At 41.5% G+C, this 72,089-nt stretch overlaps 2 long non-coding RNA genes across 2 annotated transcripts in view; one reads left to right on the forward strand and one right to left on the reverse strand.

Annotated features, from left to right (window-relative positions):
* Positions 1–25,501: 25,501 nt before the first annotated feature.
* LOC140701832 (uncharacterized) lies at positions 25,502–33,497 on the reverse strand. The gene is made up of 2 exons (XR_013538272.1): positions 29,574–33,497; positions 25,502–28,992 (listed from the first exon to the last, which is right to left on the reverse strand). It is a non-coding gene; the product is annotated as an uncharacterized LOC140701832 (long non-coding RNA).
* A 37,083-nt stretch (positions 33,498–70,580) lies between these two features.
* LOC144584177 (uncharacterized) overlaps positions 70,581–72,089 on the forward strand; it is a 14,378-nt gene continuing 12,869 nt past the window's right edge. The window contains exon 1 of the long non-coding RNA XR_013538273.1: positions 70,581–72,089. This exon is cut by the window's right edge and continues 5,249 nt beyond it. This is a non-coding gene — a long non-coding RNA (uncharacterized LOC144584177).

Genomic DNA, 72,089 nt, shown 5'->3' on the forward strand with positions numbered 1-72,089 from the left:
TAAATGGTGCCCCTTTACAAGGCAAGCGGTTCAACCGATTGTACGTAGGAGCTGTATGAAGGCCACCTGCTCACACTGCATCGCAATCAGGAGATGAAATCAATAGAGAAGCCAATGAAGTTCCCCTAACCCCTACACTCCTGAGAACTTTGGGGAGATGTAAAAGTCTTTTCTTAACATACGGTGAGATTTATATCTGTGCTGTAGAAGAATGCTGGCTTCCTCACAACCATCCCAGCCAGTGAGCCTCGTGTGTTTCCCATATGGCCACAGGCTTGGTGCCCTGGCGCAGTGTTAGCCATTATTAGGAAGGGTGGAGGGAACTCTTTGGCCTCCTTTCTTTGTACATTTCTTGCTGTTGCTTGATGGGTAAGTTGAGGGAACTGGGGAAGTAGTCTTTGGGTGAGTAGAAGTTGCAAGTAACAGCTTCTCTGTTGCTAGCAGGGTTGAACGGGATGGGCAAGGCGGCTTTCTTCTGGAACAGCAAAATGAGACCAGCTTGGTCTCAAGGGACCTTGAGGTGCAATCATATATCTGCAGTCCTGGCTTGTCTGCACTGGCTGCCTGTATGCTTCCAGACCAAATTCAAGGCATTGATATAGACATATGAAGCCTTGCATGGTTTGGGAGCTCTGGACCTGTACCTCCCAAGGTCTACCCACCTGCATCTCCCAAGCTTTGATGCCATCGGTGGCCATTGTGAGGGAGGTCAGGAACTCCACAGCCAGGGACTTGGTGGTGGCTACCTCTCTATGGAATGCTCCACATGGAGGTGTGCCAGGTCCGAACCCTTCTGATGTTCAGAAAGCCCATTAAAACTTTGCTTTTCAGAGAGGCATTTCAAGACATCCCTTTGTAATTGTTATCCGTATCATTTTATTCATTCTTTATGTTTACTATCATATTATTGTGGTGTGGGTGGAGGATGAATGTTTTCTTCATGCTTACGCTGATGCTTTTTTTGGAGACCGTCCGGAGTACAGTGGTGCCTTGCTAGACAATGATAATCCATTCCACTGAAATCGCTGTTTAACGAAATCATCGTCTAGCAAAAAGCATTTCCCCATTGGAATGCATTGAAACCTGTTTAATGCATTCCAATGGGGAAGAATCGTCGCTGTCTAGCGAAAATCGGCCATAGGAAAATTGCTTTGCGAACCGCCGATCAGCTGTTTAAATAGCTGTCTTGCGAAGCTTAGGTCCCGAAAACACCCGTTTTGTGAGCACGGAGGGAGCTGTCAAAATCGTTGTCTAGTGAAAATTGGTTTGTGAAGCAGGGACCAAACATTGTCCAACAAAATTCCCCCATAGTAATCACTTTTTTTGCGAATCACTATAGCGATTGCAAAAAGTCAGTGTCTAGTGAAAAAACTGTCATGCAGGGTAACTGTCTAGCGATGCACCACTGCAGTGGCATGCCCCTAGATGGTGTGGTATAGAAATTTAATACATAAATAAATCTTTGGGGAAAGATAGATGGAATGAAATGCACAGGTATACGATGGGGGGCACCTGGTTTAGCAAGGAGTGCATTGAGAAGGATTGCTGTCCCAATTGTGGATCAGACAGGACTGTTGTACGGCAGCAAAAAAAGGCCAATGTGAAAGTCTGCTGCATTAATAGGCCCGTACTTGGCCTGCCATTCCTGAGGTATTCTGAGGTGAAGCTTGAAGTGTTGACCCCTTTCCAATTGTGTGGTGCCTTATATTTAGAAATATTCTGGAAGTTCAACCTCACCATCACAAAATAAGGGCATACCATCACCCAAAATGGTACACACTCAAAACAGAAAATTGATGTGCAAAGGCAGTGAATGCCAGAAAAAATATACACATTAAGGATGTGCACTGGCCCCCTGAGCCACAATTTGGTGCCATCCCATTCCATGCCTACCTGATCTTTGCCTGGGTCTGTGCTGGTATTTGTGGGTTTCCTGATGGGCAGGTGGCAGAATTATATGCCTAGATCCAGCCCAGTGAACACAAGATGCAGGAGGTAGCTCCCATCAACTGCTATTCCATACCAACAGGAAAAGAGAAACTGAAGTTGTGGGAACATTCATTACTAGCTGCGCTGGCCAGGATTTCTGGGAGTTGTAGGCCAAGAACACCTGGGGACTTAAAGTTGGAAACCACTGTCCTAAAGGGACTCAGCCCAAAATCCAGACAGGGATGCAGAAATTCACTTGCTACCCCCCTTACCTTGTAGTGCAACTAGATCTACCTTCATCACCCAACTGTACTTCCATTCTAGTTTCTTAATTGCCCTCCAGTGGGGGAATCAGGTGGAGATAGGCTGCTGGGAGATAACTGAAGGTTTGGATTGGTTGTTGTGGGTCTTTCGGGCTCCTTGGCCGTGTTCTGAAGGTTCTTCTTCCTAACGTTTCACCAGTCTCTGTGGCCAGCATCTTCAAAGGACAGCACTCTGTCAAAACTTTAGGAAGAACAACCCTCAGAACACGGCCAAGGAGGCTGAAAGACCCACAACAACCATTGAATCCCGGTCGTGAAAGCCTTCGCGAAGGTTTGGATTAATATGTGCAAGACTGCCATGAGAGAAGGCAAGGAAAGACACGAAATATAGATCACATTGTTCTGGAGGAAGAAAGGGCACCAAAGGAGGAAGGATAGTGAGAGACAGCAGAGATCTATGAGACACTCAGAGACACTATCAGCAGTGTTTTTAACTCCCAAAGTATCTGTGCTGCAGCAGCCATAAAAGTTGCTATTTCATTCCACCTTACCTCACCACTGCCAGTGAGATCCAGAATCTTTATTGCTTTGTCTAAGGCCAAGGCCAAAAGGGTATTTTTGAAGACACAATACATCAAAGGCAAGTGTCAATGCAAGGCTATTGGTGCCTCTTAAACTATGTACACTGACATCATAAACCGGTACACAAAAAAAGATAAGGTAAACCTAGGGCCCACATTCACTTCCCTCTCATTCCTTCGATAAATGGTTTTGCACAAAACTCAGGCAAACGATGGTGTGACATAGGGGTGGGACAAAGTCTCTGTGGTCTATTCTGTGCCTAAATAAATTGTGCCAAGATCAAAGCCCTCCCACCCTCTCCCCTTTTGGAGACCATCTAATCATGTCGGGGGCTGTTGCAGCATTTGTTATAACTCTCTGAGAAGACTCCTCTCCTGTGCTTAAATCACCCTATGTAAAAGTTGAACAGGAGTAGACATCAGAGAGGGGAATGGAGGAAACAACCTAAAATGACAGAAAAGAGGAGAAGAGAGCTGATGTCAAAGATGAAGGGAGCTAAGAATGGAGAAAAAATATGGGTTGATCCGCTGTGATTTGCTCCTATGGAAATTTGATTTCCGCAGGGTGAATATCCTTTAGCTATCCATATTTTCACCTTGTTAAGGCAGTTTCTGCTGCTGTAGCCATCCGGATTTGCAGGAGTCAGCAGGGAGAGAGGCAAATTCATGTGGGAAACTCATCATCCCCCCAAGGCCAAGGTTGCAAGCAGTTGCTCCGGTCTGACTCCCCTGCCTTCCCGTTTCCACCCGCCCGCCACCTCTCTGCCACTTGTGGTAGCATCATACTCCCCTCTACTGACAATGCACTGTTGTCCAACGAATAACTCATGTTTGCTCTGGCTGGCTGTTCTGGCTGCCAGCAAAGAAGGCGCGATGATCTGTTGAGCTTGCCCATTGTTCTTTTCTGCTGGGTGTGTATGTGTGGAATGGACAAGGAGGGGATTCTGATTGGCGCTACTGCTTGCAGTGCTGGGGGGGGGGGCGAGGATGATGGGTCTTCCACATGAGTCTGTCCTTGGCCCTGATTTCTGCAGAAACTGCTTTATCTAGCACACGCACACACAAAATCTAATTGGTCCCTCAAGTGCTCTAACAAAACTTTGTTCCAGTGCTGGCATGAAAATATTTTTTAAATAGTTTGGACACAAGAGATGCTCAGATTTCTGCATTAGCAAAAGAGATCTCTCACACACAGCAAATACATTTGCTTGCAAAAAAAAAAAGTAGAACTCCCAGTGATGGAGGATAAAAGTAACTATTAGGAAGGAAAACATCCAGGCTCATTTGCATGGATCTCTGTGTTGTGTCATCAGTGGAAAGCACTATAAATTGGCTAACTGTGCCAGTCCCAGAGCTATTTCCATACTATTTCTCAATGTAGTTGCCCCCTTAGTTAGGCCAACAGGCTATATATTTTCTTGTAGTTACACTTTGCAGATTTGTCTTAGATGCAGTGGGTTTGTATCAGTGTAGCATATATATCCTGGGTGTACAGAGCCTGTGAAGTCTTCCTTTTTCTCCTTTTAACTTAGCCATTATAACTTGTTACACTACTAGTACTGAGTGCAGGATTGTGCCCCAATCTGTGTGCCCTTGTTTCAACGCATCCCCAAATGAGGGGGCAGGGCGGTGCACAGTCCTGCTTGAGAAACCCTGTACTCTAGGGTCAGTTTGAAAATCAGGACCCTGTTTCCCCAAAAATAAGACCTAATCTGAAAATAAGCCCTAGTACGAGTTTTCAAGATGCTTGTAATATAAGCCTTACCACAAAAATAAGCCCCGGTTAAGTGAAACCCTGCCCTCCACCCTTGTGTAGCAACCAGAAGAACAGGACACAACTGTAACATAAAACATCCCCTGAAAATAAGCCCTAATGTGTTTTTTGGAGCAAAAATTAATATAAGACCTTGTCTTGTTTTCATGGAAACATGGTAGAACCAGACAAGGAGGAAATAGTCAATAGAGAGATGTAAGCTGCTCAGAATTAAAAAGTAAGGTTTGCAAGCCTCAGGGGAATAGAAGTCATAGAGTATTAGATGCATCTATAAGTCACAGAGTATTAGATGCATCTAAAAATATTACAGAGGGACTCAGATTTTAATAATGTTGTGGATTGCATCCAGCATGGTGCTGTGTTGAATGCAGTGCCTACAGGCTGCGCCATGGATGGGTGGGGCTCAGCATTTTTCAGAACGCGTTCCTCTTGGATCCAGCCATCTTTTCATCCTGATGGTTATGAATGTAGCACTGTACACATTCGCACATTGTCTCACGCAGGCATAAGTGTGCATGTATGAAAGAGTTTTCTGCCACGTGCTCCATTTGGTGCGTTCCAAAAGTCATTTAAGGTGGAACATCTCTCTCTTAAATAAATAAACCCATCTGTATTATATTTTCTATGAATGCCCCTAGGGATCAGAAAAACTGCCAGTTGTGTTCTCTTCCATATTTAATCATTTAACATCTCAAATCTCAGGTTCTTCACATAATGGACATGTTGAAAACTGAGCATTTTTTTTTAAGGAAAGGAAAGGTCTGAAATGAAAATCTCCCTAATCTGAACTGGCCAAATTCAGTAGCAAAGTGATTCTCAACATGGAAAGAACCATATGTTTGCATCATTCATGTAGGCTTCAATCATCATCCTCTTAGATTACAGATAAACTGTTTTTGCTATTTTTTCACTGTGTACATTTGCGGATGGGGAGCTTTCCCAGTCTGACTGATCCTTAAATATTGTTAATTAGTCAATGTACCATATATTTATTCTATTAAAGGTGTCTGTATTCATTGTAGGGTTTTTTGTAAAATCAATTTTAAAAATTATTTTTGTTTTTCAGGTACTCTTGGCAACTTTTAGAGTAGATTGATTCTCTGTTATCTTGTTTCTTCTATCTATCTATCTATCTATCTATCTATCTATCTATCTATCTATCTATCTATCTATCTATCTATCTATCTATCTATCTATCTATCTATCTATCTATCTGTCTGTCTGTCTGTCTGTCTGTCACCCCCCCTCTCTCTCTGCCTGTCTGTCTGTCTAGCTATCTCCTTCCTTTTTGTGTTAATTGGAAGGAACAATACATGAATAGAAAAATGAAAGGGACACCCCCCCATTCCCAAAGAATCTGAAAGGAAACAAATGCAAAAGTTTTCACCATACACATCCATAGTAGTTGCCATTGCTTCCAGCCTTCCCCATTCTGACACTATTTGTATTGCTCAGTGATGAAGTCACATCTAACAAAGCTAGAGAGTGTTGGGTTGGAGAAGGCTGTTTCAGAGTGCAACCTCTAACAGGAAGGTGTGCCAGCTCAAGGGGTTTCCAAGATCTGCCAACAGATTGGTCTACCAGCAAAACTCCTCCTATGACTATGATCTCCTGGCCAAAGAGCCAAAATAGCAACGGTCCAGGCAAGGGTGCAGTTGAGTTCTACTAGAACCGTACTTCCCCTGACCAGGGACACAGCTGCAATGCCTGTATAAAATTATGATAGGCTGAAGTGAAAGTGACCCAAAGTAATCTGGCTAGTCTGGTAAGGGATGGTATTCAGCACAGCTTCAGTCTCAGGCCACTTGGCAATAAACCTCCCTGGCCAGTTAGGATTGCGCATTTAGGAGCTTTGTCTATATCACCTACCAAAGCCTTGTAAGGTAGGAGTTCTTATATTATTCCCACATGGGCTAGACCCTCAAAGCTTGTCACAACTTCAGAATTCCTAAGTTGTTCTCTCTCTCTTTTTTGGCAAAGCATGACTACTCAACTAAATAACCATCCCATTAATGTGGCACACACTTCATTAGCTCCACTTCTTCCCTTTAGATCACCTCTATATATGGCCATCACACTTCAAAGCCCTTGCTAACATCTCTGATTATGCAGACCGGGTCCCTCTAGCTCACATTAATAGCCCTCCTTGGCAGGGTGACTCAGGGAGCTGCAGATCTTGCCGGTCTCCGCTGTCTGCATTTACAACGAGACAGCCCTGATTTATCTCCTCTGCAGTCATTAAGGCAGCCTCCTTGTTCCTGCCCACTTCCCCTGCCGCCACTGCTGCAGAGATTTTAAAACAACAGAATAGGACGAACCTTTTTTAAAAAGACAAAAGAAAATAAAAGCCTGCCTGCCTCCCTCTCCGGGTGGGGGTTTGATCTTTCACTCTCCTTTTCCTGTGGCCCAAGGATATGGCTTAAGCACTTGCCTTACCTCTGATCTGAACAGGAAGGGGTCCATCTTGACCTTTTAAATGGCCAGCCTCTCCTGCAAAGTCTCCCTGTTTGGAGAAACAGCCATGCTCGGCATTCACTTCATTCACAGAACCGGAGCTGATCCGGTTACAGAGGAAAAGCAGCAGCAAGAAAGTTAGAGAACAGCCCTTTGCCACCCCCCGCCCCTTATCCCGGAATAATGATGCGAGACCAGAATGGTGGATTAAACAAGGGCCACACTTTACTGAAATAATCAATGTTGCCAATCTTTTGGCAAAAGGGGGTCCTGCTGTAGTGCAGAATCAGGTTTAAACGTGGAGATCTGAATGGACCCATCAAACAAACAAATGGGCGCATCCCTGGCTCAAGTTTTCACAGCCGGGAAGACAGCGAGAACCCGGCCGGCCCAAATTTGACCACCCCCGGACCTCAAGCCACCCTCTCCTTGTTGACCGTCGGTCCGGGTGTGGTCCCAGCGCATCTCCCCCCCCCCCAAGCACTGTAATCGCATGATCTGCAGCGTTGGGACTCCAGATCACCTATACATTACCTGAGATTGCTATGGGACTCACCCAAAAACCTGTTTTTTTCCCCCGCACTACCCGCCTGGGGACCAGATATTCCCTACCCCATGCAACAATATCACCTGCTCTTCAGCCCTTTTCTTATTTCATCCTCTGGTCCTGAGGATGAAATAATGCATACTGTTCTGAAATGCTGCCAGTTGAAGAACTATCATCTGGAGGTATTTCCAGGACACTGAAATCTCGGAGGCGCTGTAATGGGTTCATCCTAAGGAGAAGGGAAACAAGATTAATGTCTCCTTCTTCAGAAGTGCCTGCTGCTTATGAATGTCTACCCCTTTCTTGACTCAGAAGCAGAAAGGAAAAAAGAAATCTTAAACGGAGCTCTTGGGAAAAAGTGGGTGCACATCTCCAGAGAGGTTCTAGGAGAGAGGTGAGATTGGGGGACATAGCACTGGTAGAATAGGGCAACTCCCCTTGGCCACAGATTGAAGGGGCCAGCCATGAAAACTTACCTGCTATTCCTATGACATATAACACCTCAAAATAGGGTCCCTAGGTTTCCCATTCCTTAAGGTTTCCAGGCCAAAACCAGAGACGGGCAAGGGACAATGGTAATGATGTCATAGAGATGGGGTTTTATGCATGTTTCCAACCCATAGAGCCAGCATTTGTCCAAGGACAATCTTCCATGGTCACGTGGCCAGCACGACTAGACATGGTACGCCATTACCTTGCCACTGTGGTGGTACCTATTTATCTACTCGCATTTACATGCTTTCGAACTGCTAGGTTGGCGGGAGCTGGGATAAGCGACGGGGGCTCACTCCGTCGCGTGGATTCGATCTTACGACTGCTGGTCTTCTGACCTTGCAGCACAGAGGCTTCTGTGGTTTAACCCACAGTGCCACCATGTCCCTTTTCACCTCTTATTAAGCAGGTCCAAATGCAACAAAAAACAAACGAACACACACACACACAGACACACACACACACAAATAAAAATCATCCTCTTCCTCCTTTGAACTACAAAGCTCAGAATCCTACAGCTGGAAGGTTCTGGAACCCTGCAGCTAGTATGGTGCCCCACATGAGTTGAAGTCAAACCGTTCCTCCCCTCACTCAAGGCGAGGAAACAATTTAAAGAACAGGTTTCCCTTTTTAAAAAAGCTGTGGATTCTCTTGCATTCTTCTTTGGCAGGAAATGTAAGCTGTAAGTAGCATCCCTAACGATGGATGTCATCCCTGTAATGTGACAGATTGTTAGAAGCGGATTATTATTGCCTATTCCTGAGGGATAATTCATTTGATACACGGAGCAATTCAATACCTTCACCTACAGCATAAGGAGAAGTTAAGTACCTGCTCCTTTTCTTCTTGCTAATATAAAAGAGGTTTGAAAGGCAGCCCCAATCTATCAGAATAAAAAAAGAGGGCACCTTTTTTGGGGCGGTGGTGGCGGGGGGGGTAGCATTCTTGTTGCAAACATTGCCAACAGCTTCACTGAGGGAAATGTCTTATTTTTGATTGGGGGTTTAATTCATTTTTGTGTTGTTAATTCCAACGCCCAGTCCTCCGATCTCCACCGGACATGGGCTGACCAACGTCCGATTATTTCTTTTTGCTCCAACCCAGTCTTTTTGCCAACATTTAGAAGCCCACCTCCCACCAGAGCCGTTCTGCTCCTTTCCTTGGTAAAGGTATATGAAGAAGTCGGATGGCCCTACCATAGGGCAGAGTGAGTCAGTCCCTGCCAGTAGCAGAGGCTGGAGGGCAACAAAGGCAGGCTCCCATCTTTTTCTCATGAAAGCCTGTCATCCCCTCTTGGAGGACAGATCTGCATAGGCCATGCCCTTCCAACCCCCTATATCCCAGGTCAATCAAAATAGCCTGCTGCCTTTTGTCTGATGAAAAGTTGCTGCCCCCTTGCCACTGAGTTGAGACAGTATTCAAGGGCATGTCCAAACACCTTTCATAGGTAGATTGGCACCTGCTTCCAGAGACTTGTGCCTCACTCTGCCTAGGGATTGGGACACTCTCCTTCTGCAAATCTGTGGGTGTTTTTTTCAGGAGGAGGCTCAATGGTCAACTAAGTCTTGGGTAAGCCATGTTTAAAATATTTGCCTCAGATTTGAGGGCCCTGTAGTGATCAGAGTTAATGCCAGATTTAAGGGCCACTTGCTATGGTGCAGTAGGATCCCCATATTCATGGGGGATTGTTTCCAGATTCCCCCAGATTCTGGAAAATGCAGATTATAGCAAATATACATAGAATGGTCTCTGGCTCCCTCTAGTAGCCAGTACTGGTGACTTCACCATTAGAAATATTTCTAGGATTTTTCTTTTAATATTTGTAATATTTTCAAACCGTGGATAAATGAAGCAGCAGATACCCATGAATAAGGGGGTTCAACAGTAGTACCAATTCCTTCCCAGCAATTCCAGTCCACCTGAACATTTAAGGCTGTGAAGAAACTTTGGTGGTGCCTCATGTACGGTTAAGACAGGCTGTCTTTGCATGGTTTCCTGACAATCTGTTGGTTTTTTTTTTTCAAACCCTTAGGAGAGATCTCACATCAAGCCTGAGATGAGACATGAAGCCCTTTTTTCTTGTTGTAGTCTGTGCCTTTTGTGCAAAACATCTCTAGTGTCTTTCCCCTTTCTCAAGCTAAATGCACACACATGCGTATATGCATGTGCACATCTACTGCACTAACAGAAAGGCTGCAATCACAAAAAAGCAGACTGATGGTTCAGAAGAAGCAAACAATAATGTTTTCACTTTTCCCTAGTCAATGCAACAAAATAACGGTCATCCTAGTTTTTCGGCTTGTGGATTTAAAGAAAGATGCAAGAAGGTCATTGTGTACAAATTTTTGTATGATTTATAGCAACAAAATTTTGCTGCCTTGCAACAGGGAGATTTTTTTTCCATTTCACTTCATTATTTCATTTCATTTTATTTCATTTTCACTTTCTTAGCATTTGCGATTGAAACAGGTCATCATACACATTCTTATTGACCTTGCAACATGGCCTTCACTCTATCAGGTCCCACCACCACAACAACTGCTATTTCTGCCAGTTATTTCTCCCGGTGTGCTCATCTGGTGAATGCCAGTGCCATGGATGGATGAGACAAATGCTCCTCCTCGGCTCCAAATCATGATGGCAAGCATGCACCTAAGAGTACAGTTCTAAATAGATGAAACAGCTGATGAGGCCAGCTGAAACTGAGTGGAGCATAACCCCTCCTAGCATAGGGACATCAGAAATCATTTTATACTATCCTTGCCGTGATCTAACTCTGTGTTGGCATAGTAGCTTTGTCTCCAGGGTTGCCAATGATTTTGAGCTGGCACAACTCAGCTCCTCCCTTGTTCCTCCTTTTCTCCGCTTCTGTCTTAGCTCCTCTGTCAGCAGATCTGAGCCGGCAGAGTAATTCTGCCAGCAGATCCCTCTGCAGACAGGTGCCTCTGAGTAGCAAGCAAGAAGGGCTTTTTTTTGCTGACATAAAGGGATTTTTGCCAGCAAAGGAGACTTCTGTTTATTTCGCTCCCCAAACAGACAAAACATATTTAAATTCAGCTGCTCAGTTAGATTACGGACAACTTAATGGCCAGTGTTTCAAGCTGGAGAAAGCTGGGATGCTGGCTGTCCTTTGCAGATCAGAGAAGAGTAGCAGCTTGGCTCCCACCAATTCAAAACTGTTGCCTTCTGGTCAATCATGTCCAAGGGAAGGGATGAATGACTGGTTGTGGCAAAGCACTGAGGAAATCCTTACTATAAGCTGTCTGAGTTTTAGGCTAGTCAATTCAATCAATGTTTCTGTTCCTCCTGATGCCTTGGGGTCAAACCACTGAGTGTGTTCATTGGGCCATCTCAGGGACGGAAGGGTATCCCCTTTGGGGTTCTTATATGATTCTTCGGGCATCTCTCTAGTTTTGTATTGCATTATATTGTATTTCTGTAAATATTTGAATTCCCCAAAGCTGATCCATCCCTTTTTTGTTTTGTTTTTTCCTTTGGGCCCATTTTGGTTCCATTTCTGTCAGAGCAATGCATAGGACTTTGTGGGCTGCTGAACAGTGTAGGAAAAATGTCCCTAACAATAAACAGGATCTGAAATATCCACTCTTAAGTTGATGCAATAGAAAACTCACAGAGTTCCGTACACTTATGCTTCTTGCCCAAGGCTACACAGGTTGGCTCTTCCCTCAAGAAGCAAAGTGGGGAATTGAACTCCCAACCTCACAGCAAAATACACTACATTTTTCTGACTTATGGAAATCTGATGTGCAAACAAAAAAAAAATTATCTGTCAATTTCCCTTTTTAAATAAAGCTTTTTATAGAAAAGAAACAAATCTTGGGTGGCAAAATCACAAATAAAAGCCAGTCAGTTTATAGTATAGCATATATATTATACTTTTTGAGTTCCGGATTGAATCAATGCTCAGGTGTTAATTGACCAGTGTTGTAATGGCAGAATCACCAGTTAAATAGACTGAGAATGGCATTTGTAACACAAACTAGCATTCACCAGGATCTAGTGCTTCATGTCTTATTATATTAAAACCAGCTTACAGATTTAGAAGAGGAATGATGTGTTGTGTGATCAGCCTATTTCTACCTCACAGCAGTTTTTGTGGGTTTATTCATAAATCTGTTCTGTCCTTAATATGCCTTTTTTAAAAAAGAAAATAAAAACAGATCAATTCACAAACGTATTTCTGTTCAAAGTCCTTTGAAGTTCTGAAGAGGAAAAGCAGAATTGTACTGCATTTCCAAAAGAGAAGAACACAACGCAGGCAGTTTTGCCTTAATTGACTTATCTTTACCAAGAGACTGAGGGGGAAAAAATTGTTTCCAGCTAGCACTGCTACCAGGAATTTAGTCTCCATCTCTACCTCGGCAGCTCTGTGTGCAAACCAGAGGTGTTGTCTCAGTCTTGAGAGACAATCCCGTATTAAACTCATTCCCTCACCTTGAAGTTGTCCAATCCAAAAGGCTGTTGGAGGACCAAGCTAGTCATCAATTATGAAGACCTGCTCTCTTAGAACTGCTGACTTGGGGAGACAGAAAGCATGCCTTCTTTTCTCATTTCCCTGAATGCACCTTTAGCATCATTCGTGTGGAATCTGTCAGGCAAGGGGAGCCCATAGCTGCCTATTCCCTTCCAGGCAACGTTGACATCACCAGGAGGAACATGCTGCAGGACATCAATATTTTAAAGGCATAACCGAGCCATGCTTGGCGCTCTGAGGAGAGGTAGTCACGCAACATGCCAAGGAAGCTTTTAGTTCAAGCGGGTTCGTGTTACCTCAGCAAACCCGCTTTGCTTCCAGGGTGGATTTTCCCCCAAAATAAATAAATAAAAGAAAAGAAAGAGGACATTGATTTTCTTTAAACCCATTTTAGCTACTTCTAGAGACCAGAGAGAGAGGAAGAAAGTTCTATTTTTAACTCGCCTCTCATAAATATTTAGACCTACTGTATATATGCTGTTTGTGCATGTCTTGCATCTGGACAAAATTCACAGGAAAGAAAGTGGGTCTACCCCCTGTCGCACTGATCCTCCAGTTGCCTTTCATGAGTCCCAATGTCCCGGTTTCTGATGCCTATGGCAAATCATCTGTAGACAGGCCAGAGCCTGGAAGTAAAAAGTTAGAAGCAAGTAGTTACTTGAAATGAGTTACAAGTCAGTGGTTCCCTCTAACTATGTATTTTTCAGCAGCAAGCAACATTGCTGGAAATTTCACGATCACTTTCTAAGTTTCACCAAGGTACTTCAGATTAACAGGTAACAAGTAGTTTCAAAAGATACTTTCAAAAGTTGTTTTAGAGGCCTTCTGATAGGCATTTTATATCATGGTCTTAGAAAACCTGAGTGATAAGGGGTGTATCCTTTCATTTTGTCACTTCTGCCTTTTAAAGGAGAACTGGTATAATTCCCAAGCCAGCCAAGATCACCTGAAACTGATGGGAATAAGTGCCATGAGGCCTTGGGTGGGCTACTTGGTCCCTGAATGCCACCAGAAGAAGAGGCTGGTAAACCACATCAACATCAGCTTAACAGTCTAGGTCTAGCCAGTCAACATCAGCTTAACAGTCTAGGTCTAGCCAGTCAACATCAGCTTAACAGTCTAGGTCTAGCCAGTCAACATCAGCTGAACAGTCTAGGTCTAGCCAGTCAACATCAGCTGAACAGTCTAGGTCTAGCCAGTCAACATCAGCTTAACAGTCTAGCCAATCCAGTTCAAACAGCAAGCTGGTAAGGACATTCCAAGTTCTAAAGTCAAAACATCATTCCATGCTGTTGATGCATCAGATGCATGTGTTTCTCCACATCTGCCTATAAATCCATGTTTATATAAGTTTCAATGCACACTGAAATGCAATCATCATTATCATCTTAGACCTGCATTACTGGAAGGGATACTGAATCCTTGTCGAGGAGGCACAGTGGGGAGTCAAACGCCCAACCTCGAGCTCCACAGCCAGAGACTGAAACCACCGAGCTTTTTATTTACAAAGCATTCATTAGGAAACGTTTTTGCCTCTGAAAAACAGGCATTTTAAAATCCATATTCAAGGTCACCCACTAAGCCTGGTCAGGACCAAAACATACAGAGCTCTAACAATAATAATAAAAAAGAAATACTTTAGAGATGTGGACCTTTAGATCCGTTTTTCCATTTGTGTTATTAATAAAATAACTCTTAGTAAGCAAGAGGAAGAAAAATCGATTTGGTCCTCTAGCAGAGTGGATGTAATCTAGTTATGTAGGGTGACATCATTTGAAAGCCGATTGGCTAAAGCAGGGCTCCTTAATTTAAAGTGCCTTGGGCACACTTCATTCACAAGAGGATCAACACACCTCCTGATCCATCCAAGTAGCACGATTAGAGACCCAAGGTAGGGAGTCTTCTCTTCTCTTCTACTCTATTCTATTCCTCCCCCCCCCCTTAAAAGAAGCTGTAATTAGTGTCTCCTGGTGCATTTTCTGATCCTAACTCAGTAGTTTAGGTACCCAGTTGCAGAGCCAGAGGTTGGGAGCTCAGTTTCCCACTGTTCCTCCCAGAAGAGCCATCCTGTGTAGCCTTGGGCATGCTGCACAGTCCCATGATGACCTCAAAAGAAGGGAATGGGAAACTACTTCACTGTATTCTTTACTTAGAAAACCCTGAAAAGGATCATCATATATTGTAATCAACTGGATGGCGCAACACACACACACACACACACACACACACACACACACACACACACACACACACACACACACACCCCTGTGTTAAGACCTTGCAGAAGATCCAAGGGATGATTGATTTTCCAGATCACTGACAATTTAAATGTCCCCATCAAATGGAGGCACACTACTGCCAACTTGAACGGGCAATTTTTCCCTCTCAGCATCTCAGTGAAAAATAGCTATGGGACTTTCCTTTTTGATTTTGTCCCAATGCATTGTGTCAAGCAGGACAGATTTTTCTCAGTGGCAAAATGCAATTCATCTGGTGGGACAATTTTTATCTGAGCTCAGGTCTCTTTTCCCCCACTGTCAAAAAATTGATCCTTGTTCATGGTTGACCACTGGGGACTTTGTTCACCGCTCTTCAAGTGACAATGTGGTGAGATACATTGTGGTAAAATGGCTTCAAATGACTATGTGGTGATATGCTTGGGCTACGTTAGGCCCAGCTAAGCCTCAAAGCCTTCTAGTTAAAGTCTTTCTCGTCAGAAAAGCACACTGATGTTTCTGTCTGATAGATAATCCAGAATGTAGAACTATGAGATTACAGCCCAAAAAATCAGAAAAATTCTATCCCTGCTGGTGATTCTGATTTCTTGGAGCTGAAGAATCCACTTTGGGTTTTACTCTGAACTTAACAGGAGCTACTCAACCCTCTTTGGGGATACAGATCAGTGTTTGGAATAGATCCCACCGAGTTTAGATGAAACCCCAGAGCAGTGTCACAGCCCCCCCTTGCAAAACTGGAACCACCAACCACCTTGAGGCCACTGCTACTGATGCAAACAGCTTTGCCACTCTGGAGAAAGCGTGTTCCTCTGACCACATTCAGGCATGGCATTTCAAACCTCTTCTCCCACAGTATTAGTACAGGAAACACTTTCCCTTAGCATCATCTGGAAGATCCCAAGTTTTTCAAAACTCACAACAAACCCTTCAAAAGCCCCCCCCCCAATAAAAAAAGAAGAACAGCATCTGATGAGTTGTGAGCATGCTCAACAATAGAGACGGGCATGAACTGGAAAACCAGCAATGGGTAGTGATTTGTGGGTAGCCATGAACTATGAACCACTGGGGGAAAAATGAATCAGTTTGTTCTTCCAGTTCATGCCTGGGGTGGGAGCAGGGGGGGGCCACCAGCTCCTGCTGCCTCCATCTCCACTGCCTCTCCAGGCAGATCTCAGAGGCAGGAGCAGGCTTGTGGCAGAGAAACTGGGCACTGTCTCCAAGCATGCCCCTGCCTATCAGCCAGGTGATGGTGGCTGGGCCCACTGCCTCTGAGGTTGGCGCCCATGGCCATAGAGGTGGAGTTGGCAGCAGTGGTGGCGGCAGGAACAGGCAGACAGAGCTAACAGGGGCAATTAGAAGGGCGCAGGTGGGCATCCCCTTTTGCCAAAGCAAACAAAAATGCCAAAGGGGGAAAAGTTTGACATTTTATTAGCAAAATGGGATCCCCAAACTGATTTATGAAACAAACCACAATCCAACCTGGTTTGTCTGTTGTTGTTGTTTTTTGGTTCGTGGCTCATTTCATGCCATCTCTACTCAACAGAAGAGAACTGGAAACCAGAAGAGACAATTTTAAATGGCAGCGATGTGAGGATAATACCTTCCTTGACTTTCCTCTTCTTTATAGTCTTGAAAAACACACAGGACAAAATCTAGAACCCAGACAGAAGCATTATCCTCCTGCAAGGAGGTTAATCACCTCCTGCAACATTTTGTTGCAGGGCCTAATTGTGTTTCTATTGTTTGCCAGCCGCTTTGGTTGAAAAGTGTCTGATGGGATGTATTGGCCGTTAACAAGAGATGCACACCCCCAGCACTTGTTTATTGAGAGCAAATGGTTGCCTTGCCAGGCTGGCAGAAGGAGAAAACATTAATTAATGGTTATATTGCTCCCTGGGAAAATGGAAGCTGACCCATACACGAATTAATGGTACTGAAGAATTTGCAGACTTGGGCGAAAGTCTTATGATCCAGTTCTCCTGGAGACTTATAAGCAATGAGGATTATTTGAAAGAATGCAAGCCTGGGCAATTCACAATCAGCCCAAAGCACCGTCTGTGTCTTCTGGCAGCGAAGGTTCTTCAGACAGCATCTTTCCAGCCCCTAATTGCTTTATGGCAGCCTGACACAGGCAGAGAACCTGCTCCAACTTTCCCAGCCAATTCTATGGAACTGTAGGTTTAGTTAATGGCTTTTCTTTGTCTTATGGATTTTCCAAGCTATTAATAAAATTGAATCTCTTCGGACAGATTTTCTGTGCCCGGAGGAGGAAAGGACTGAAGTATGGAAAACAGCAATTTTCTTTTTTAAAGAGAGAGAGAACAAAAGAGGGTGGGGTGGGGTTTTTTTGTGTGTGGTTGTTTTGAGGACTCTGAGTGTTGCTATCAGAGTAGATTACAGCTCCCAGGATCCCCTAGCAGGACTGGGTGATTCTGGGAATTGTAACTCAAAGAAGTAGCTTTTCTCAGCTCAGAAATTGGACTCTAAATTATTGTTCATATGATGCCTTAGAAGTTCAAAGGTACAATCCATTGATCTTTGGGAGCGTATCTGAAGGACCCTAGGATGCTGTTGGTAAAAGGGAAGGAACTCTCTGGAAATCATTCCTTGCCTCAAGGTAAAAGAGTGCCCACCACCTCTAGCAGGATGGGTGAAAAGACCTTTTTCCCCAGGGGTAAATTACACCTCCCAGGGGAAGGTGGAAGCACATTGGGACAGGAGAGACTATCAACTGATTGTGCATTTCTGAGCTTTTGACAAGTTTGACAAACAAAAGAAAGGGAAATGTGTGCAGTGAAAAATGCACACAAAAATTGGACAAAAGTGTGCACAAATATACTCTAAAAGGTTGTTAAAAATGCATATGTTTGACATATGCACATAAACGTCTGATAAAAGTAGGCAAAGATCCATACACTTTTCTGGAGGGAAAGTTCCTAAAGAACTGGGGTGGAACTGCTTTTGTTTAGTGGCTGAAAACGACAATGTTGATGATGGATTTATTGGAATTTTTGCAGCCTTGCATGCTGCCTTTAATAGGTTTGGCTCAGAGGTACTTTTATAGGCTGCGATGACTGACAGTCTGTCCAGCACTAACCAATGATTCCTTCCCTGCCTTGGGTTTCAATGAAAGCCCCGCCTCTTGATAATTTCTTTTGCCGTCTCTAGAGTCTGTTGAAGTCCGTTGTTGAAAGCAGTCATGTTTTTTTTTCAGTTTGCTGTTTGATCTGTCCAATTGTAAGTAATGAAACTTTTTATTCTTGTCTCAGAGTAAGTTATAGTGACTGCAAGTGCCAGTCAATGAAAAAAGGGGGGCAGACATCTCTGTGGAACCTGAAGCTAATCTGCTCTGGGAATCCCTGCATTTCTGCTGCACAACTAGAGGAAGGTAACCAAAAATTCTAAATTCTGCAATACGATTCACTTATCATTTCTCCACAAATTGTCAGTTCAGACCTGGAAGGAACAATTTGCATCTCCTCTGGCAAACCACTGGGCATGAAAAACAAGAGAGAGAGCAAATGGGAAAAGGAAGAGAGGAAACAGAAGAAGAGGAAGAAGAAGAAAAAGAGAAAGATGTCAGAAAGAAAAAGATAGTGCCTTGTCCGTGTCTGCTAGGGCATCACCCACCACAGGCTTTGACCCCATGAACTACTGGCCGGTAATCTTGGAAAATGTTAGATAAGTTATGAAGAAATCTGACCTCCATTGAGGTAGGAAAGTATTGTCACCTGAAGGCATTGGGCTGGGAAGTCTTTGATGCACCAAATTTCTCATTCATCCCACATTCAGAGTGCTTTTGAAACCTGGCCAAGGTGTGTGGCTCAAGGCGCTATTGCCTTATCTTAGATCTTAAGCAGTGAGTGTACATGGAACGTGACATGTTGAGTGCCATTTTCATTTGACTCCCTAGTTGCATTGTGTGTTTGTTTTGCTGAATGTGGAATGAAATTCTTGTGCTCGCTAAGGTCATTTTCTAGAGCCAGCCTTTAAAGAATTCCATGTCTCAGGGGATCCACTCTGTCATCTGAAAAATAAACAAATTTACAGCGGCAATTAAACTGACAACACATATTTGCAATTCAAATGATCCCGGAGTGTTGCAACTCCAGCAAAATCCTGCAGACGCCAATCATTAATGCAGGTTTGCAGTTGATTAACACTGATGGGATTCCCTCCCCCTTTTAATTTATTCAGCCAGCTACCCATCAAGTCAAACATCAAGGCTTCACTGCACATATAAAGACATAAATTATCTCCATTAAAAGTAAATATCATTTCATCTCACGTACTCTAAGATGAATTCCTAAATCACATCTGTTTTGGTGGGCATTTATTTAGGGAAACTTGATAGCAGAAGTGGGCAGAAGGAAGGTGCAACATGCTGATAAATTAGCAGTCTCAATATTATCATAGATTAGAGAGAGAGAGAGAGAGAGAGATTATCCCTATAATCTTTGGTTGGTTGCTCTACCAACCCCTTGCTTTAGAAGTTCCCACCCAAGATATGTCCCCCAAGTCAAACAGAGCCCACATTTGGCAGCTCATGGAGGAGAAGTTGATAGTTGATGTCCTGTCTTTCATAGGACATCAACTAGAAGAGCACCTTTCCAGCACAGCTACATAAATTCTTGCTTGTCTCATTATTGCACACAAAAATGAGACACAGCAATTTTTCTCTTTGCCTGCAAGATGGAAGACTGTTTCCTGGAGGTTTTGACACATGCTCATGCATCTTCAAGAACGATGGACTTTTAGACTTCTGACTTTTCCATCTTTTGATCAGTCAGGCACTCTTGTGCTGCATGGGCACATGTGCTTTGCTTCATAATACGAACATATATTCATTCTGCATAGGTCTATTTTGTGCAAACTGCAGACCCCCTCGGGGAAAATTTGCTCCTCCCATCCTCACAGCGGGAGGAAGCACTCTCATGGGGGTTAGCAATTTCTCACTAGCTTGGCTCTGCATTTTGAGATGCCCAGTCATGTTGAAAATGAGGAATGTAGTACATTTTCTGCATCTCCCTAGCCAAGTACCATTAAATTGTGGATGTCCTGTGTTCCATTTTATCAGTTCAATGTTGCACAGGGTGATTTTAAGACGGGCAGACACACTTGTTATCCCTGCGTTTGTTCCATTCCTACAGTTGAAGGTCTAATTATTCAAAAAATTTCAAATTCAAGCAGTAATAGAAAAACAGCCTTCTAGCATGTATCTGGCTATAATCAGACATAATTGCATTGCATACATGTGGTTCTGGATTCTGGGGCTGCCACCGTTGAGCTGGCGACAGTGGCCAGAGGCTTGGGGGGACAACTCTGCAATGCCTAACCTGTCATCAACCGGAAACATGAGCTACAGAAACCCAGTCCTGGGGTTTCTCTCTGCACTACAGCCTTCATGCATCTTGTTGGCCCCTTTTATTTTAATTCTCCCAGGGTTTCTTGTCCCCAAATATGGCACGGCATATATCCAAGCAACCAATGCAAGCAAAAGCAGGTAAATTAGGAAGGTAAAGGTAAAGGTTCCCCTTGACATTTAGTCCAGTCGTGTTCGACTCTAGGGGGCAGTGCTCATCCCCGTCTCCAAGCCGTAGAGCCCGCATTTGTCCGTAGATAGTTTTCCGTGGTCATGTGGCCAGCGTGACTAGACACAGAATCCAAAGTGCAAAAATGCATATTATTTTTTCTAGTGAATTTGTAGAGGTCACTGATACAAACTGATATGAAAACAGAACACTGAAAAATGTATATGTACAATGGATGATTTGTTTCATTTTGCTCTTAATTACAGTGCTAAGGTGTGATTTCCCTTTGTCACAAAGTTACTGTTCTTAATCTTGACTTTTAATTTGTTTTTCACCAAAGAGTGTTTCCCTATGGAATCCCAATCTTTTGAACATGTCGTCTCGCTTCCAGATGGTGTCAATGCTATAGTAGCTATACTGTAGCTTGTTTTGTTCCTTGAAGAATAAGAAATGGTGCATAATGAAACAACGATTAAACAACAATTGCAGGTTAAACCGCAGAAGCCTCTGTGCTGCAAGGTCAGAAGACCAGCCATAATAAGATTGAATTCACAGGATGGAGTGAGCTCCCGTCAATTTTCCCAGCTTCCGCCAACCTAGCGGTTTGAAGGCATGCAAAATGCAAAAATGCAAGTAGATAAATAGGTACCACCACGGTGGGAAGGTAACGGCGTTCCGTGTCTAGCCGCACTGGCCACGTGACCACGGAAACTGTCTTTGGACAAATGCTAGCTCTATGGGTTGGAAATGGGGATAAGCACTGCCCCCCAGAGTCGGACATGATTGGACAAATTGTCAAGGGGAACCTTTACCTTTACCTTTACTAGCTTTAAAAATGTATATTTTTGTATACAAGGAGATTTTTCATCACACAGAAGAAGGAAGAAATACAGTCAGTATGTGCTCCATTGTGATCCTGCATTGGCCATACTCCACTACATGAGACATAATGCAGAGTGAGATTATAGAAGAGGTCTGCTTCTGCTACATATGGAGTCTCTCCATACAATCTGGAACTCTGGAAATCAATGTGCAAAGTCACACAGAGAGACTTTTCTCTTCAAATGGAAAGAATGATCATGGAGAGGATATAGCTTATTTGTTGCCTTCCTCCGATATGGATTTTAGAGAATTCTGAATGCCTAAATAGTTGTTAAGACGCTTTCTAAAATGAATTTTGGGGTGGTTGTTCTGGAACGGGTGCGTGCACAGGTTGTTAGAGTTTTTAGTTCATTTCTTTCCCCCTCTCTCTTTTGCAAGGGGAGAGACTGGTATCCCCATCTGTTCTGCTGATGCACATTTGTAAATAGGATTTGGAAACTGGAAATAATCCATCTTTAGGTGATTGTAGACATCATTGCACCAAGCCCTTTGTTTTTTAAAAAATGATCTCAACATGTTAAATAATGATTACAGCAGGGTAACATTATTTGTGGTTCAGCTGCTGGATTAATTAGATTGACCTATTTGCTAACTCTGGAAATTTGTCTAATCCTAAATATTGTTAAAAACCTGACTGAAATCCTATTGGTGTTCATATAAGGTTTGTATGACTTGACATGGCTAATTGTGGCTAAGTGATGAAGTGCTGGGGCACATCTCATTTGAATGCTTGGTCACATGCCAGAGTGCACAACCAAGATGTGTTCTGATACCTTGACAGTTAGGTGCAATTAGCCACAGCACGTTATGCAGACTTTAAGCAAACAACAACAAGATTCTAGCCACTGCATAAAAAGAATGCTCATAAACCAAGTGTGTATATAATTGCTCTGAGTCTGCCCTTGACAGGGGCTGGCTCAGTGATGCTTAGGGTCCCTTCCAGCTCTGTAGTTCTTGGATGATGATGATGATGATGATGATGATGATGATGATGATAATGATAATGATAATGATAATGATAATGATAATGATAATGATAAGCAAGTTCACATAGTTCACATCAGGATCAGACTTGTGTTTCTTTGGAGGGAGAGGACTAAGGCATTAACAACACAAAAATAGAACAATAAATTAACTCTATTATTGAAGTAAGGTTGAAATCGCTACTGATTAGTAATGTCAAAATCGAGGAATAAAATCTCAGTGAAGAAAAACTGGTAAGCATTTTAAAATGTTGCTTATGCATTAGTTACTCATAGGGAATGGCACTGAGCTACTGGCAACCAACCCATGGATATATCTCTTTTCGACATATATTTTCTGCCAATGGCTTTCTTGGTGTGTCTACATTTTGGGGAATTTTATGGTGACGAGGTTAACACAGACTGACTGTATCAGAAAAGGACAACTTACAGTATAGGCATAAAGAGAGTGGGAATCAGAGCTTCAGTGTGGCTCAGTTAATATAAAAACTGGAATTCCAAATTGCCTTTAAACTGATGCCTTCCGCTAAATAGGGCTATATTTCAGACTGATGCATTTCAGTAATAAAAATGTAGATATTCCTGGTTTTTTAAAAAAATAAATAAATAAAAAATCAGCAAAATTGCTGATGCACACACTTTTGTGTCACATTGTCTTGGCAGTTTAACAAAATATATTATAGATTATCTTTTACATCTCTCCAGAGTCCCGTTTCCATGGAGAGAGCATATTCATCTGTCTTAATGATCAGCCTTAAAGTGGCTTGGCGTAGAAAAAGAAAATGCAATCAATTTATTTAAAGGCTGGGACACCTGCGGCCGCAAAAACAAGGCTGCAGCGGACCATGGAAAGGACTCATCATCACAGGGAAGGAATGAAGGGGATGATGTACAGAGGGACAAAGTCCATGGTGGAACCATATTGGAAGCCATTGTCTTGCTGGTTCCCTGGGAAGCCATAATGCTCTTCCATCCAGAGTAGAGATGGGCATGAACTGCCGATTGTGCCAGTTCATTTTTCATCTTAACAGGTGTTTGGGGCTTCCTGTTCCCATTTCCTCTGGCGGCCACCCGCTCAGAGGCAGCCCTCCATCTGGGGCAGCCTCTAAGTGGTCACCTGCTGAAGGAAGAGGGGCCAGGAAGCACCATTTGGGTGAAAACCGAAGCAGCATGGACTGTTGACCTGGACGTTCATGCCCATGTGTAGTCCAGAAACAAGGGGTGGAATTCTGGCTAAATTATTCATTTTTCATTGGTTTAAGTTGTCTTGGTTGGACAAGTCACTTCAATGAAGAATTTTCAAGAAGCTGCCTCACTTCTGACTGAGAGTGAGACAAAAAACTTTTTACAAAGGCAAAAGTCTCCGTATCTTGCACGAAATGTCTATAGTGTCTGTACTTATTGAGAAAGAACACCCACTCACACACATCCAATGGAATCAATTACCTCAAGAGGTGGCAAGTGAATGGAGGCATTCAAGAGAAATGTAGATATCCACCTGGCAGATATCCTTTGATTTGTATTCCTGAATCGATCAAGGGGAAGACAATGGCCTTATAGCTCCCTTCCCACTTCATGATTCTATGAAAGGAAAGAAGGAAAATATGCTGCTTATCTTGAAAATTCTTCTTCTTTCCTGTTGTACAGTGTGACTAACCTTCACTCAGGCTGATCCCATTTAAAATACCATTACTTTTGGCAAAAGGATTTAGAGGAAGAGGTTAAACATCAGGATTGGAACAAAACATGGTCACAAAGAGTAATGAAGAATATGCTTATAAGGGTAAAAGAAAATTATTATAAGGTTGCATGGAGATGGTACCTTACTCCAGCAAGATTGAATATTATAAATACAGTAAAAATGTAGCATCTCAGTGCTGGAGATGCAAAAAAGGGAAAAGGAACCTATTGACATATGTGGTGGACTTGTGAAATAAGAGAGAAAGAATGGGCACTTTTAAAAAAAAGAAATTAGAGAAATTATTGGAAATGATATTTGAATATCACGTATTGTCCTTTTAAATATAATCAAGAATGACCATCTTAAAAAAGAAAAGAAAGAGCTAATTGTTATAATGGTCACAGCAGCAAGATTAATATTTGCAAAAAAAAACAATTGGAAAAATGGCAAACAAGTCAACCTTGAAGACTGGTATAAAGAAATGTGGAGTGTAGCGATAAATGATAAGCTACCATGTGAAATAAAAGTAAGAAGGGGCATGATAAAATATAATGATTTAAAGAGATGTGGAATCCATATTGAATTACGTTTTTGTAAAAGAGAAAGGTCAAAAGCCAGCAGAAGAATCAATGTATTTTTGGTGTGGAATGGGGTGAAAAGAGATTAAAACGAAATATTTTCTTATCTGGTCCTGAGGGTGATGGTGCCAGAGGGGGGAGGGAGATTTTGTATGAGTGCACAACATGGATGTATACACACTTTATACTAGTATTGTTCTTATTTTTTCTTTAATTAATTAAAAAAACCCTTAGTTTTAATAGGCTTGCCTTCAGCCAAAACATATGATCCCAAGCTGTTTTAAGACTGAAATGGAAAAAAAAACTTTATTATAATATAACTGGCGGAACCAGAGTTCAGTTCAAACTTACACTTAGTTACACGCTAGTTCTCAAAACTTCAACCTCCCTCCTCAAGAGACAAAATAACACTCAGGTTACAGTCCACTCATAAAACATGACCTCCCTCCTCAAGAAACAATTTCTCTCTCTTTATCTTCAGCTCTTCTTTTTATACCTTCTGCAATGTCATCTCGATTAGCTATCCTCCTGCCTTTTTCCAGCCAATCACCTTATTTATGTTGTTGCTGGGTAGAACTGGTGAGCTTTCCATCACACATGCCCAAAAATTAAATCAGCAAAGTCTGTGGCCACCGCACCACAAATTTCTGGTCCAGGGAAGAGGAAGGGTGGGGGGAGAGAGAAAGAATGGAAAGTGTGAAGCAGCCCACTTCCTGCACTCCATTAGTAAGAAGAAATCAAAGAGATTTTCCCATTCATGAGAACCTTTTCCCCCCCAGAGAATCAGAAAGCTTCCTCCTTGAGGGCAGGAGGAAGCTTACTTGAGCACTGACTAGCTCCAGGGTGGTGGTGGCTAATGCACACCACCATTAAATGTTATTATCCAAGGATAACTGAATCCCTGTAAATTCACAAGACCATGCATTAAGCATGGCAACGAGGGTGGAACAACTGCGCTTTCCCATGAGCACCAAGATTTAAAGGACACCAAAATCTAGAAATTATTATGTCAGGAAAATGAACAGTGACCCCTTCTGGGCACAGTTCATCTTTCGTTTTCTGAAAGCATAAATATTTTCTTTCTTTTGGGTGGACATCACACTCTTTTCTTCTTTTTTCATGGGAGCCCCGCACCTATACTTCATAGTGCCTCTTGTCCGGAGTGCCTTGGAATTGGGATAAATCCAGTTGTGAATCTCTGCGAGAACTGAACCCAGTAAACGAGCGGGGTTTGCTAATTATACAGTTGTGCAGATCACATTGATTCATGGGTATTCCCTGGTTGAGACTAACAACATGTGAATCCCCCAATTATGTGGATCGTTTGATCGTAATTTGTATCAGGTGCCCAGCACACTGTAATGTTGAGAAGGAATAAATGGCAGAATAAATACAGCTGAGACCCTGATGGGGGGGGATGACATATGTATATCATTTAGGGTTCTCTCTCTCTCTCTCTCAAACACTGTAGACTAATTGCTGTAGGTCTTTGATTATAGCTTTCCATAAAACTGAGCTCAGATTGTTACCACTTGCTCAAAATAATGCAGTGTTTTTCTTTAAAACCCAGCAAATGTAAATGATCTACAAGATGCCAGCAAATGCATCTTGAGGCACCCTTGTGCATGAGAAAATATATTATTTCATTAAAAAAATCCCTATAATGATTTTGCCTCTCCTTTTAATCATCCATTTTTGCCACAGCGGCCCTGAATCCTTATAATTTAATTTTTTAAAAAAAAATACACATAGCACTTGATCTTTCCTGTTCTGAATTCACAGAGCTTGGGAATTACTTTCCAAGTGCAATTAATGAATGCGTAAATTAAATCTTTTTCATTATTATCATTTCGGCAGGTTATCGTTCTGTAATATTTACTCATGCTCATAAAGGCACAGAATTGCTGCATTGCCCTTACTGATCATTTTCCTTTTATTCTGTGCAAGAATATCTTCCGTGGCCTTCATTTAATGCAACCCAAGGACTTTTGGCAATACAATCCAGAGGTGCTGGCTATCTGATGGGGTCTCGTTGCTGAAAACTGTGGAGGTATGCCACTGAGTCCTATTCTAGAGATGATGGTCCTTGATTGAACCTTTAAAGCCCTAAAAGGCTTGAGTCCAAGTTACCTCAAGAACTGTGTTATGCATCTTTAAATGTAAATGGTATGTATTGACTGAACACGTTACTTTCACTGAATAAAGCAGACATAAGCAAAGCGTCGTATGGATGTGATATAAGCTTTCATGGACCTTCCTAGCCCACTTCTTCAAACAGATGAAGCAGAAAACAGAGTTTAACACCGTTAGACATTCATGCTGGGTTCTAGTGGTGTCTGGTTGCACTTCATACTTAATGAAAATAAAAGACCATAATTTATGATCTCCGGTATAATTCTAGCAAGACACACAAAACTAGGCAAAAGCACAGAGAAAGAAAAGAGAGAAAGAGAAAAACTTTGAAGAACAATTAGCAAATTCTGGGGTGTACATTGCGTCCATCCTGCAAAAACCAAAGATTTTTTTAAAAAAAAAAAACCACATGGCCAGGTCTCTCTTCCATCTGGGCTTCTGGCCTGACCTGCAGTCCTATTTTTTTCCTCTCTCTCTCTCAATCCTGGCTGTTTTTTAGCTTTCTAACTCCAGCTCTCACCAATGCTAGTTATGCTATCAGATCACTCATAAAGGAGAATCCCAGCACTGAGAATGGCACGGTGTTTTTTTCCCTGTGTCTGTTTTTCTTCCATGAAAGAGTCACAATTAACAGGAGTTGTTTTTCTGTGTGTGTGTGTGTGTCAGGCTGTGTGTGGGATACAAAGCTGCAATGGCTTGGCTAAGAGCCATCTATTGATGCTGAACAGCAAAACTATTTGTCTTGCTGACTTCTGAGAGACTGGATTTAATCTTCTATTTTCCTTTCCCCTTTGCCTGCCAATGTCCTGGACCTTGAATCTTAGCAGTCTTGGACCAGACAAAATAAGCAAAGTGTGGCTCACACTAGTATAACCTTAGGACAGGAGTAATCACTGTATCCTGCTATGCTGCTTGATATGATGTGCAGATTTCCATAGGTATCTAGATAGGTATTTGCTTCTTGGTACATCAAGGATGGCAAATAGAAGGGGAAGATAGGGAGGCAGTGACAGATTTTACTTTCTTGAGCCCCATGATCACTGCAGATGGTGACAGCAGCCACGAAATTAAAAGATGCCTGATTCTTGGGAGGAAAGTGATGACAAACCTAGACAGCATCTTAAAAAGCAGAGACATCACCTTGTCGACAAAGGTCCACATAGTCAAAGCTATGGTTTTTCCAGTAGCGATGTATGGAAGTGAGAGCTGGACCCTAAAGAAGGCTGACCTCCGAAGAATTGATGCTTTTGAATTGTGGTGCTGGAGGAGACTCTTGAGAGTCCCCTGGACTGCAAGGAGAACAAACCTATCCATTTTGAAGGAAAGCAGCCCTTAATGCTCACTGGAAGGACAGATCCAGAAGCTGAGGCTCCAATACTTTGGCCATCTCATGAGAAGAGAAGACTCCCTGGAAAAGACCCTGATGTTGGGAAAGGGTGAAGGCAAGAGGAGAAGGGGACTACAGAAGATGAGATGTTTGGACAACGTCATCAAAGCGACCAGCATGAACTTGACCCAACTCCAGGAGGCAGTGGAAGACAAGAGGGCCTGGTGTGCTCTGGTCAATGGGGTCACAAAGAGTCGGACATGACTAAATGACTAAACAACAACAACATCAAGGATAGAGGGTTCTTGGTGGAAGATGAGTTTCTTGCACCATTGCAGGATACAGCCTTTCTTTTGCCCTGTGCAGGTTTAATCAGTGGTGTGGAACATCAGGCTGGGAGTTCAAATCTCCACTTTTTCACAGGGAGAGAGGCTGACAGAACTCACCCAACATGTATGCGGCCGTGAGATTACATGTGTGGCTCCCTGTGTAGCTCTTGGGCAAGATGCATGGCTCTAGAGCTCCACCAGAAGGCCACACTGGCCACACTTTTGGATACTTTATCTCTAGAAAACTTGGGGAACTCTCTCCATAAGTCAGAATTAGCTTAACTGCACCCATTTTCAATTTCAGACAAAAGAACAGCCACCGTTATGATTGTGATAACATGCAGCATAGGTCACTGTGTCCCTAAATGGAAAGGAAATTAAAAGTTTGGCAGTAAAGCAAAATATGGTACTCGTTTGAATCTATCTAATTTTGATTCACTTTCATTTGAATTTCATTCTATTGATCAGCTGAACATGGTGTATAATATCAACCATATTATCACCAGATACAGGACAAGTGAGAAAAATATCAATATTAAATAGATTAAATATTAAATAGATATTAACTTCAAATTAAATCCATAGAGAGCTCTTCTCTAGTTATTTTTTTATTTTGTATGATATGACCTTGTTTTTATCTGTGAACTGCTGAAAGCTTTGACCTTCCTTGTTTCCTTTTGAAGCTTGAACATTCCTTTCTTCCTCCCTTTATTGACTTCTGTCCTTTTAGGAATCATCATGATTCTTGGTTTGGTATGGAATGTAATCTGCACTTCCTATAAAAATAACATTTTAGAAAAGGAACAGCAAGTTAACAGTGACTGTAAATGGCCTTGTTAAAGGGCAGATTTACAAACCTTGCACGTTTCTCTAATAAATCCACCAGAAAAGGCCAGACTGTCTGAAATCCAATCAGACTGGTTTCAGTTCACATTTCCAGAAGTGAAATGTCTTCATCTCATTTGCCTCGATTCCCTGGCAATTCAACCATATTATTTTTACAGCATTGTTTAGAATCAGCTAGTGCTTTGAAAATGAAGGCCTTCGTAACAGAGCTTATCTCTGTAATTCCTGCAAGATGTCCTACTAATACAACTGAATAGTAAGAAACGAACAACAGAAATCGTTACTGAAGCTTTTCTGCAATTTTTAAAAAATAACTAATTTCATTGTTCACTCCTTCATTTGCCATTTATTACTTTGTGTTTTTTTAAATGTCCGTCTAAGGCATTCACCTAAAATTCAACACACTTCTCTTAAAATGTATTCCAAAGGCATTTTGCCCTCTATGAGTAACAAGGAAAATGAATCTGTAAGTTTCTTCATGAATGTCATTGTTAGTAATTATGTTACTTACATAATTATGGTATAGGGACGATCGTTACCATCATTATCCCCCAAAGCAGCACATTAGAAGTAAAGTCATTATTTCTCATGTGTTATGTCCAAGCTCTGATTCCTGATAGGATTTGAATAAAGCAGACCAAGAAGGAGGACTGTGAGATAACAGGAGGGATGTGAGCTGTCCTCAGACCAAATCGGGGAGTACTTGTACAGTGATATAGCGCTACAGAGTGAAGCAAACGGTCTAGAGATACTCATGGGTCAGAACACCTCCCACATCTCTCATTTTAACTCCAGTGTTCATGGGATTAAAATATTACAAATGGGAAAAAGAGAAAGAGAAACTAAGAAAGATGCTGAGATGCTGTTTTAAAACCAAAAAACAAATTGACAAATTGAGTCATGAATTCATCTGAAAAAAATTCGTAAATTTGTAATTCATTGATCCTGATGAATCAGAAATCAAAACAAGTGGCAATTTTTCTGATGCGTGCCTATCTCTAGTCTGTAGCTATAGGTATGCAAATCAGACTCTTTTGCTTTCAAGTCAGAAATGACTTATAGTGACCGTAAAGAGGCTTTTTAGGTAAGCGTGAGGCATGTTTACAGGCTGCTCAAGGGATTCTGAGATATTTAAGGAATAGTTTTACCAAGGGGAAGTGGTGGCGCTGCGGATTAAACCTCAGAACCCTCTGTGCTGCAGGGTCAGAAGACCAGCCATCGTAAAATCGAATCCACGCGATGCAGTGAGCTCCTGTCGCTTCTCCCAGCTCCTGCCAACCTAGCAGTTCGAAAGCATGTAAATGCAAATAGATAAATAGGTACCACCACAATGGGAAGGTAATGGCATTCCGTGTCTAGTCGCACTGGCCAAGTGACCACGGAAACTGTCTACAGACAAATTGCTGGTTGCTTGGAAACGGGGATGAGCACTAGAGTTGGACACGACTAGACTAAATGTCAAGGGGAACCTTTACCTTACCTTTACCAATTCCACACCTCCAATGAGGTGTTCCCATGTCTTAGTGGGGGTTCAAACCCACTCAGCCTTTGGGCTTGCCCCTTTGAAATTAGCCCTACCTACTTGAAGTGGCCGGCCAGTCTAAAAAAAGGCATTAAAGCCCCAATGAACTTGTCCACCCTAATTCACAATCCTGGACTCAATTTGAGTCTTCCCTAACGGCCACAACAAATGAATTGTAAAAGCTTCAGAACATTCACCTAATTATGCAAGCAGCTTTTTTAACCTTCCCCACTGAAATAATCTGCTATTCACTTCCTGCAGCAAAGTCAAGTTTGCTTTGTGGCTGCTTTTTAAATAATGAATAATGTTTTGTCAAGGGTAGGGATAAAAATATCTGCCAATTATTAGGCTAAAAAAAGGAGCAAGATCAAAGGAAGGCGTTGGCCAGTGGGCCCATATATGGCTAATGCAGAAGGACTTCTGCATGCTGATAAATGATTATCTGGCAGCAAATGGCCTTGATCAGCTCATTTCCATTCTCCTGCTTGGTGTTGGACAATACATTTAAACCACAAATCTGTCTTTGAAGAGGTGCTGTTCATGGAAGATCAAAGAGTGAGAATTCAAAAGCTGGTGTTTCCGAACACAAATGGGCACTTGAACATTTGACCCAACATTTAGAGAGTGGCTAAGAAGTGAAGTTGAAATATACTGGGACTGGGACTTGGAAGATATTCATTACATTTTTCAACACAGACAGACAAACAGACACACAGAGAGAGAGAGAGAGAGAGAGACAGAGAGAGAGAGAGAGCCACTCAAATGCAGTCAACTGAAGTAGACTGAAATCTTGTTCACATATTGGGTTATTGTCAAAAGCTCCATGCAGCTCAGACACTCAACAAGAGACCCTTGCCAACTGTATTCTGTGAATCACAGGAGACTTCATCGTCCACACAGTTAGAATACCCTGTTATGTACATGGACCAAAAACAAAATGGAGATGGGAATGGGAGAGCCCCGGGGGGGGGGGACTGCTCTTTGGCTTGACTTTGGAACAAGTCAAGTTCGCCTTCCACCCCAAACAAGGAAGTAGCTTGGCTTGTTTCCAACCCCATCCAAATGTGTCTCTTCTTGAGCTGCCCAGTTGCTTCTCACCCACTCACTTCTGTCATATTCCCTCAGCTGACCATAGGGCATCAAGTAGACTTTTAAAGACTAAAGTAAATGGGCAACTACATACGAGGGGTTCTGTAGACATCCACGTTCCACAGTGTCATTTCAGCAGTTCTGCAGTGGTGAGTGGCAAGTTCTGACATGTCTTTGTCTATCATGGCATTCACAAGCGGCCCCTAAGTATTCCAAAGATGCAGTTAAGAGGGCTAATCTTCATCAATGAACTAGAGAAATTATCCCCCCCCCCCAAACTACAATGACTGCTGCAGCTAAGGCCAAAGAGGACAAGGAACCCTAACGGCAGATAATGTCACTATCCTAGTAATGAAAACCAAAATTTCACCCCTCCAAGCTGTAGATCCATTGCTCCCACTCATTTGGGAGTCTCTTTGGCTCCAGAACTAGTTGCCATCCAATTAAATGATATCATTATTAATTCTGCATTTATGAGAGATTCAGAATCCCTTAAGCAGCCAGCGGCACCTACTGCTCCAACATACATTTTTGGACGCTCCTCAAAAGCAGCCCCACAAGGCATGAATTAAGAATTAAGTCATTGTGGCTGAAAGCAAAATAGTTACATTTGGGCTGGACTACTACAGTCCATTCTACATGGGGCTGCCCTTGAGAAGCATATAAAAATGTGCTAATTTCAGACAAAGGAAATATTTTGACCTCAAGGTAACTTTTTCAGTGACAGCTAAGCTTCAGGACTTGGATGTCCATATGTTGGAATTATTAATCTTTCCAACCCTTCCTTAATCTGCTTCCCTCCAAATATTTTGGATCGCCATTACCATCATCCCCAACCATGCTGATTTGAACTAGTGGTAGTTCTAGTCAAAAACACACAGAGGGGAAGCTTGGGGGAAGTTGATAAATGTTCAGTAACTTTTCTTGAATGTTTTATGATGTTAGGTCTCTGTGAGTAAGAGTTTGGAAATACTTAGATTACATGCATAAGGGTTTTGAGAATTTTGTTCAGCCGATGTTTTAACTCAAGATGTCCTCATTCTTCTTGGATAAAAGCATAAAACACCCCCCAAAAAATTATACTTTGTGATACACTTCTCAGCTGAAGAACAGAAAACAATGCATTTTGGGAAAAAATAAATTGAGGGCAAAATTTGCTATTTGGAAAGAACATTCAGAAATATATATTTGAATTAAAATTTGCACTTTAAAATGTAACCTAATGCAAAAACAGGAGGATAATTTTAGGTCTGACCACATGTGAGTCTGACAAAGATCAGAAATAGATTGATCCAGTCCCCTTGTCAGTCAGGACATGGTCTAGTAATGACAACTGCCAGTCCAGACTGACAATGAAGCAAGATCTTTGTAGCAGAATGCTAACAGATTGTGTATTCTGTCTCAGCAACCCATTCATTTATGGAAGGATCTCCAATTAGACTGCCAATTTCATGAAGAAAACACAGCCATCTGCTCCCTGTCAATAAATAATTTAATTGAAATAAGAGGCTTGAAACATCTGTTTAACTTTCAACCATAATTTCATCTGAGCTGGTGGTAAAACAAAACTAATGTACTTGATTTATTTAGAGTCCTCCCCTTTTGTGAGTGCAATGTGTTTTATTGTGTCTTCACAATCACCCAGTAAAGCTGAAGAAAATAGCAGTGTTCTTGTTTAAACCAAAAAGCAAAAGCCAATCTTTTCAAAGGAGTTGTAGTTTAAATAAATATACACACAATCAGACTCGAGTTCTTCCACTGCATTATATATATTTTTTCCAAAATATGCAGCCTTTCTTGTGTTTTGTATACAAAGAACATTTTAAAAAATTAAATATGAAAAAACCAAAATTGACAATTTCACCCACTTGTATCCAAATATGTGGATGTTCAACTCTTAGAACCTTGGGTTTAATTCCTACTATATTGTTAGTGCTCAATCCAGCTTGCTAGCTCTTTCACATAACAAGATTGTTATAACTACATGATAGTGCATCTACTTTATTGGGTAGCCAAGCAAATCAATATTATACAAGGACATTCCAAAAATGGGGGAAGCCCAAACAAAAAAATCATAACTGAACTTTGAAATTGGGACTCCCATTCACACTTATCAAAAAATAGCCCCAACAAGAGATTTGTGTTTGAATTAGAAGTGGTTAAGTGGTGAAAAATTGAGTCAGCTTACTTAATTTTCCCTTGCTTGGTGTTACTTTGTGAATGGTAGGGAGCCCCAGAAGGTATCCTGTAGACCAGTGGTACCCAACCTTGGGCTCCAGATGTTCTTGGACTTCAACTCCCAGAAATCCTGCCCAGCAGAGGTGATGGTGAAGGCTTCTGGGAGCTGTAGTCCAAGAACATCTGGAGGCCCAAGGTTGAGGATCACTGCTGTACACCATCGTGACTGTTGACAGTGGTGATGTCAACATTCAGTCTTCCCTTTGCTATGTAAAGCTTGGCGTGTAAAATCAGTGGTTGTTTGCGCATAAATGGAAATTCAGTGATTGTACAAGATGTATAATTAATTTGGATGGATTATCTTGACAGCATGAGCATTCAGAGGCTCTAATGAGTGTATGTTGATTGAGATTGTTAATTTTTCCATGTAATCAAAAAATTTGGAACGAGGGAGAGAATGAGGAGTTAGGAAGATGCTTTGATGACAGAACACACACTCACAGACAGAGAGCCAAACACTCACAGCCATCTATCCACACAAAAACAAAACAGGACAAAAATCTCCAGCAACAACCACTCCAAACTAGTATTTAACACTTCTCTCTTATTCCAGATCACAAAGTTTGTCAGCATTGGGAGTCAGAGGAAAACTTTAATCCCGTGGTTCCTGGCAGAAAATGATCAGCGGGTTTCTCTGGCTCCGTCTCGAGAAGACAAACATACACATCCCATAAGGGCCAAGAGGGACCACTATTTCTAGCTATGGAAGAGATCACAAGCCACCTTGAGTGCATGTTCCTAGTGGAAAAGCAGGGTATAAATGTTACACAGTATATACATATATACTTGATAATGGCAGGAAGGAAGAATCTAAACTCATAGGAGTCTGGGTATGTCACAGAAAGGTTTGGGGTTTCTTTAAAAAAATGGGGCAATTTATATTTGCCATCACAATGTAATGCTTGCTCATAAAGTTGTTTAAATGAGGAATGGAGGTTCTTGGTAATAAGACAGGGCTGAAAGGAAATTAGAATTTGTAGATTTTCACAACTGCAGGAGAGAAAAAATTGCCATTTAAGATGAATATTGCCATGTTTTTCTTCTTCATGCTTCAGTATGTTACATTGCTAACAGAAGAAAACCAGCGGCTTGGTGATTTGCTGTTTCTTGCCTTCGCTGGGCAATATATATATAAGGTCTATGGCTAAATGTACCATCTCTGTAGACACAGAGATTGTGAAAGTTACTTTTTTGGACATCCACATACCCGTAGCCAGCCGCCGCCATTTTGATGGTGAGATTCTGGAGTCTAAAAAAGAGTAACCTTTCCTAGCTCTGTCCCAATGTGGCAATTTTCACAGAAAAATCTGTGAAATGTTCTCTTCTGCTTCTCAAACAGGACTATGAAATTTAGAGAACAGCCTTCAGGACCACCACGCCCCCCCCCCAATACAAGAGCCTTTCCCCTGCAGAGGATAATGTACAATTACCTTGACTCAGGAGGGTCTTTATATAACAGAAGCAAACTCTGTCCAATACCCTGTTTGTTTGGACCTTCCTTGGCTTCAAGGTCATTGATTTGTCTTTGGAAGACAGCACAGTGTCCCTAGGAAAGGAGCCCGGTAACTCATGCCAGATGGCTCTGAGATCACTTTTTCTCAGCTTCTAACACCCTCCTTCCTCCCTGATCCTCATGGGGGCCATGCAGAAATAAATCATCTCATAAGCATCAGGCAGGAGTCAGATCTGTCTCCCTGATTCTCAGGGGAGAACCTCTTATTTTGTTTACCATTTCCAAATTATTCTTGGAAGTGACACTTCTAATTTCAGAGACACAACGTTAGTACAAAAGCATTAAGAGAGAGTTAGTAGAAAAGGGTCACAAGTTATGTTAACTGCTCATGAGCTCACTAAGTTTCCCATTTTTGTCACTCTGTCCAGAGCATGGACAGAGTTCCTACTCCAGTCCTCTGAAGATGCCGGCCAGAGAGACTGGCAAAACATCAGGAAGAACAACCTTCAGAACACAGCCAAAGAGCCCGAAAAACCCACAACAACCATATTACATCCTGGCTTTGTTTGTTTGTTTGTTGTTCATGGAACAAAAGAAAGTATATGCTGATCTCCAACTAATACTTACCCTGTAAACAAACTCCTGAGGTGGGTTCGGTGATTAGCCCCAGTTTACATGATGACCTTCAAGCCCAAGTTTAAACCCACATATTCCCAGTCTATGTCCGATATTCTAACCACTACAACATGCCGGTTCTTTACAGGAGAGGAGACCTCATCAAACCATATTTGTAATGCAGATGTTCCGACTGGATCAAATAACTCATCAGACACACCACATTCAAAAACAGTGCTACAAATGTTAAAGGCTAGAGGTTCTTATTTCATAGGGGGCAGTGAATCCATTTTGGAGTTCAGTTAGAATGTACCAAGAGTTTTTCGAGGTTCTCAGCCTCTTCTAGGGATAGGAGTCAGTACCCTGGGTACCATCTATAAAGGGCAGACTAAAACCCAAAACAGATTGACTGCCCCTGTAAAACTGGAGTCATCCGCCTCCACTGAGCTAGACATGAAGTATGGCTTGCTTGTTACTTATACTTTTCATCATCTCTGGTTCCTCTATTGAAGCAAATGGTTCCTAGCTACTTTATAGTAACAATTTATTAGTGAACCTGCCTAACATCAGTAACAGCATTTCCTCCCATGGCCTCCTCAACAGATTTAGTACATCTGACATGCCAGGGTTTTCTTTTCAAAGTTCACAACCATCTCCCAATGCTTTTAAAACTTCTTCTAGGATTTCTGCTGGGATGTGTTCTTATAAAATTACATCCCAATCCACTTTCTCCAGTTCATAAGCATGCCTATCATAGCCATCTCTCTTTTCCAAGGACAGATCTATCAGCTTTCCAAATACATTCCTCAACTGCACATGTTGTGTCCAACTGCATATTAAAAAGCAATTTATAAGGGCCATCCGTTTTGGGGCTTCTGAATAAATTCACATGAGAACGTGCTGTTAAAGTCACTTAAACATCACTTTCTTGTCATGCAATGCCTTAGAGAACTGGCTCTCTGAAGGAAGGAAACTCTCCACCTGCTCTTTCTGGGGCAAAAAAATCTATGACGAAACCCTCCCAATGCTATATCACTTTATTCAAGATCTCCCAATTAAAATGGAAATTTTAAAAAGCAGTGTTCTAGGATAATTAGGCCTAACTCTCCTCCCACATCTTTTGAAATCCCTTGAGACTTTTTTCCAACTGCAAAGCTACAATGGGTAAAGGCTGTGCGTGCATGTGTGTAGAATACTCATTGCTGCTTTACTGCTATTTAAAATGATACGTGAAACACTTAGGAATTAAATATATGCAACTCTTCTTAAAATATTCTGGTCCACAGAATAGATGGAAGCTGAATGCTGGGGGAGGGGGGGAGTCTGTGCAAAGCAGGCATAATGCTCTCGCTTCCTCCACGTTCCTGTGTAGCTTTGGGAGGATCAGACTGCATGGAAAGGTCACCAGAGTAACAGCATAGCTATCATGTCCCTACCTATAGTGTGTGTGTTCTAGGAGGGCTGTGGATGGCCTTACATGTGCTGAAAGGTAAAGGTTCCCCTTGACAATTTGTCCAGTCATGCTCAACTCTAAGGTGCGGTGCTCATCCCTGTCTCCAAGCCGTAGAGCCAGCGTTTGTCCGAAGACAATCTTCTGTAGTCACGTGGCCAGTGTGACTAGACACAGACCTTCCCACCGTGGTGGCACCTATTTATCTACTCACATTTTTTACATGCTTTTGAATTGCTAGGTTGGCAGGAGCTGGGACAAGTGATGGGAGCTCACTCTGTCACGTGGATTCAAACTGCTGTTCTTTCAACCTTGAAGCCCAGAGGTTTTGCGGTTTAATCCGCAACACCATCACATCCCATTATGTGCTTTAGCCTTGTTAAATAATTTCTTCCTTGACTTTTCAGAGTTGGATATTCAAGTTAGTGTGAATGCATGAGAAACAGACCCTTCAGGGGAACAGGAAACCTCTGGTTTCTGAGACAGGATGACTTTGCTCCGTTAAAAATGCCTCTTTATATAAACATGGAGGTGTTGGGATGTTGCAGGTTACTTGGCTATTATAAAAGGAGGTCAAAAAAGGTTGGGAATACTGATTTAAAGCATGTATCTTTCCCAATAACTGAAATGGGCTTATCTGTGTTTTTTCAGCCGGACACATTTCAGACATTTTCATTTTAAAATGTGTGTTTCATTCTGTTGCCCATCTACTTATTATATCTTCAATATTCCTTTCCCTAAAACCTTGCAAATGTGTGATGCAAATGTGTGAATTGTTCAGGTGACGGGCGCGGCTTCTCACTTCTGGCAGCTCGTCTCATGAGGTGCAAAAAGGCTGCTTTTGTTGAGACTGTTAAATCTAACGAAACTTTTTTCCTCACCTTCCTTTTGCTTTGGCCCTGGAAGTCTTGAGGTAAAAAAAATGTAGCAAGAGTGAGAGGTGAGGAAGACAAAGAGAATCTTCCTCCTCTGACATCTTTGGTGAAAATTTTCTCAGGATAATGTTACTCTGGCTGTCATAAGGAATTTGATGACATCTTGGTGCTGTTGAGAGTCAAATAAAATAAAATAAAATAGAAAATAATTTCTAGTCAAGACCAGCCCCTCTTGGCATGGCAAGAGAGCACTCTGAGGAATTATTTCTCATCTATCTTAACAGATCTTGGCTCTAAGTTTAGATCAAGGCGCTGTTTTCCTCACCCTCTTTATTGTTTTCACCATTTGTGTGAAATAGTAAAATTACTGCTTCTGCACAAAACTTGTGGACTTGGTCACTCTAGGTGCACACATGCACAATGAAAACAAGGGGATAGGCTGATTGCCCACAAAGACACAAACAACATTTACAATTCCACCTAACCTCTGGAAATTACAATCTAAGTAAGAGTTTTTGTCTGGGAGGGATCTTTCTGAACTGAGGGTGAATGTCAATCAATCCAGTAGCAAGCAATTGTTGCAAGCAAAATCTGCCTCAGATTTTGAAGAGACACACACCTCTTTTCTCACTCTTTTTAGTCAGACACTCTGTGTTCAATTAGCTAGTATGTAGTCAAACTCTTTCATGTAGTCAGTATGCAGCTAGTTAATTTCTGTTCATGTAAGTAGTCATTATTTTTCTATAGAATGCTGTTTATTTTGATCTATTCATAAATGTGAGTAAAATGGCACTTTTTATTCTTTCTCTTATCAGTGTCTCTGAGTATGTTATTGAGACAGCAAGTGCCAGTTGAGGAGAACTTCGCAATAAGGGGTGGTCTACTGTGGGGAGACCTGACGCTAATCCTGCTCTGTAGGTCCTTGAATCTTTTCTGCTGCATAGCTAGAGGTTTTTTAAGCCACTAGATTTCCACATTCTACCAACAGTAACGAAGTAAGAGTTGCCACATTTTCCAGAAATGTATGAACATTACTCATAAGAATGCACAAATTTTCTGTGACTCTCTGGGATTTTTTTTTTAAAAAACCCTCATTGCTTACTACACAAAACCTGATCAAATCAGGGCTTTGTTTTCTTGCCCGAGCTTTTGCCATTCTCATATGTGGTCTGAGCATAGCCATGCTTCTGGAGAGATTCAGAATACAACACAATCGTTTTCAGGCAGTCCTATGAGCAACCTGCGCTGGCCCTCTTGTGTTGCTGGGCTTTTAGTGTGCTGAAGTGAAATAATCCAAAGGACCTGCTAACTCTGCCATGCATAATACAAGGAGATCCTTTTCCATCTTTAACTATTCAGGATTGGTGTCATTAATTAATGAAAGCAGGAACCATCTCATACGCTCCTGTGTCAAGAAAAGACAAGCACCATGTGGATAAAGTGTCAACATGTACATCTCTGATTCTTTTCACACCGAGCTCAGAAAGAGATGCTGCACGACAGCCATCAGGACTCCAGGTGTGTTTGGGGAGCTATAGTCCAAAATCATGCAACTTTCCCAAAACTTATTTTACAAGCATTCTACCTTCACAATACCTGTCATCACCATTGATTCCTGCCATCCTTCTTCACTGTTTTGGATGCGGAAGGACCACACAATTTTGACATATACTCATACCACCTGTAGTTCCATTAAATGTACAGTGACGGATCACTTCGAGATTTATGGAGCCTGTGTCAATATGTCAGGCCTTTGAGGAGCTGCTGGACTGCCAGTGCCCTGACACGATCCACCATTGATCCCTGTCCTGGACCAAACACTAGATGAGCATCCAGGACCATCATCTGCTACACGTCTCATAGCTGAGAAACTAGAAGTGGGCTCTGACGAACTAAGACCCAGTGACCCACCTACCTTTTACTACCACCAGGGAAGCTAAAGGTGACCCATTGACAGAGGAGGGGGTCCACTAGAACAGTGGTTCCCAAATTTTTGCAACTCGTGGTTCCCTTGTCTTACTGGCCACTGTCCGTGGCTCCCCCAATATGACACTTTGGGTGAAGAGGGAGAAGGGAGGGGGAAGCTTGGCTTGAGGACTACAGTACTTCTGAAGATTCCATGGCATCCACAGCAGGGTTGATCGTGCCCCAGTGCTGCCGCAGCGCACAGTTTGAGAACCACTTCATTAGATGACATATGGCTTCAGTCCAATTTTCTGGGCACAATTCAAGGAGCTGAATCACTTTTATTAAAAGATATGTAGCTAAGGCCAGTGTAGAGTAGTGGATAGAATGATGGACTAGGACTCTGGAGAACAGGGTTGAAATCCCCACTTTGCCATGAAAACTCACTGGGGTTGTAGAACTGATAAAGCCACTCCTTAAATACTTCACTTACCATAAAAGCCCCTATTAAGGTGCCTATACGTCAATCATGACTTGATGGCACATAACAGCTTAGCAGAAACCAAACACCACTTGATGCTCCAAGGGGAAGTGATGTGCACATCTGAGCAGCACTTTGAAAATGCTACCTGTGTAGACTACATCTCCCAAAATCCTTCAGCTAGCATGGATCCTGGAAGTGACAACTTTTCCAAGCTTTGCACCTGAGGCTCCCTATCAGATCTTCCCTCAACATCTCATGATCCATTGAAGGAGCAATATCATCATACATTTCCATCACACTCACTCTTCCTCTTGTGTCATTTTATTTTGCTTTATTTTATTTTATTTGTAGACTAAGAGGGAATGGACATCTCTCCATGGAATTCTGGTACGAGAATCTCTCTTTGTTCTGGCCTTAAGCCATCTATGCCTTAGGGCAGTGATGCCGAACCTATGGCACGTGTGCCACAGCTGGCACACAGAGCCCTCTCTGTGGGCACCCGAGCCATAAGTCACCATCGAGAAATACTTACCCGTCCTCTGATCCCAGATTTTGGCACTCCCCTCTGCTGGTGCATGGAGGATTGGAGGACTGGTAAGTATTTATTTCTTAATACTGCCCATAGGGAAAAAAGTGCAAGCATTTAACCCTTACAGTGCAGGAGCAGTTGTTTTTTCTAAACTAAAACCTCAGTATTCAGGTTTTAATTGCGGTGTTGGCACTTTGAAATAAATAAGTTGATTTTGTGTTGCAGTTTGAGCACTTGGGCTCAAAAAGGTTCACCATCACTGCCTTAGGGGAAAGGGTTCCCAAACTTTGATCCCCAGATGTTCCTGGACTAAAACTCCCAGAAGTCTTCACTACTTGCTATGCTGGCCAGGATTTCTGGGAGTTGTAGTCCAAGAACATTTGGAGACCCAAGGTTGGGAACCACTGCCTAAGAGTACAAATGGCAGATTATTTCTTTATTTAACTTATATGCCGCCCACACTACCCAAAGCTCTCTGGGCGGCTTACAGCAATTTGAATACAATAAAAAGATGAGATGCCACTTATCCATTTCTCCTTGGTCACACGTCTACCTAAAGATTCTAAACCAAAGCCAAGATTCTGCAGCTGGAAAGGGCTGTTCTATGTTTGACTGTCCAGACTGATTGGCCGCTGGGCATAGAGCCTTTTGCTTGGCTCTTTAAACTGGCTCAGAAACAGCTCACAGAAGCCAGTAATTAGGACTCTCTCTTTCTTTCTGTCTTCCAGTCCTTCTGGAATACAATAATTTCAGTACAGGGAAATTTATTTCTCTAGACCTTTGCCAGTCCCTTGTTACAAATGAATGCAGTATTTTTCTTCTGGCTCTGCTTGTTTTGCAACAAGCCCATAACAAGACTGCGCTTCAACCGCTGATGCATTGCAGATAAAAATGTAGATCAGCTCCACTGTTTGGCAAGCAGCCCAGCAGGATGTAGTGCTAGCTAGACATCTTCCTCCAACTGGGGTGTTTTGAAAGCCATTCTTAGCCTCAGAGCTCTAAAAGCCTATCCAGGTTTTCACTGTCCTTGTGAAATATGAACAGGATCCTCATAACTCTCTCCCACATTAACCTCAGTCCATTGGCTTAGAACACATAATGAGTTCTGAATAATTTTCTGTCCGCATTAGAATTCAAGTACAGTAGAACCAAGCCCCCATCCCCATGGATGCTGAAAAGCGCAGATATAGAAACTCTATATATTGCATTGCCTCTGGTTCCCTCTAGTGGTCAATTCTGCTAACACACCTTGGAAATGGGGGGTTTGTTTAATATTTTCAGGCAGTGGATAAGTGAAACTTTGGATACTGATAACATAGATTCAGTGGTCCTACTGTATACTGAGAATCCGCAATAGGATCAGAGTTCTTGCCAAGGTTTAGTTTACACTTATATGTCTTGCATTTTGTGAACCCACTGAGAATTCCAGTTCTATTTATATTGGTTCACCATAAAGAAGATAACCTTTTTTATCCTGTACTAGCAAATTGCATTGGCTGGACAGAAAATAAATCAAAGACAAAAAAGCAAAATGTCTTTTTTATTCCACCATATTCTTTTCCTTTTGTCTGTTAAAACACCTAAAACTTTATATAGCAAGTGGCTAAAACTTAGCAATGTTCATTTACAGCTGTGCAGGTGACAGCAGCCAGAATCCTACTGAAAATTTAGACTTGCCTAAGCAAAATCGCATTAGACTTAGTTGTCAATCGTTGCTCACTAGTGACATTTTGGTTGTATTACTGGGCATGTTTCCAATCTTGCAATTAAGTATGTGCTCAGGAACACAAGCAGTACCGTGTTGATGAGCAGGAATTGGCCACCATGGTTTTCTCTTGCAGAACCGTCAATTCCAATAGGATTCTCGCCAATGCCTCAGGATGTCTCCTATGTAAGCCTTGTTGTGCATGAATTTTGGTTCTAATTCTGGGGAATTAAAATGTGCCATCATCAATGACTATGTTTCTGGTATTTATCTTATTTTTCTGTGTATAAGACACCCCCAAAATCAAGAAATCTAAGTGGGGCTTAGCAAATGTGGGGGGAAAGGGATAAAAGTGCTGCAGAATCGCTTTGATCCCTGCTTTCCCCTCCACTTGTTTTTGTTCTCTCTTCAGCTTACTTCCGTGTATAGGACGACCCTCAATTTTTAGTCTAAAGATTTTAGACAAAAGTATAGTCTTATACACGAAAAAATATGGTATGTTGTATTTAGTTTTGTGTATTTTTTAACTGTTTGTAAACTGCCCAGAATAGTGCTTCAGTATATCACTCAATCAATCATTTGGATTCCTTAATATGAGCTATCTTAATGTCAGTCATCATGAGACAATGGGCTTCTGCCAGCCCCATGGTATTCTTCAAAATGTGTACATTTTAGGAGGTTTTTCACAACTCAGGTTGTGAGCAGATTCTTGACTACAGTACTGCTGTTCAACCACTGCACCATATGTCATGTGTGCACTTAGCTTCACAAAAGGAAAAGACCTTCAGTTTGCAAAGAAACAGAAGTTTTCTGCAAATATTCTTTTGTGCTAATTGCTAAAACCTACATTAAAAACACGGCTTGGCGATCTTGGGCTCACACCAAAAGCATAATCTATTGGCGAATCGGGGGGGGGGGTTCCTTTAAAAGCTGCATCTTGATTCTGAGCCCCCAGTGTTGACCTGAATCTCAGCAGTAGTTAGGTAACTTCATATCCCTATAGTCATCCTTAGCCCAGCCTTCTAAAGAACGTCTGTTACCAGGATATCCCAGGGAAGGAAAGGGTGATCATTCAGCCAATTTGATTGTGAAGTACAAATATGCTCTTTGGCTTGAAAAGAATGTCCGCATTTGACCTCGTGCTATCATAGGATGCTGCCTCTGCCACTTTGGACTCCATTTGAGTATTGCACTAGCGTAAGTTCACTTTGGAAATTAAAAAAGTTGCAAAGTCAACCTTGCTCCCTGCCAAGTGCTTTTATGCAATTGTCCTTTGTCTTCTGACACTTTGAAAATGGAGAGAGTTATTTATATAGGCTCCTTGACATCTACAGACTAAAAATCAAGGTTTGGGGTCTTGTGAGGTGAGATGGAGAGGAGCAAAAGGCCACCCTAGTATATATGTATGTGGATATGTATTTGATTTATATACCTCCCCATTAGTGAAAGCACTACACTGGGCAGTTTACAAGATCAAAGATGAAATCTTGCATTAAAGATTAATTCTTGTATTCAAGATACAAGATTAAAATTTACACCCCTCAACCCCTAGTAACAAAAATACGATAAAAAACAATAGGCAATGCAGCAAACAGTAAGTAAATCATAAATAACTAGAGATGGGCATGAATCACCAGTTTGGTGTTCATGCTAGTTTGCTTATCAACTGAATGGGTATTTGGCACTTCAAAGCCCCACCTCCTCTGGCAGGACCCACTCAGAGTCAGTGGTTTGGCTTCTCTACCCCGCCTCCTCTGGACGCTGCCTCTGAGTGGGCGCCCACCCGAGGGAGCAAGGTGCTGAAGTGCTGAACACCTATTTGGCCGATAAACAAACTGGCACAAACCACCAAATGGGCAGTTCAGTGCCCTTCTCTATAAATAACCCTACAATTAGTGTAAAAATGTCCAGCATCCAGAAGAATGCGGCGGCCAGACTCCTTACTGGAGTGAAAAAATACCAACATATCTCTCCTACTCTGGCTATGCTGCACTGGCTGCCCATCCGTTTCCGCATTGACTTCAAAGTGTTAATGCTTGCATATAAAGCCCTAAATGGTATAGGACCTCGATACTTGGCAGAACGCTTACTCCCAACTAGTTCTACCCGTGTCACCCACGCGAGCCAGGAGGTGAGGCTGAGGAGCCTGACGCTGAGGGAGGCCCGGAAGGAAAGAACCAGAAACTGGGCCTTCTCGGCGGTGGCTCCTCACCTCTGGAATAACCTACCTCCGGAGATTCATGCTGCACCCTTGCTGGGTACTTTTAAGAACCAACTAAAAACGTGGATGTATAGGCAGGCCTTCCCTTCCAGTTAATTCCTGTCCTCTTTCCTTTTTGATTCTTTTTCTCTTTATTTGATTTATTTTGTATTTTCCCCATCTTGCAGAACCATTTAATTAATGCATTGTTATAAATTTTTCTTGAACTTGTTATCCTTTATGTTGTAAGCCGCCTAGAGTGGTCGAAATGACTAGATAGGCGGGGTATAAATACAATAAATAAAATAAATAATAATAATAAATAAGAGACATTTAATAAAGGCAGATTTAAATGATTCCACCGTTACCAGTTTCCTAAATGTAAGGAGGGAAGGAGCCTGGTGTATCTTGAATGGCATTTTGTTCCAGAGACTAGGGGCCACAATCGAGAAGATGCAATTCCTTGTATTTGCCTTTTTGGCCTCCCTTAGTGTGGCCCCTTTTAACAGCATGGATTGAGAGGATCAGTTGGAATGGATAGCTGATTCCTGTAAGAAATGTTCCAATAAGCATTGAGGCTCTAAACCATTGAGAGCTTTATAGGTCACAGCCAGTGCCTTGAATTGAGGACAGAAACTGACGGGGAGCCAAAGGAAGCATGCCAAAACCGGGGATATAGCTGATTCGTCCCAGCAATCAGTCTGGCTATTGCATTCTGAATCTGCTGAAGTTTATATACTATTCTCAAGAACAGTCCTACGTAAAGAACATTACAGTAGTCTATCATTGAGATTACCAAAGTGTGAACTACTCTTGCTTGCCATTTCCCATCCAGGTAGGGTTGCAACTGGCCAATCAGTCAAAGTTGGTAGAAGGCACTCTTGGCCATGGCATTACTGGGTCCAAGAGGACCTGCAAGCTGTGGACCAGATACGTCAGGGAGATTGTACTCCAAATGCAGGCAGATGGTTTTGCCCTTTTCAACAAATGATGAGCAGGGTTTTTTTTTTGTAAACCTGATGGCTCTGAATTGCCCATTCAAGACCAAACCACCCTACAATATTTTGCTTTACAGGAGAGATAGCTTGCAAACATACCTTGTTCTTGGGAAAACATGTGCTATTCCTCTGTCCGGTAATGTTAGGATTGCAGATGAGCTCAGCAAAAACAGGAAGTCAAAGGTAAAGTGGGTGGTCTTATAGTGCCCGCTCATACTCAGACCCTGTGAGATTTGGTTTGGTTGCACACTTCCCCATTTCTAACAGGTCACATAGATTTATCACTCTAAGTTGTATATAGTATAACGTTTCTAACTTTCCACCTTTCTTATTTGTTCATTTTTCAGCTTCTTAGCTGAGGGGGAAAACGACCCTCAGTGGCTCAAGCATCTGCCTTTTGTTCGCTTGTTTGTTTCCACTGAACTTGGAGAAATAGTTACATCACGTGTATCCTAGAAGCCTCCAGTATGCTATGGTTGCTCAAGACCTGTCCTGTTCCCACCCCACCACCACCACTTTGTCTCTGGATGGATTATGTACCAGCTATGACTAATATTCAGTTACAAACATTGAAGCAAAGCTTAGTCATACACTTTCTACCTCAGATGGTTGTTGTGAGGAGAAAACAAGGTATGTAAAAACATAATGTGACAATGTCCATACTCTCTGTTGAGAAATGGTGAACGATAAATTTAGGTCCATTTAAGGATAGATAGACAGATAAGGCTCTTACGTGTTGTTCTGCTCTAATGATACAACATGAAGGTGCTTCTGTGCCGGCAAAACAGCCAGCAGAAATGAAGAACGATGAATTCTCAGAGCTTGTTAGCTCTGCTTTTATGATCTTGGCTCAGGGCTGTTCTATAGATTAGTCAGATGCCAACATATGCCCCTGAAACCATTCCAGGATTTTAGGGACAAAGCCAGGAGCAAGGTAGAGAGAGAGAGAACATGTGCTTTTACCTGGCATACTTAGTAGGCAAAGTAGTCTCCTGATGCCTCTTTGGGGAATGCTGGACTTTGTCAAAGTCTCAACAGCAGGAGAGAGTCCAATGGTGCACAAACGAAGCAGCTCAATGTCATGTAATCTTGGGGCATTTCAGCACTTGGACAGCTCCGCTTGCAACATTACAGCCAAATATGGTGCAAGTGCTTTGCAAGTCACTTAAGCTTAAACACTCACAAAAGTGAGTGCATCAAGTGCACCAGGATCCATTGAATAAAGCTTAAGATAAGAAAAATAAATTGACACAGGAAGCCATGGGAGGTATCAAGTGCTGTGCTAAGCATTATTTCCAGCTTCCTCCTTTAATTCATTCATTTATTTCCTTAAATTTGTACAGTTCTCTCCCTCCACCTCCTCTGATGTGTCATGGTAGCTTACATGGCTGTCCCCCCCTATTTCCCCCCCACAACAACTGCACGAGGTAGATCAAGCTGACAGATCACGGAAGCCTATGGTAACCCAATGAGTTTCATGTCAGAGTGGGGATTTTATCCCAGGTCTCCTGAGTCCTAGTCCATCACTTTTAACCACTACACTGCACTGGCTTTATTTTGGTACTCAGATCTGGAGATAGATGCACATGTGTGGTTCTTGAATTGGAGCATGGATTGTTATGCAACATATGGATAACTGAACTGAAGGCTCAGCTTCTGTTTATTAAGAAATCTATGTCATGAGTTAGAAGGAAGCATGAATAGGGATGTTTTCCTGTTGTCCTTAGGCCCCATACATCTCTCATTCAGATGGATGGCATTTTACTTTCCCAGAATGCCCTAGAACAACATACAATGCCTATGGAATTCTGGGAAAATTAAATGGCTTCCTGGAGATGACAATTGTAATCAGGCTTGCCTCATCTGTGGCTTTTGTTCTGACCAGTAGCAGTGGAAGAAAACAATGTATAGGGGAGGGAGAGGAACATGTTTCTGGGTGATAAACATGATTTTAAAGGCTATATGAATACTTGTGGCTTTAGTGAATGAATGTAGCAAATTGTGTTAGAGCAGAAATTCATGTTAGAGCAAAATCAACATATTCCTTGGAGACTACACTGTGCAGAATTACAGCCTTTGCGTTTCATTGTAAAAATGATGAATGGTCCAGTGATGGTCCACATACCGAAGCCAGAGCATACTAGCTTAGAAGATGCTAGCAGTAAGCCGGAGTCTGGGAATTGCTGGGATGATTAATGATTTAGAAACAGCCATTAGAGAAGACCTGGCTGGATAGCTCAGGGGTTTAGGTGTCTGGCTGCAGAATCAGTATGGGAGTTGGATTCCCCACAAGTAGTAACAGCCTGTGTGGCCTTGGGCAAACTGCACAGTCCCAGGAGTGACTCTGGCTGAAGGGAATGGTAAACCACTTCTGAGTACTCTTTCCCTGGAAAACCTTAAAAAGAGTTGCCATATGTCAGAATAGATGTGCTAGCTCATGATAATGATGATGATTCGACAAGAGATGGAGAATGTGTGCCTTTCAAGATGGTGACCTACTCAGTGTTGCTAGATTGCTACATCTGTCTCCCCTGGTGGGGGAATTAACAATCTAAAAACAATCTAATAACATCTGGAAGTCTTCCCCATCCTGCAGTAAACACATGTGTGCGTGTGCACGCACACACAAACACAAACACACACACAGCAGTGAAACTCAACTGTTGCAGTCTAGAAATATCTATGCTTACATTTTAACACAGTCTAAAAAAGGCAAAAGAGCTGAGGCCATAGCCAAGACTGCCAATTGTATATTTTTTTTCCTTCTTTCAAAAAATCTAATTCCATATAAGCACTGGGAGGGGAAAAAAAACACAGTCACAAAAGGACTTCTTAATCCATAGACTTCTTTGTTTAAATAGCAGTAAGTGCCATTACAATAGCTGAAATAGCAGGGAGTGCTGTCAGCTTTTCTTGGCTGAGTGTGGCTCTCAGATCTCCATTATCTTGTATAACGCAGATAAGTGGCGATCTATTCCAAAATCCATATTGTGGTAATACCTTTAGTTGGCCAACCAAAGTGGTAGAAAGTTGTGTTCTCTTTTCTGAGATCTCCAGATCTCTTCACCAGGCATTGCAATCCTATGCATGTTTATGCAGAGAGAAGCCCTATTGAATTCAATAGGACTTCACTGCCAGTTAAGTGAGGAGAGGACTACTTTTACTTATACTGGAAAGCAAATTTGTTTCCATTGCTGAGATTCATCAAGTGATGTTAGCGTAATCATCCATTTTGAAGGACAGATATTCGCCGTGATAGCTCTCATAACCAAATGTCCAATGAAGAGCATAAAAATCATGGCGGCTGAATTTATCTGAATCTGCAAACCCATGGTTTTTTTAAAAAATTCCATCAGCAACAGGGATTTTGCAATTCCATTGGCTTCAAGACCAGGTCACCACAAACCACCCTTAACTACTTTGCTTGCAAAATAGATGATTTGTTGCAATATCTTGCTCTTGGGAAAATGCTCTTAAGCTCAGAAGTAACAAGGAAGCTGGAGGTGGGTAGTAGGAGAAGTCAAAGTCCCTGCTACTCAAAATGTCTTGAGGTTTAGATCTTGTAAGGCCCAGTTCCACAACACCATTATGCCCAAGAGAAGTCTTCTCCAGCCTTATCTAAAGATGTGAAGGACTGAACTTAAACAGCTCAGTGACTGGGCAGTCTTCTGCAGCAGCACAGTATTTATTTATTTATTTTATTTATATCCCGTCTATCTGGTCGGTTAAGACCACTCTAGGCGGTGTGAAATACAGAATAAACAATGAACTGCAGAAAACAGATCAAGTCTTGCAAAAAAAGTACACATGGCCACTTCTTTGCTGTTGCTATGCTCATTGACTGATGCCAGGAAGGGTACAGTCAAGGGCCCTCAGGCATCAGTGGTGATTCAGAGCTGGGGGTTGATAATGTGTTGGCAATACACAGCTAAATTCTGAGAAAACAAAACAGTTAGTGTTATTTCTTATCTAATCCCTCAAGGGCCTCCTTCCCAGGCTGCCTCTAGCCACCTCCACTCACTCCATCTGGTCTCTCTGCAGCTCCTGCTCTGCTGGCAGGCGAATGTGCCGGATTTCTTATCATCACTGGAATTTGGGCAAAGCTCATGTTACTTCAGCAGCAGCGCTGGACAGGAGTCAGAGCTTCAGGGGTCAAACACCTGGAATGTTTTAATTGTTAAGGTTTAAGATCAGGTTTCCTTCTGGTTTAATCTACACTCCTTACAAGACTTAATGGATTGCTTTTTTTCCAAACATCAGTATAGTGTTGTGAGTTTATGAGGGGGAACTTCATACAGTGGTACCTGAGTAATAGAGAAGCTGAATGGCAGAGAACCTGCTTGCAGGAAGATGCAGACTTAACCTCCCTATGTTTCTAGGCAGGACTGGAAAAACCCATGCAAGAAATCCTGGAGTGCTGCTGCCAATCAGTGCGGACAATATTGGGCTCAATGGAGTGATTGCTGACTCAACATAAGGCAGGGTTCTATATCCTTACCCTATCCATATCTGTAGATCCCTGCCATACTGCCCTGCAACATTTTGCTGTAAGCTGCATTAATGCTGGCCCTAATCCGAAGTTCAGAAAGTTATCCTCAGTGGCCAGGGAGGCTTTGGGGAGTTGTAGATCAAACAGGTATATTTTCAAATTAAGGTTGTTGTATATGAACCTATGACAGAAAAATCAAAATGGAAGATTTTTTGGCCAAATCTCTGATTTATAAGCCCCTTAAATAAAAGCATAATTCTTCTTTTTGTTCGTTTGCTTCCTTGCTTGCTTTTTGTAATAGAAAAGCCATTTGGTGGATCCAACGTTTGCTGTTTCTCACTGGAGATCTGTCTCACTAGCTAAAAATAATGTGTGATTCATGGCCATACAAGGATGTGCACACACGAACACACATACACACACTACAGTGCTAGGAAATGCTTACCCTGTAACATTACTTAATCACATCTTATCACGGCAATATTTCATCACAGGAAATAAAAGCTTGGGGAAAAGCAGAGCACAAAAGATTAATGGTGCTCTAAAAGAAGAAAACTGGAAGTGAAATAACATCCTAGCACAATGGGTCACTGGGCAATTTGCCAGCAACGTTACTGTGTCTGTTCTTGCTTGTAATTTCAGGAAGCATTTAATTTCCAAAAACTGAACATCTGCAAAGCCATGTAAGAAAAGAAACCTGGGAGCTGTAGTTTAAGGATGCTCATTGGCCATCTTTTCATAACCTCACAAACTAGAACTCTTAAGAGTCTTTTGGAGAAATCTCAGAAGTGGTATAGAACCTAACCCATCTTGTAAAAATATCATATTGTTGCAGTATGCAGAGTATAGTGTATGCAACATATCCTGTACATAGTATGTATATATTAGACAAGCACTCTCCCTCCCTCCCTCCTCCCCCCCCTCTCTCTCTGTGTGTGTGTGTGTGTGTGTGTGTGTGTGTGTGTGTGTGTGTGTGTGTGTGTGTGTGTGTGTGTGTGTGTGTGTGTGTGTGTGTGTGTGTGTGTGTGTGTGTGTGTGAGAGAGAGAGAGAGAGAGAGAGAGAAATACACACATTATATTTCATCAGATTTCCTAAGATTCTCTGATACTATTGCGGCAACAGTTTAACATGATTATTCCCCCAACACACAACCTTGAAATGATCACTTTTCCAACAAAAGCAAAGCAGAATAAAAACTTGCACTTTACAAGTTTATATCATCATCAGGAACCATTGTCAATATATTCTGGAACTATTTTTAATGTGCTATTTTAAATATTTTAAAAATACCAATACATGAAACACTGAGAACGGCAGCAATAGATAAATGAAAAAACAAAAAACAAAAAAACACATATATGATACACAAATGTGTGTGTATATTACATATATATATATAGATATCCAATGTGGTATAGTGGACGAAGTAATAAACTAGGACTCAGCAGGCTTGAGTTCCAATCCCTACTTGACCATGGAAACACATTGGGGGTGTTCAACTGGTAAAATCACACCTTAAATATCTCACTTACCTGTTAGGGTTGATATACGCTGGTTCTATCTCAAAAAACTTAACTCTTACAACAGTATCTATCATGCATGCATGCATGGCTTCTTCCTCCAGATCTCCCTCAAGCTTTTTCACCTGCTTCAAACTGCCAGCCCTCTCCTCATTATCCAGCCCCCCATACCACCCTGACCCACTCTTTCCCATGATCCCCCCAGGATGTCTTAAATTGATGTTAGGCCGCTCCTCTGTTGAAGTGCCTGCTCTTGCAGGGCCATTCCCCCTCCCCCTGGGAAGGGCCTTACCAACAAAAAATGGCAGCTGGGCTGGATTCGTCCTCTGGGTGGGGCCCTACAGAATGCCAATGGGAAGCACTGTGGGAGGCAGGGAGGTAGGACTGATTCCATCCCAAATGGATCCAGGTTCTGGCTCAGATCAAGGCAGCTTTCTATAATTTTAATGAGAACTCCTTAGAATTACTAATTTAGAAATAAGCGAGAGCACAATATTGTCCTTCTTGCATGCCAGCTTGTCCTCCCTGTTTTCATTCATCATTGCTCAAGTCATTAGGACTGTGGTTATGAGATCTCTAGCCCATCATAGCCAACTGGATGGCACTGATGGGGCATCCTCTTCATTTCACAATGCTTTAAGTATTTTCCGAGGGCATAGGAGCTAGCTCCCACGGTATGTGGTTTAGATTGACCTCGATTAAGATAGCCCACCTACAAATGATTCAAATAGATATTATCAGCTGAAGGAGCAGAGATCAGTTTAACTTGTGTTTATTAAACAAGCCTTGCAGGCATTTGACAATCAATGCAAATGAGTCTCATTTACTGTTTCACTCCAAACAAATTTCTAGGAATGCCATCACTAGCTACACAAATAAGGTGAATAGTGGCAATCAATGATGGTGATGTTTAAAAACTTCATAAAAATTCAATGAGAGCCATCAGAATTATACTCATAAAAGTGCCAGTTCAAAGACCAAAGGCTTCCCATTGAGATACTTGATTATTTTTATATACAACAAGATTCTGACACAAAAGTGCTTGTGAAGACATGGAATTTCCCCTTGGAAATTGGTGGAATTTGTTGGGTGGAATCATGTTGCATATTCGTGCCAGCATTAACTCCTAGATCATCAGTTTCCATTGGTGAATTCTTGCCAATTAAGAATTTGCTGCTTGTTTTGCTTTTCATACACCAGACCATGTGACAGCTATGTGATGGGCTGAACGAGGACCTTTCTTTATGGGAAACAATTCACCCCTGGAATTTACACTATTGAATCTATGTAGCAGGACTCTGGCCTTTTTCCAGCAATGGATTCACAATTCATTTCTTTTTATTGTTACAAGATTAAACAACAGTATTTTAGTATTAGATTCTGAAGCTGAGGCTGCAATACTTTGGCCATTTCATGAGAAGTCTCCCTGGAAAAGCCCCTGATGTTGGGAAAGTGTGAAAGCAAGAGGAGAAGGGGATGACAGAGGATGAGATGGTTGGACAGGGTCACTGAAGTGACCAGCATGAATTTGACCCAACTCCAGTGGGAGGCAATGGAAGACAGATGGGCCTGGCATGCTCTGGTCCATAGGGTCACGAAGAGTTGGACATGACTTAACAACTAAACAACAACACAGTTTTAGTGCTCCTGGCTATGTTGCTACATTATGGCCATCTTCAATGGTTCTATGCAATAGCCTGAGGTTTAATGCTTGACTGATTTAACAAATTAACAATGAAGCAACTAAAGAATTCCCTTCCTTGAGATGTTGAGATCTCAATGAATCAACAAACTTTACTTGTTGTTGTTATGTGCCATCAAGTCATCCCCAACGTATGGTGACCCCAGGAATGAACAATCTCCAAAACAAATTGGAATTGTGTCAGATATGGGGAAAGTTTTTTTCTTAGATTAAAACTCTCAGGTTATTTAAAGCCAGCATGGCCAAGTGAAATATTCAGAATATTGTAGTTTCTGTGTGTGTTATTCTTTACAAGGGAAGATCTTGGACAAGGTTTTGAACCAGAAGTTTTTTCATTCCTAGAAGCACCTTAGATTCTCAGCAGTTTCTGTGCTTCTTGCAAGCTACAGAGCTACTGTCCAGCTGTTATACATTAATAATACTCATGTGTCATCAAGTCAATTCTGACTTATGGCAAACCTTTTCAGGGTTTCCTAGGTAGAAAGTGCTCTGAAGCACTTTGGCCTTCCCTTCTTCTAGGGGTACCCTGGGGTTGTGCAGCTTGCCCAAGGCTACATAGGCTGGTCCTTTTCGGATGCAGAGTGGGAAATCAAACTCCCAGCCATTGGCTCTCTGCCAGATAACTAAACCACTGAATCTTCCAGCCAGTTTATACATTAGAAGCTTAAAATCCATTGGGTCCGATGCATGCTTTGATCAGGAAAAACAAAAAGTCTGAGACTCTACAGGCCGTAGCACATGGGCCACATTTTCACACAATCCCACCTTCAAGATCAGACTTATAATGAATTTCTTTCAAATTTGTTCATTTCCAAGATGCAATGACATGTTAAATATAATAATCAATGGCTGTATCCTGTTTCTTAGCATAGTAAGTTGCACCTAGGTAGGCCCATTAAATCAGTGAAAATGTGGTGAGTCAATGCATGCATATAAGTTCAGTTGATTGAAATACACCGACTCTATTTGACAATTCTGAAGTGAATCAGAAACTCTATTTGACAATGCTGAAGTGAATCAGAACTAAAAGAGACCCATTTGAATCAATGGAATTTTGTTAAAGCTCATTTAACAAAACAGTAAATTACAAAACTTCCCCATCTTTTAGATTAAAAAGTTTGAGGTTTTGTTTTAAAAAGTTTAAAAAGCTCAGACTTCTCCAATATGATAGGGTTAGAAAGTAATGGTGTTTGAAACCAATTTATCTCATTCATACTGTTTGGAGTGAAATCTGTCAGAAATCTACTCATTTACAAGCTTGCAAGGAACATGCCCCAAAAATGCATGCATTTCAAAAATACACATTGAAAAGTGTGCACATTTGAAAAAGTTGAAGTCACCATGGGCATGCATGCACCTTCTACACACACAAAAAAGGAAAGTGCTCATAATCCAGTTCAGAATTGAAACAGAACCAGCTTTGAGATTAAAGAAAACCAGCCAACTCACCCATCCCTCATGTTGAGTCACACACAAACCTAAGAGAGGTTTCTGGAGCAAAAGAACCATTAAGGAGGCACAGAGCAGATTTTATGCCTTGGGGTTTATAGGTTTCAGCCATTTTCAGTTGGTAATGTATCCAGAACGGGCAAAACTTTTATACTTCTAATTACCGAGAAAGACTAGTTTTCTGGCTCTATGGAGTGTATTGGGGATTTACATGAACATTTTATGAGAAGCATAAAAAACAGATATGATACCGAGAATTAACATTTCCTGGAAAAATAGTCCCTTAACTACTGTCAGTATTCATTTCTTTCATCACTCTTATATATATAAAAGTAAGTAACTATAAAATAAATAACTATTACCTTTTCTGCCTTCTGAGACCTTCTTTTTCTGCGAGTTTATTCAAAGCTACGTGTGTTCACCACAGCCAAAAATTCTATGCAGTCCCTTTATGGGCATTGACTACAGATCAATGTTTCTTAAACTATGGACTGGATGGGTCCTGAGGTCCTCCTAACAAGGACATACAATGGCGAGGAGGTCTTCTGTTTCCCCAGATAATACCACACAAGTGTTGTGTTGTTCCCTTGAGAAGGAATCCTGTCTCATCTTTTCTTCTTTGGGCTCTACAGACATTTTGCACTTTGACTTAAGAACATAGGAGGCTACCTCTGACTGAGTCCAACTGTTGGTCCATGTTGGCCATGACTTTCCAGTGGTTCCAGCAGAATCATTTCTTAGCCTTACTGAAAGAGCTTTCCTATTCCTTTGCCCCCCAGCCCCTTCTAAGTTATTAAACTATTATGCTTAACCAATTGGACACCTTCCTAAAACACGTTGGCTAAAATCCTGTTGTGTAATTATACAATGGCGTGAGAATGGCTGATGGTCGGATTCCAAAGGATCTCCTGTATAGAGAATTAGTGCAGGAAAATTGCCCCAGAGGGAGACCATAGCTGTGATACAAGGACATCTGCAAGCGAGATTTGAAGGCCTTAGGAATGGAGCTCAATAGATGGGAAACCCTGACATCTGAGCATTCAGCATGGAGGCAGGCGGTGCATCATGGCGTCTCCCAATTTGAAGAGACCCTTGTCCAGCAGGCCGAGGCAAAGAGGAAGTCACAAAAGCAGCAAAACCGGGGAGCTGGACAGGGGACAGAATGGATTTGTCTTCACTGTGGAAGGGATTGTCACTCGAATTGGCCTCCTCAGCCACACTGGATGCTGCTCCAAGTCAGAGCACGTTACCATAGTCTATTGAGACCAAAGGATGTCTAACCTAAATTATACAAACAGAGTAACTTTTGGAAGTGAATGGTTCTAAGTTAAGAAATCTCCATAGATATTACCTTTTCCCTACTGAATCATGCATCTTGGCATGCCACAAACAATGCCTACAGAGATTTATTCACTTATGACAATTCACTTCCAAAAATTACGTTGCTTGAATAACTATGCAACAGGATTTCAGCCAATTATGCACTTTAAGTGTATACAAATTTACAATTTTTGCCCAGTTTTGTTGAGGCTCTTGCAATTTTTCCCAGTACCCGAAATGATTTATCGTTATAAGTGCAAGCATAGTCTTAGAGAACAAGATTTTCAGGCAGCACTCATTTCTCCCTCCCAATTTCTTTCTTAGGACAAAAAAAATTATATCTAGATGCAGTTGCAATTGGAGACATTTTTCACCCATAGTTAGCTCAAGAGAGTTCCAGCAAGTGTAATCTTACATACTGTGATTTATCATCCCAATGCACTTATCACATCGACCAGGCCAACCCCAGTTTTGTGCAGGAAAATAGCCACTTAGCAAGTGTCATGTCTTAAGTTTTATGACAATATCATCTGTCTGATACTACTGATTCTGTTCTTAGCAAACCGATAGGTAGTGACGTATCGTCTATAAACTCTTTAGTCTTCATTTTATTCAGAATCATTTTGAAATACAGTTTGTAATTGTTTTTCAGTTCCCTAGATTGAGTATCAATCTTAGGTAATACAGAAATGACTTTAAAAATAAGCAGTTTTCTCAGCTGCAAAGATCTGCTCGTCTTACGAATGTTATTCCCATCTCTCATTTTATATGGACGTTCTTTTATTCCATGACCATTGGGCCACACGGACGCCTTTTCGTGTTTCAACAAAAGCCTCAAAACACAAAAGAGGTTCCTTTTTTGTAATTCGTGTTCTTGCAGCGATTCCCATAAGAATTTCTCTAAAAACACAAATAAATTGTGGTTATGGAAGAGGGATGTATGCATGTTTTGTGTTTATTTTGGGTACCCTCTTTTGCGTAGCCCGTGCCTTTGGTATGTCAAATCATCTGAGAATTTTTTCATTCAGTACTTTCATTTTCAGTAACTTATTAGAACATACGAGGGGAGGGGAAATTCTGAATCTGCAAAATAACTTGGAAACCAGTGAGCCATGCTCTTTGCCACCGTTGTTCCTTGTGGGGTTGATGTGCGTTGAGTTCCTGCTGCCCTCCATCTTGGATTTCTGCCTGCCTTATGTGCCTCCATTTGGATCATTTCTTTTTTTATCTTTTTTCTTGATTGGGGGGAGAATTATCTCCATGTTTCTCATTACTGCCACCAGCCAGCCTGTATCAGTGAGTATCCTTGCGATTATTTTGGATCCGGCCCTGATTTTTTTAAGGGTGGTGGTGGTTCATCTCATTTTTTCCCTCCTTTCTTGGATTATTTTTGCTCCTACCTGCTTAGCTTGCTGTTGATTATCAGGCAGAAAAGAATAAAAGGCATCAAATAGTAGAACAGAGAGACATTTCCTTATAATCTATTAGTTTGGGTTTGGGGAATTAATTTGGTTAGGTTTCTCATTTTGCCTTATTTGCTTGCTTCTTTTTCTTGATTTTGGGGAGAGGGGGCAACGCATGTTTGTGTGCCTTGTTATTTTTCTGTTTTCCCCCCTTTGTAGGCATGTGTGGTGGTAGGTGCTTTTTCTAGCTGATCGGTTTTTTAAAAATGTTCTTTGGTTAATTTCCTGCCAACCTAGCAGTTCAAAAGCATGCCAATGCGAGTAGATAAATAGGTACCACCACAGTGGGAAGGTAACAGCGTTCCATGTTTAGTCGCACTGGCCACATGACCACGGAAGCTGTCTATGGACAAACACTGGCTCTATGGCTTGGAAACAGGGATGAGCACCAGCCCCTAGAGTCAGACGCAACTAAACTAAGTGTCAAGGGGAACCTTTACCTTTTTACCTTGGTAAATCAACTATAATTTAATTAACTATGCATTTGTCCTGCTAAAAGCCAAAGGGAGGGGAGCCAGAAGAGTGGACTTTGTGACTGTGCCAGCGTGCAACTGGGCGGTATAATTAGTTGTTGATTGGACACAGCTTGGAGTATTTATGCCTTGTTCTTAGTGTTGTTGGTGGTTGCTTTGTTGAGTATGTGTTTCTGAATGCCAGGGAGTACATGCCTTTTTTGGGTGACTGCTTTCTTGCCTTTTTGTTTTAGTTTGTTGTGAAGTCCCAGAGAGGCCTTTGTGCTTTGTGGGTGGCATTGAACTTGCACTGTCATTTTGAATGATAGCATCAACTAAAGACTGAATAAATCTGATGGTAATTTGCCTTTCTCATTTACTCTCTTGCCTGCTTTTGGAATGCATTGATTCTCTGTTGCCTCAACTCTGCTTTTTTTGCAGTAGATTTTAGGGGATCTTTAGGGCTTTTGGATTTGCAGAAACCCAAATGTGGAAAGAAGAAGTGAATAAAGAGGATTTATGTTTCAAGTAAAATTAAAGGAACAGGACATTTAAAAAAAATGCAAAAACCAAAAAGTCATTCCCCCAAAGAACCTGAAATGAAAGAAATATGGACATTTTCACTGCATGTATCCCTAGATACAATAGATCAAGATGGGGGAAAGTAACCTTGTTTGAAGGTTTTATTTACTCCCACAAGACAGTGAAAGGATCAAACCTTTTTTCAGTAGGAGCAGCATCAGCAAAATCAAACAAAGCCAAAATATAAACCAAAACAACCCACATGTTGTGTGGAGAACAGGCAAAAACACTGATATTTTATGCAACCCCCCTGTGCATTTTGTTTAAAAGTTTGAATTTGTTGCAGAATAGATATTTTTTGCATAAAACTTACATTTGTGGGGGCAAACCACATGTGTTTGCGCAAAAGCTCCTCCTGTTCACAATAAAGTATTGAAAAGCACTGAAACCTCTTGTAATCACACCCAGAAAAGAAATTTCCCAGCCATCTCCTTACGCACTGCAGAATGGGCACAAATTTCAGAGAACCTGGAGTCAAAAGCAAGAATGGGTTACTGTTTTCTCCTTAGACTTCCCAAAGCTTCCCAAAGTGTGTGACCTGCAACTCCCTGTTGTGTCACTCCATGCTTCTTTGTTTCCTGCTCCGTATAGCATCTCTCACTGCTCCCCGTGCACCCCCACCACCACTGAGGGGAGCCACGAGTGAAAAACGTTTGGGATCCACTGCCTTAGACCTCTGCAATTTTTCTTCCTAAACCCAACAAACTTTATAGTCTCTTCCAGGGATAAGCACAGTTCCCACACCAGATGAAGTGGAACTTCAGCTCTCATCAGCCTAACCACCACAGCCCATAATGGGGAATGCTGGGTGTTGAGGTGCCACAGCATCAGGAGGGCCAAATTTATCAAATCCTAGTTTCTACCATGATTGAAGAATGCACAGTGTGGGTCTTTCTTTCATGTGAGTGAGAATAACACGCATAATGGGTGAGAAAGATTTAACTCTTGCCATGGCTGTTCTTTTCCTCAGCTTCTTGATAGGTTTCTGTCATCACAAGACTTACCCACTAGAATAATAGCCTGGTGTCCAATGTGACATCATTGTGTAGGCTGAATCAAGGGAGATGATGGATTTAGTGACTGAATTCGAGACTGTCCAGGTAGACTGAGAAACTGTTGAGCCCTGTAAAGCAGGTCTCACCTCCACTCTGAAAAAAATAAGTTAAGAAATTTTGTTTTTGTTTCCTCATCATGGGCCAAACACCACTAATCTGAGAACCACCCTCCTTCCCTGTTACAGGGGTATTGTCAGATTGTTGGGTTCCCCCCCCTTGTGCTCAAATATAAGGAAGTTGTGCTGTATAACAGAACAGCAAAGCTGGAAACGACCCTATGGATCATCAAGTCCAGCTTCTGTTAAGAAGAAGTAGTAGTAGGGAATCAAACCCCAGATATCACAGTCCCAGGTAGGCCAGACAGCCCCTAACCAGGAGCAAGGGCACCAGGACTCCATCCACTATACAGCATATCAAGTCCAAAAGCACTCACTGCGCAGTTGGTTGGGACCAAGCACAGGGCTAAGAGAGGAAGGAAACACAACTGAAGACTTTTGTTGTTGAGGGAAGTTCTGACAAACAGAACCACTCCTTAAATAGGCCTTCCCTCTAGGTTTTCCAGGTGAGCCTCATGAGTGGCCCAGCAGCTGCTACACAGGCCGGGGCCTGATCCTGCAAACACCCAGCCATCCCTGGGTCAGGCTGGCCCTGATCCTGCAGCTGCCAGGGCAGTGTAGGAGATCCTGACACCCGACCTCTGGGTCTACAGCCAGACGCCTAAACCAGTGAGCTATCTCACTGCGCTTTGGGGTGTCTTCAGACCCTTACTGGAGATTTACTTTGTCATTTTGACCTCCAGAGCTCCATTACCCAATTCTTCCTTTGAAAATGCAGAATAATTTTAGGCTGATTGGATGTATAATTTAAAACTCATGCTGTTCCTTTCTTTCCCTGAGTTACTGTGGCAGAAAAATGCTTGTTTTTTTATCATCCCCTCAATCCATCAGAGTTCATTAGCTTGAAATCTACTTGAATCTCTTCCCTTTCTCTTTTGCCCTTTCTTCTGCAGAGTACAAAACCAATTCTTCTGTTATGCTTTTACATTCCACAGCAGTTATGTAAAGTGAAGGGCAAGTTATATTTAGACCAGTATCCATGCTTATTTCTTCTATAGGAAGATGTACAATCGTGTGCATACTGTTTTGGGAGGAATTTCCATTGTCCTCCTTGTATTTTTGGTGTCTGAAGTGGAATGTCCTCCCATGGTCATGTGGCTACACATGTACCATTTGGCTCTGGAGGCTATTAAATACAATTCGGTACAACGCAGTATATTCCGGTACAATACAGTAGACTAGGTCCACTGAATCAGTAGGGATTAGGTGAGCCAACTCCTCCATAAGTTCCATTGATTCCAATGGGCCGACTCTAGTTGCAACTAAAGTAAGTCACAATCAAGTAGGCCCATTTGAATCAATGGAACTCATGGAAGAGATAACTCACAAAATCCCTACTAGTTCAATGGGCTTACTCTAGTTGTGACTTAGGATGCTAAGCAATAGGATTTCAGCCAATTTATGTGCTGTTCTCCATCTTTAAATGCAATATTAATAAACCTGGTAATTAAACATTTGCATGGAATTTTTAGCATGTATCAATTACTGGAACAGCAATGTCTACATTGACTCAGGCATGTCGTGAGAATGGCTGACGGTCAGATTCCAAAAGATCTCCTGGATGGAGAATTAGTACAGGGAAAGCACCACAGAGGGAGACCACAGCTGCGATACAAGGATATCTGCAAGTGGGATCTGAAGGCCTTAGGAATGGACTTCCATAGATGATAAACCTTGCCATCTGAGCGTTCAGCCTGGAGGCAGGTGGTGCATCATGGCCTCTCCCAATTTGAAGAGACCCTTGTCCAGCAGGCCAAGGCAAAGAGGCAGTCCCGAAACCAGCAAAATCAGGGAGCTGGACAGGGGACAGATTGTATTTGTCTTCAGTGTGGAAGGCATTGTCACTCTCGAATTAGCCTTCTCAGCCACACTAGATGGTGTTCCAAGTCCTCTATTCAGAGCATGTTACCATAGTCTCTCAAGACTGAATGATGCCTAATCAATCAATCATGTTTTCATGATGGCCAGAATCTGCTGCCTGAATCAGTTGACTCACTCCGTCAATAATCCTAGATCTGACAACCAAAGAGTAGAAGTTTTGAAGAGGGAAGTGCAGAATTTTGTTCCCAGTTTCCTCTCCGCAGAAATATTTCACCTTTTTTGCATTCTTCAGATTGGATTGAAGGATCCTGCTACTGGGGAAAATGTACAGGTAACACTGACAGTAAAAGCTGGAGTTTAAATCCCCTGTAGATTCTCACAGTGTCTGTGATTTTTTTTAAACTCATTGGATTATTATGGATGGATCTGTGGTTTAATCTGTTTGAAGTTTGCTTTTAGTCTGTTCGAAGACTGTTCAATGGCCACCGTAAACTCAATGGCTTGTATTCTGTCACCTAAATATGGAGCAGAAAGGAAGTTACAGCAACACCTTCCTTGCCAGACTCCACACTATATTGCCACCTGCCTGAACAATGGTGTGAGAAGAGGCTCGAAAGTATCCGAGACAAGACATATTGTGTTGGAGATACGGACAAGACATCGGTTTTTTAAAATTGTGTGAAGTTGTTTCAAAATTTTGGAAGTTAATGTTTAAATCAATGGGAAAAATTGTACAAACAAGAAGTTTCCCTCAAAATTGTGTCATTGTCTATTTGTGAAGGACAGTGTGACTGAGCAAAAAAAAAAAAAGAGAGAGAGAGAGAGAGTTAATTATGACTATAGTAATGGCAGTCAGATTAATGATTGCGTGAAATTGGAAACTGAAGCATATGTTTCTGTTAAGTGAATGGTATAATGAAGTCTGGGAATTAGTAGTTAATAATAAGTTGTCATGGGATATAAATTTTAGAAATATTTTCTGAACTTTGCTTTATTGAAAGGCAAAGGCAGCTACCGAAACAAGGGATTATGTTATTTTGGAAGGGTTAATGGGCACCATAATCAAACTCTGGAGGAAATATCTCTACTGGTTTGGGTGATGGGTGCACTAATTTTAGATACTATTTAAAAAAGTTATATATGTTTTCTATTTTTTGTTGCATTTTCTTCTATTGTGTCCGTATATAGTAGTCACATGATTTTTATTTTTTTAAGGGAGAAGGTATTTTCAGCTTTTGCTTCCAGGTTATGAAATTCCCATTCCCAACAGCCCCTCCGCCAGCTTTTTCAGTTGACTTTTAACCTCTAAACCTTTCAAGATCATAGTTTCAGAAGGGGATGCATCACATTGTATCAGTATTTTTTTAAAATTAGACATTTTACATTTGATTTGATTTTTTGAATCAATGGTGCTTTAGACACTTTGATTTCATTCTATTTTAACAATGTTTGAATTTATTGTGACTCACGCATGTGCTTTTTAATTGTTCTATGCTGCCTTGTGTTCCTTCATTGGAAGAAGGGTGGGACATAAATAAAGTAAATAATAAGAATAAAAAAATAAAAATAGTGTTAATGCAATTTCCTTTTCACTCTGTATTTAGGCAATAGGATACAAGCCTTTTTAGTGGAAAAGTAGAGTATGACTAATAAATACAATAGTAGCCGTAATGGTAGTATGAATTAGAAGTAGAACTAGAATTAGAATAGTAGTACTAGTAATAGTTTCTGTATGGTCTAACAGCATATTCTCATTAATTTGGTAATAACCTGATATTTTGGTACTATGCATGTACAGATGCACACAAACTGCTGGTTTGGCAGTTTGTGCCACTTTGTTTTTCATCTGCACAGGTATTTGGTGCTTTCCAGCCCTGCCTCCTCTAGCAGCACCTACACAGACTTCTTTGCCCCACCTCCTTCTGGCACTGCCACTGAGTGGACACTTGCTAGAGGAGGCAGGGAAGTGCCAAAACATCTGGATGAAAAACAAACTGGTGGTTCATGCCTATCTTTACTCCAGTTTAGAAGAACCCAGACCATCTTTCTCTATATTCCTACATATTCTGTTGATACCCTGGGATGCAGATTTCAGAAAAGACACACACACACACACACACACACACACACACACACACACACACACACACACACACACACACAACACACACACACAACACACACACACACACACACACACACACACACACACACACACACACACACACACACACACACGTCTCTTTTCTTATTTCTTCCAGCTATTTGGAAACTCTTAATGTTTTGAAGGACTGTGAAACAAGCGGACAGAAGGGACTGCAGAACGAAATGATATAATTAAACTAGCTGGTATCCTTAAGGGACTATGGCCAGCACTGCACCACAGTCAATTATTTCTTGGCTGCTGTGATGTTTTTGAGAATGAATAGCTCAGAGCATGAAAAAAATAATTATTATTTATTTGTTCTGAACATTTATACACTGCTCACCCAACATGGTCCTTTGGTGGCTTCCAAAATTTAAAATAAAGCTGCTCCAAAGCTCTAAACACTAAATTGTTCTAAAATACAATGCCAACAAAATAAATACCAAGTTTAAGAAAAGAAATGTTCCTAGCTCTTAGAGTAGGGGTTTGGAAAATGTCATTATCTCATCAAAGGAGGTTTCCAGCAGTGACAAACCAGAACCCCTGAAACCAAAGATAGATAAGGAACGGCTGCATCTTGCAGAACCTAGACTACATCTAGCATCCTGTAGACCCTAGGAGGCTACACCCACAGATGACAATGTCTCTTTGACTTAGTTCCAGTGCTTTTCAGTGCTGTATCCTGACTCTCATTCTTGACTCCATGACTGTGTATGAATCTGGACTGGCTTGACCATGCTCCTTTGTCTCTCCCTTTTTGTGGTGACTTCTGCATGTTTGGAGTGTTCTTAGACTTTGCCCTACAAGCCTGGTTTAAGCGATTCTCCAGTAGGACTCTGATTGTTACACCTCTGCCTACTGGTACATATGGCCCATATTTCAAAGGGTTTGTTGCGGTGCTCAACCCATCTAGGCACAGGACAGAAAACATGGTTTCAGTTTATGTTTTGGAAATCTTAACACAGTAAGGCAACACAGAAGTTGCTTTTTAAATATCGGTGGGATGTTTCAACCATAAAAACACACTCTAATTCAGGATGATTTCACCGGGAGAACTAATGTGGAAGTGAGAGAAGAGCAGATTGATGGTTATTGTAGAGGTCCCATTTCTGGACTGATGGCTTTCTTAGTGTCACAGAAAATAAGAATCTCTGTTCAAGATGATAGTATTAGATTAGGTTGAGTTAGGATGAGTTAAGTAAGTTAATTATTTTGTCTAAATTCAGTTGGTAGTCCTAACTAGAGAGCATTTGTTGAATAAAGTGTTACCTTAACGAGTCTCATTCAGTTTGTGGGCCTACTTTAGGTGGATGTAACAACAGTATTTAACTCCTAATCTTTATCTCATAGAGATGTGATGTTAGGAAACATCAAGCCCAACAGAAGAAATATACATACATCATGGAAAGAAATACTTATTTTAAACCACTTTCAACTGTGTTTACAACTCCAACCCTTTTCCAGCCTATATCTGTCACTGAGTATCATCGATTAATGGGCTGGCTGATAAAGTATGGAACACATCTGTCCTTAAATTAATAAAAGTCTGGTCCAAAGCTCATGAACAGAAACAAAAATGGAAGTTTGGTTTTTATGAACCATCATTGTGTCCATAAAATTTGCGACTGTCATATCAAGTCCCCAGGGCATTTATTTTAGCCTTCAGGCAAATCATCTGAATTCCATTCAAACATTCTTCTGAGGGTGAAAAAGTGGAAATATTAAAGCCCTCACAAGCTGTTGCTTCATTCTACACACCATAAAAACCTGTTCGAGATTGTTCCCGTGAAAATATTACACATGTAAGATTCTTGAGGCAGGTGATGACTTTATTCCCCATCTGAGAACAGTTCCAGGGAACTGACCTTGGGTTTTTAAAGTAGGCTTTATTGAATGTACACCAAGATTTGAGCTCTTTTAAGGCCATTTCTGCTGCCATCTTCCCAATTTTATGACTGGAGTAAACAAGATGGGTCTGAGGAGGGAAATATGCCCCTGGAATCTTCTGGGGACCGTATCAATGTCCCATAACACAATGCATAAATAAACAAGGCAAGGTCCACTTTTCCAACTACCATGACTTTTATTGATCAGAGAGAAGATTTGACTGATCTGTTTGTGAAAAGGAAAACGCCAACATAGTACGACCTGCTTTAACTTTCCTGTGGTTTACGCATGCTTTGATCCAAATTATTTTTGAGTTATTGACATAGTTTTCAGTCAAATTTGCAGGTCTGTGTAATTAAAAGGAAAATATGAGGAGATTTGTGCCTTGACAGCAGTGTGCATTCAAAACCAATGAAGAATATCACACATGTCCTTAATCATTTTTGGGACTATAAAGTTTCCCCACCCACATCCCCTCTCAATGTATTACACCCTCTTTGTTTGATGAAGAGTTCTGGAAGAATTTGAAAATCTTGCTTGTAACTTTACAGTGATAAAATAAAGGTATTACTTTTGATTTCACCTTTCTTCAATTCAAATCAGTATCCATTATTTTAGCCCAACCTGGTGGGGTTTCCTAGTGTGTTGGACTATACTACCTTTCATCCTTATTCAACATAGGTAACCTTGGGAGTGCTAGTACATCACACTTGGAGGATACTAGATTGGGAAAAACTCTCTTAGCTAAGTCCTTCTCCAAGAAATTGAGAGGATTTGGGATACACAAATTAATCTATATTCAGCCATTTGCATTCAGTCATTATTCTGCTCTACCCCATTTTTGCATTATTCTACAATTTTGTTTAATGTACAAACATTTGCATTCATATTCAAACCTGACTTTTTATAAGATAGCATTGGTGTGTAGTTTTAAAGCTAAAACCTTTGTTGGAAGGTTACAAGGAACCCAACGTGGAGGATATATTGGGGGGTCTCCTACCAACTTTCCTCAAACTGAAGAAGCTACTTGGATGAGTAGTGAAAAGTTCCAACCTAATAAGAAAGAAATCCATCTGCCATGACCCAGCTTCCAGATAACCTCACCTGGATGACTGAGAATCTTCAGAGATACTTTGTCAGAAAATTCACAGTACTTGGGGATGTGGAAGATAATTGTAGTCCAAAATGGGTCTCTCTCTGAGAGTCATGACCAGGGTCATCTCAGACACCCTTCACCCATTCTCCAAGGCTCCTGAAGACAAGAAAAAAAGTGTGTGGGGGGGAGAATAAAAAGACATATTAAGAACAATAAGAACAAAGGCAGCAAAATGAGTCATACACATGATGGTGACCTAACCACGTCAGGGAAATGACAATATAATAGTTACAAATATTACAGTGGGACATTTTATGTCTAATAATATTCCCTAATGAAATATATAGTATTTCTTATTTCATAGCATGTCACAAAACAGACCTGGGGACTTAGCCTTTGACCAGCATCTGATTGATTGATTTTTTTCCCCGACTTAAAACTTCAAATGCCATTACCCCAGACCAGATGCTATAAAAATGACCAGTTTTTTTTTCAGTAAAGAGACTTTTATTTTTAGCTACCATGAAGTAATAAGAATTGCATTAAAAGATTAGCTCCTTATTTCAAGGTCTGTGAGTGAAACAGAATTTTTTTCTCCCTTTTGTGCCAGATAAATAGATGAGTTGAACATCAGCTATAACATGGCATGAAGGTTAGTAGGACTATCACTAGACTAGCAGAAGAGAGACTAACTCATTGATTGGAAAATCTCCTGTGTTCTTTTTATATTTCCATAATATTAATAAAATGTCATTTCTTATTTTGCTTCTGTCATTTTGTCACCTGTGAATTTGGATGACAAATGTGGGCAATTGTGTCTAATCATCATCATCATCATCATCATCATCATCATCATCATCATCATCATCATCATCATCATCATCATCTGCTGTCAAATAAATTCTGATTTATGGTGACCATTTTCAGAATGTTCCAGATAGAGAGTACTCAGAAATGGTTTTCCCTTCCCTTCCACTGGGGGAATCCTGGGACTGTACAGCTTGCCCAAGGCTACCCAGGCTGGCTCTGCTCATAAGAGGCACGGTGGGGATCGAACTCCCAACCACTGGCTCCACAGTCAGATACCTATGCCAATAAGCTATCTAGCCAGCTAGAGCAGTGGTCCCCAACCTTGGGCCTCCAGATGTTCTTGCACTACAATTCCCAGAAGCCTTCACCACCACCTCTGCTGGCCAGGATTTCTGGGAGTTGAAGTCCAAGAACATCTGGAGGCCCAAGGTTGGGGACCACTGAGCTAGAGGACAAATATTCCCCACAGTCTTTTGTGGGCTGGGTAACAGCACAAGGGCAGCCATGCCCTCAACATCGCTGAGTCTCTGCAGAAAGCAAAAAGTATGTGGAACCTTTCCATGAAACCCATCAGCTTGGAACACATTATTTAGCAATTATTACACCAGGGCTTAACTTCTATGACATCACAAGGGCAGGGCAGTCACAAGCCTGGCTTTCTGATCTCAAAACTATAGTGAGTAGGCTGAACTGACAAACCTACAACCCATCTCTATTTCTTTATGAGCCAGGACAAGAAAGAGTCTTGGTATGCTTCGAAGACTAAAGTTGTCATTTGGTAGGTTCTTCCGTGGACTGCAGCCCATGTCATCAAGCAGAAGCCGGAGAACATTTTCCACCATAGTTCAGAAAGAAATATATATAATTTAGGGATCTGGTGAAAAAAAATCATTCAAGATTCTGTTGTCGACAGATTATTGTAGTAGCTATAGGTATGATTTAGTAGGCTTAAATCTAGAAAGGACATGGACTTCCTATATGATAAAGAAGATAGTGGTGACCTAGAGAAGTTGCTGGAGACCTTCACTTGTTTTCTAGCTCAGTGAAAAATGCACCACATTTCAGCATCTTCTATTCTGTTCAGATAAAGGGAGACTTAGTTTTACAGCTCCTTGGCGCTGCTCATCATCTTAGGCATCATTTGTTTTTAATCTAATTGGGCTAATCTTGTATGGGTTCGATCTTAGACCTTCCATCTCTGAAAATGGATGGGTCTCTTGCATGTTTTACTGCTAATATCTCAGCAGGATGATATATAAAGAAGCCAGGCAATTGCTTTAGCGATATGTTATCACAGCAAGATTTGGATCAGGTCAAAAGCTAGAGGATGAATGGCAAGCATTTGTTCTAATGATTTAAAATGCCCCAGCCTCATGCACAAGGCTGTGGCTAAGAATACGAAATATCTTTGATCATCCAGGAGTGATCCAAAGTGTTTCCTTTCTTCATTGCAGCAGGCCCATACTGCGGGTGATAAGGCAATTGTTTTTTTTATATTATTTGTCTTAGAGAACTAAACGTTGAGTCTCTGCTAAAGTGATTACCGTCTGTATAATGAATTTATCTACCAATATCCACCATTATGTTTTCCTTCCTGAATTTTGTCGGAAAACAAACTCTGACTATATGGAAATTAAAAAGCCGATCCATCAATATGGTTTTTCGGCCTCTTTGGCCATGTTCTGTGGCTGGCATCTTCAGAGGACTGGGGTAGGAACAGAGCATGGACAGAGTTCCTACTCCAGTCCTCTGAAGATGCCGGCCACAGAGACTGGAGAAACGTCAGGAAGAACAACCTTCAGAACACAGCCAAAGAGCCTGAAAAACTGACAACAGTCATCAGATCCCAACTGTGAAAGCCTTCAAGAATAGAGATCCATCAATACTTGGAATTATTATGCTTTTTAGATATCTGGTCTCAGAATCTCATGCATAGAAATGGCCATGTTGGTTAAGAGCTGCTCAAAGCTGCTCTCCAAAAATTTAATGTTTCCAAGGTCTGGTCACAATCCAACCTTATTTGGAATAGGTTCATGTGCTTCTCGCCTTTTTATTTATTTATTTATTTATTGGACTTATATACCGCCCCATAGCGCTACAAGCACTCTCCGGGCGGTTTACAATTTTTAATAATACAGGCTACACATTGCCCCCCCAGCAATACTTTCTCAAGTATTCTCTTTTTCAGAGAATACTTGAGAAATGTCCTCTTAGAAACTACAGGGTCCTGCTTTGTTTGTTGGACCACGTCTTGAGAATAGACATCACTTCTTCTAATAGGAATTTTTTAATGGGCTGTGTCCTCAGGATTGCAGCCCTATCACCAATCATACAGTCGAACTAAACATTACACTTAGCACTTATTTAGAAGCAGTGTTCCTCAAGTGTCGAAGGGCATCTGTTTGTCAAGCCACGTGCTTCTCTTTACATATCTCACATTCTATTTGCTTTGATTTATGATTGGGCTTTGGAAAGTAGATACAAACCTAACATGTGAGGCCAATAGCTACAAAACATTACTCTGAGAAAAATCTGTTGTGGGGGCAAAATAGGTTAGTCAAAGTGAATACTTATGTGTGCTAATCTCCAGTATGACCTTTAGACTCCTAATATAATCCATGCACATATTTTCTAAAATACTTTTTCTTCTTACCACTCAAGGTCTTCTGAAAAACTCTGAGGTATTGGATGGTCACCAAAATCAGCACCTTGATAGTCCCTTTTTTAAAAAGAGAGAGTGAGAACATAAGGACGGTGCTTATAAAAATCCCCTGAGAATAGCATCTATACAGCCATAAAAGGCCTCTATTCAAAATGAGATTTAAAACATCACTTCTAATTTCATGGTGTGTCCTTTTGGGAAAGTGTTCATTTTCACCCCAGTGGGCTTGAATAAGTGAGATTGATTCTCAATTTGGAATGGCAACATCCTTCTATCCCTGTGTGCCTGATCTACCTTTGAAAAGAAGGTAAAAGACAAGGCGTGAAAAAGAGAGAGGACTTAAGTAATTTTCAGTAGCCAGTGAAAGAAAAACCTTATTAGCAAACTTTGGAAGTATGGACTCATACCTTTCCACATGCCTTATTGATTCACAATCTTGTGGTGGTAGGGAAGAGAATTAGCAAACCAGCAGAATATTATGGCAGAAAATACTATTGACATGTCTTCTAATAACACCATCAACATTTCTCTTCTTACTAAACCAAGAGAAATATCTGTGCATTTTATTATGAGGTAACAGAGTCGCAATAAAGATACAGGTGTCAGAAAATTTTCTTTAAAACACTTCAAAGGCCTGTCTTGATTCAATGGGTTTATACACACTTACCATGCATTTGTTTGGACATTGATGCAAATCTTAATGAGCAGTTTGTTGATGCTGCCAGTATTAGGCACAGCTGAAGATTGGTGTATGTTATGAATTACTGTGCTTAAACTACAGGTTACTGAATGACAAAATGGAACCAACCAACCAAATAAATAAATAAAATCATATCCATACATAAGTTTCTTGCTTCACGGCAGAGGTCTTCTCATTGGTTAAAGTTGGAAAGAAATGGTCAGAGATTTGAAACCTGCTGACATTTCCAAAATAGAATTTGACATTTTAAAATGCTGAACACCTTCTCACTTCTTTTTCTGAATTATGATAGACATAATAATCTTGACTCATGTTGACAAACGCATGACATAAACATACCAGCATAATAAAAAAGCAAATGGAGTTTCATGTGAGTTAGTCTAGTGAGGCACATGGGGGTGAAACATAAGTCAATTTAATTTCATTTACACCCAGCTAGTCTGAGCTAGCAGTGGCTTACCAGGAAAGAGAGGTTTGGGTCATAAAAAGACCAATCTAGTGTGTGACAACTGTGGGAATAAAAGAGAATTTCATGCTTGTGTGTGTTGAAAAGGATAGAAAAATAAAACTTCCAATTTCAAAGTGCGTATAGGTTGACGCTGATGTCACCATCGGAGTACTGCCTGCAGTTCTGTTTCTGCATCTCAAAATAGATTTTAAAGAGCTAGGAAATGTAAAAAAAAGAAGTAAGCC

This window comes from Pogona vitticeps, chromosome 8 (genome assembly GCF_051106095.1).
Source record: "Pogona vitticeps strain Pit_001003342236 chromosome 8, PviZW2.1, whole genome shotgun sequence".
Classification (NCBI taxonomy): domain Eukaryota; kingdom Metazoa; phylum Chordata; class Lepidosauria; order Squamata; family Agamidae; genus Pogona; species Pogona vitticeps.